Consider the following 72089-nt stretch of genomic DNA (forward strand, 5'->3'; position numbering starts at 1 on the left):
TATCTGATCTTATGTGAGATTGAGGATGCTATAGCAAAGGGGATGTCCCTTGACAGACAGTAGCCTTACACGTACTTCATCTCTCATATGCTTGCTCACGCCATTAAGTATCCTGAGTTCCCCGAGACCTATTTCTTCAAGGAGTATGCTCCTTTAGTTCCATCAGACAGATGTCATGGTCAGCATGATATGTTTCACGCTCAGGAGCAGCTTTCTATTGATGAGCGAGCGAGAGAGAGAGCAATAGCTAAGGACTAAGCCCTAGCAGAGGCTGAGGTAGAGCTACCACATTATATCTTTGACGTGGATAGTGATTCGAACTCAGACGATATTGAATATGTTCCTCCGATCGCTAGGTCTCACGATGCCGAGGTAGGAGGTTCTTCTCAGCCAGCTCCTCCAGTGCCCCCTACTGCACGGACTTCAGAGCTTGCACGGATTCTTCAACAGATGCAGCAGCAGCAGCAGGTAGTTCAGCAGTAGCAGGTTCAGCAGCAGCTTGCAGCATAGGCTAAGTTGTAGGCGAAGCTTCAGGCTGATATGATTCACCAGCCGGAGTAGCAGATGGTCTTTTTGCAGTGTCTTCAGTAGCAATAGCATGCCATGTTTACAGTGCTTCAGACATACAGGGAGAACAATGCTCGGATGTTCTCATTTCTTTTTCAGCATACATGTCTTCAGTTGTTAGCTGCAGCTGTAGCACTAGATATAACCCTGTCCTCTCACAGGTAGTGTTGGTGGTCTATTTAGTACTCTGGCATCAGACTTCCCTCTTTCAGCACTTCTTACCACCGGAGTCTTCTCTCTTCCTGCCAGGACTTCTCAGAGGCTAGTGCTCCTTTCATTGACGTCACTTCTGACCACTGGGCCTCTCAGCTTTAAGGACTCTCCACAACCGACTGTCCCTGTTCAACACCCATGAGTCGTGCATCCTTCTGTTGTGCAGTCAACTTTTGACGAGCTTGAGGCCACTCTTCAGCAGACATCAGCTTAGGGTGTCAATACTTCCAGCTCCGACCCCCATCCCGACATAATGTCGATAGAGGTTCCTGCGCCTTCTGCATCGGTTCAGCCTTTAGCAGGGTCCCTCTCTCCTGTCATTGACACGGTTGCAGCCGAGCATGACTCTTTTGACTCCGAGTCCAGCACTTCTCAATTCATGGTGCGACCTTCTTTGACAGTGTCGGCTCCTCCGTCTCCTCTGGTCCCGGTTGCTTAGTAGGGTTCTCTTTTTGGTGCTTAGATGCCAAAGGGAGAGAGATTCTAGTGTTAGCGGGAGTTGGGAGAGAGAGTCTTAGCTTGAGTGGCTAGAGAGTTTTTGTTTCAGAGGAAGTTTAGGTTTTTAGGTAGTTAGGTTTGGCTTGTTGGATCTTATGGATTTTGATGTAATGACAGACCATTTGGTTCTTAATCGATGTGTTTAGCTTATCATCACATTGTGTTTTATTTCATGCGTGCTTAATTCTATTTATACTAGTATGATAGGTTGTTCTAGTGCTAGGCTTTCTCTTGTTTTATTGTTACATGATGTAAATTGCCTAGTATGATAAAGTGTTCTTCATTTAATATCTTTATTTCTCATATGTATTGTCATCAATCACCAAAAAGAAAAATATTGTAGCATCTAGGCCCCTAGGTAAGTAGTAAATGTTTCGGTGATTAATGACAACCGTACCATTGTGATTAACAATTTGTTTTAAAAGGAATCAAAAGTTTAGTTCATAATGATAATTGAGTATTCTTGTTCCCTAAGACGATTATATGGATGATTAAAGGACATGTGCATCATATTAAGGATCTTCTAGTTCTAAGTGTCATAAAGGAGATGAAGGACACTTAGAGTAGTATAAGTCTCTTTTCCTTAGTCTTTTGACTATATTATAAAGAGGGGCTAAGAATAGTAGCTTGACCTAGTGAGTCTAGACTTGGTTGATGCACATTTGTGAAATTCTAGCACTAGGTATCTCATAGAAGCCCATGGGTGAGATGTCAAGAAGTTAGAGCTCAAGATAAGGTTGAATTGGATGGGTTTTGGCTTTTTAGCTTCACCAGATTGTTTGGTCTTGTGAAGTTCATTCTCACCGGAGCATGCTTTGATTATCAAAATAGAAAGATGATGACTTCACCAGATATTCTGATGATTAAGGTGATGGATTCACCGGATGCTTTTCTTGGTGACATGTGTCCAGAAATATTAGAAGTGTTTCACCGGATGGTCCAGTGTTAGTTTGGTAAGAGCACTGGACTAATTTCAGTAAAAGTGGAATTGTCCAGGAAAAATGAAGTTCAACTCACCATATTATCCGATGATGCAATGATGAAAGCATCAAACTATTTATTTCAGAGGTGATTCAACTCACCGGATTATCCGATGATGCAATGATGAAAGCATCAGACTAATTATTTTAGAGGTGATTCCAAGTGATGAAGTATGAAGCTCAGTTCATGGATGGTCAAGTGATCATGGTGTGTACACCGGACTCTAACACCGAATCTTTCCTTGCAGAGAGGGTTGCTTTGGATGGCTTGAATTGGCTCTACCCACCAGATGGTTCGGTGATGGATGTGAAATTTGGGAGATCAAAAAATAGAAAAAGAAACAGCCGACTAGCCAAGTTTTCAACACTTAAGAGCGCTGGGTATTGAAAGGAAAGAGTCTATCTGGAAGACGTCTAGTACCAAGCAGCTGTAAGCCTCAGTTCGAATTAGCAAAGAGGTGGAAGTGGAATTTACCACCAATCCATCTCGAAATCCTGGTCGTAGTAGCGCTCCTCAGCGCAGTTAGGCATCCTTAGACGAAAGAGTGGTCTTTCAGGATTGGTCGTTGTGTGTCACCACCTTCCACCTATCCTACACAAATATGTACGCCAGAGCCTTTCCTGCAGAGAAGTTTTTGAGGGAAGAGGAAGCTTAACCCACCGGATGGTCCAGTGATGGCAATGAAGTCATCACCAAAGCATATTTTCTAGAGAAGGTTGCAACGTGTAGTTTGGCTAGGTTGTACTGACAGGATGGTTCGATGTTAATTGTGTCACTGGATAACAACACCGGACTATCCCTCGGCAATAAGGGCTAATGACAACTGGCACAGTGAGGGATTGAAATTTGTACTCACTGGATTGTCCGGTGTGAGTAAGAAGATGCTCACCGAATCATTCGGTGTTAACAGAAAAAGTGGGTTGTTTGGCAACGGTGAACTTTGGGTCTCTAGACTATAATACCCCCTCTCTTTGGTTCAGTGGCTCACTTGCGACCCAGAGGAGTTCATACACTGTGTGTATCATCAAGAATCAAGAAAGAACACTTGATTTAATTTTTAAGTTCTTAATTGAAGATTAAGGACATCATTAGTGCTCGGAGAGTAGCAAGTGTGCATCTAGTTATAGTCTAGACTTCATCTTGGTCAAGTGAAGCTATTTACTTATTACTCTTGGTGGTTGGCAACATCTAGTCATTATTTGGTGATTGGAGGTGTCTCGGTGAGCTCTTGGAGTTCTTGTGGGAGCTCCAGAAAGAGCTATGTGCTTGATTTGATGCTCACCAATCCGGAGACGGAGAAGTGATCATCATAAGAGAGCACTTAAGTCTTGGTGACTCAAGGGGGAGCAATATCCTTGGTGGATGCTCGAACAAGGACTAGAGGGAGTGCCAACTCCTCGATACCTAGGGGGAAATCCGATGTTCTCTTGTCCATCTCTTTACTATTCAACAATTTAATTTGAGCATTTACTTTCTTGCAAGCTTTCCTTTCCACATTTTCTTACTGTCTTTACTTGCTTGTTTTGTTGCCTTCTCCTAGCTTGTTCATGTAGTCATATTTCCGTTCTTCTAGGCTAAGGTTGTTGTTTGTTCTAGATTTTGATAGAAGTTTTTAATAGACCAATTCACCCACTCTCTTGGGCCATTTGATCCTTTCACAGAGAAGCCTACCTTCGATGTCACGGTTTGAGATGGTGTACAACATGATCTTGGACCGCCCAATACTAGGTAAGTTTATGGCAGTGGTGCACTATGCGTACCAGATGCTCAAGATCCCGGTTCCCAAAGGGATCATAACTGTCAGGGGAGATCAGCATGTAGCATTCAAATGCAGCAAGCAGAGCATGGACATGGTCTAACACCTGAGTCGAGTGGCAACCACTTCTAAGGGCACGAATTCCAAGCATCAGAAGCATCAAGCCACCGTTGAGATCAAGGACTCAAATCTTGTAAGTCTAGCTGATACTTCGAAGTCCAACGATGCCGCCAAGGGTGAGACTAGTGATGACGCCGACAACAAAAGGGCTGATGGTGGTGTCAAGGTAATACCCCTCGACCTGTCTGAACCAGCCAAGACACTTAAGGTTGGGGATAACCTTGACCCCAAATAGGAACTCGACCTAAACACTTTCCTCCGGGCAAACCAAGACGTGTTTGTGTGGAAACTATCTGATATGCTCAGACACCCTAGGGAGGTGATTGAGCATCGACTAGCTATTAAGCCCGACTCTAAATCCATGGTGCAGAAGCAGTGAAGATTTGTGAAGGATGGGAAGCAAGTCATCCAAGAGGAGGCCGGCAAACTCCTAAAGGAGGCTTTATTCGAGAGTCTCACATCCCAAAAAGTTAATCACACAATTATGCGAGCTTAATTGTCATCGCATGTGAACCTGCGTATTTGCCTATTAAAAAGGGGTTCAACATATCTCAAAATACCTTAAAGATGGTTTTGAGGCACTTAGAGAAACCCTAGGTACGTTGGAAGCGAAGAAATATGGCGAGAGGGAACACTTAGACAGTTTCAGCACAAAACCCTACTTGCGGTCTGATCGGGGATACCCGCGGTCTGACCGCCAGGTGTCCAGCCACGTGGGTTTGCCATGTGTGTTCCCGTGGTCTGACCGGAGTCCCTTGCGGTTTGACCGCCAAAACATAGTAGAGGCGCCACTTAAGGCCTCAACCGGCCTCTCTCTCATTTCACTCTCTCCCTCTCTCACACCTCAAAACCCTAGAGAGAGTGATATTTCGCTAATCCTCACTTTCCAAGGCCAGATATTGGAGGTGGGAACTTCCCCAAGCTTCCCTAAGGGCTTCACCAAGCTCTTTCCCCTTTTCCCCTCGCTGGAAAGCGGTTCTTCACAGTTTTTCTCCCTCCGTGAGCTTCATCACCGCTCCAAAAGCTAGATCTGGAAGTCGGGGCATTTCCGGAGGAAACCAATCCGTTACAAAGTTTGCCTGCGCCAAGGTGAACATTCCCATACCATCTTTCCACCGTTTCCTAGCTCGAACCGGTCATTGCTTCGATTTTTACCGAAAAACTGTGAAGGCTAAGGTGAGGCTAGGTTATCTTATCCGGGGTTTCAAACTTCAAAAATCTGATCCTTTAGCGATCCTTTGCTAATGTTTTTGAGTCGTAGCGCTCTACTATTACTTGAGCATGCATATTACATCATTTTTGCATTGTTCATTTAATTATGCATTGCACTCCTGTTTCTTTTAGAGAGCGTCAATCCTACAGTTCAAGCAAGCAAAGACAACACACTTATGTGAGTTCTATGCAGGTAGTATCAAACAACCGACAGAGCAGCAAGGCAAGCATCTAAGCATATTGCACCCTTTATTCAATTAATGGGAGTCTAAATTGATAAACTATGTTTTTATGTATGTTTGCATGTATTGAGTCAAGTGTTGGGCTTATTCGGGTAGAACCTATGTTGAATTGCATATCCTCTACCTTGCGTTGTTGATTATCCTCATCCTTTTCGCCTCGGTAATGTTGTTGATTTCTAGCTTAAGAGTTGTTTGACATGCTTAGTAATGCATAGGTCCTCGATAGAAGTCGAGCGACGGTGATGCCGTTGTTCGCGAGCATAGGACTCACTTATGGTTTACAAATCCTTTTACGATGTTGAGATGGTTGGATGAGTGGTGAGTATGAGGCAAGATGTGGGCGGTGTTAGGGGTAGTTTTTGCTCAAGAGGAGTCCTCGGGGCAGTTTCAGAGAGGAACCCGGACATCGTAAACTGCTTTACATCGTTTAAGCACCGACCATTGGTCGTCGTTGGCTTTAGCACTTACCATACTCATCACATGTTAATATAATGGTAAGATAAGATGAATACCTTTATAGCTGTGATAATTTGGGCCTGAACATCGACAGTGTGAGTGGGTGGGCTTATAGAGGTATCTAGTTTGCTTCGAGAGTAGTTCTAGATATCCCCATGTCGAGCGATGTATGATCCAAATGGTTGAGACTTATTAGGAAAGATTTCCATGAGTACCCCTTGTGTGCACTTTAGTGGGTGGCACAGGCTAAATGGTCTTCGTGTTGTGTGGGTAAAGAAGTATCCCCCTATATGGTGTAAAAACAGTTCGAACTCTCACGCTCTCGGTCATGAGCATGGCTTCTGTCCATGCGCACCATCGTAGAGTCACGAGTTGTGTATTGTGGTTGGATATGTTAGTTACGGTGGAGATGGTTCGTGTTATATATATGTTTATGATGGTTTCAGTTACATTTATGTATTATTGTTGGTTGAGTTTAGTTGCTCATATATATGTGTCTAGGTTGCTTACCATATTTTTTTTACTTAACATTGTGACCGATCCTTACTAACATACAAATGCATAATCCTTGGAGCCGGGTTTTATAAAGTGCCCACTATAGATTAGGTCTTGCGAGTACCTTCATACTCACGCTGCTCTTTCAGGTACTATTGGTGAGGAAGAGGCGGTGTTTGGCTACTTTACGCCCACCGACGATGGCGACAGGCTTGAGTAGTTCATCCTCCTCTGTCGGTGTAGCTTTTGGGGCGGTGCCTACGGGAATGTGGCGCCGCTCTTATTTTGTTGTTGTTAGTTTTATTTCCACTGCTTAGTTATTATCTTTTGTTGTAAATTGTGGCAAATGGTTGCATGCTTAAGAACTTATAATATAACTTTAATTATTCGCTCTTTATTAAGCTATGTTGTGATGTGTTATGTTGGAAATGCATGTGTTCCGCTATTGGGCATAAAACACTTGTCGGGACTACCAGGATGGTATTCTGATTAATCGTCGAGGTTGTGATTATGAATAATAATCCTCCTGATGATGAGTGAAGTGATGAGTGAAGGGTCGGTGACCTTCGACAGACATTAAGTTCTTTCTCCACTTAGGCTTTTTGATCGATTCCTCCTCGTCGGAAGAAACGATGATGACTCCCGGAAGAACCATGCTGAGGGACCTTGAGGTGAGAAGTTCTATCTCTTCACTTTCTGGGCTGGGCTTGGGAGATGATGGTGGGGTGGAGGCCATGGCTTCAAGCTCTACAAGTTATACTGGGTGTGTAGGGAGAAAGGAAGGAGATGGGGTGAAAGACCAACGACCTCGGTTTTCTCTCTATTTATAGTCATGGAAACGAGTCGCACTATACATGTTGAGCTGTCAAGATCCGATATTGTTGGGCGTGAGAGCGAGGCTACCTCAGTTGTGCGGCATGTCTGGCGAAAGTCGTGGCGTCGCTAAGACGTTGTGACTTGTCCAATCTCTATAAAGAGGGGTGCACATTCATTATTGCACGTCAGATCAAAGGTTGCGGTGAAAACGAGCACGAACGGAATGGGTTTTTAATGCTCACCTACCCGGCTGTTTAAATACACCTGATGACCATAACATGATCTCAACCACCCGCTCGGGGACTGGAGTCATTGAGTGCACGGTAGAGAAATAGAAGTCGATGCTTATTCTCTACTCTCCACTAGTTTTAGCTATCAAGTGGAGAGTCAGGGGCTATATCATACTTTTTTGGTGTTTCTTACTTCACTTTCTGCTTTTTGGTTATCATAACAACCTGAGAGTCGTAAGCTAAATCGTATAATGTCAGTGCTTATGTTACACTTTCTACTCGATTTTAGTCAAGGAGCAAAGGGACAAGGGCCACGTCAAGTATATTTGGTGTATATGCTCTACTCTATGCCTTGATTATCACATCAAACAGAGAGTTGGGGGCTACATCACATACGTTCGATGCTACGGCTTTACTCTTTACTCGATACAATCATAAAGTAGATAGTTGAAGGCTACAATACCATACACTTTCAATAACACAGGTATGTTCCTTTCTACTCTTAGATCGAGTAATATTCTCCTCGACTATAGAGTCGGGGGCTACATAATAATACCATATTTTTCTTAAATTTTGTATATGTCTTTTTCAAAAATTTATCTGACTTTGCATTGACTGCTTTGGACAAGAGCCAGTAGAGGTATATGTTGGGTTGATGACAGACTACACCTAATAAAGCATAACGACACAAGATATTGTCAGATATCTCATGCCTAGCGGCTAAAAAGGGTTGTGAAGTTTTAGTCAATCTCATGTATGTTCTCTGACGAGTTCATGTCTGCACGCTGGTCAAGTGCGCAAGTCAGTGAAAGTTTGCAAAAGGGCATCATATTTTCTGTTTCTAGTTTTACACTAAGTCTTTTCCTTGTTACTTTGGTTGCCTCAAGTAGTAACTCGAGAGCCATACATCTAACAATTTGTCTAGTCGAGTTTTCATATATCGACATATATTCGATAGGTCAGTCGATTACGAGGATGATCATAACATTTGCTAGAAAATTTTGCATCTACTAATGCTGACTCTATTTCATCGATAAGAAAATAGCAAGTAGTATCATATTGGACAAGCAAAATAATAACAGTGTTCACAAACATCCCCAAATTATGGATCCAATTCTAAATGTTTTGAGTCAGGAACTGTGGACCATCAGTTTGAAGGGCTACCCTCGCTTTTATAGTCAGATAGGTTAAGCCCTATAGACTCAACGAAGGCAGGGATCAGAGATTCAAATCTTTACATAATTTGTGATGCCTCCTCTATAGTGCATCTGAAACCTGTAGTCACCAAGCATCGTTTTGGCGTTGATGGAAGCTGACTGAGTCATGCGGTTGAAGTCTGCTCCCTCAGCTCTTGGAGTGCTACAACCATAATATCCTGATTACCGATCGTGGTGTCTCGATTAGTCTTTGCCTTCTTTAAAGTGTCGGCTGCCACATCTCGATCAGCCTATGTTTTCTTCAAAGTATCAATCAGCTTTTGCCTTATCTGAAGCATCTTTGAGCCTCTTCTGATAATTGTCCTCCTCATTGAGGACTTTCATTATATCATTGAGAAGGGTTACTTTTCTCTCCATGGAGGACTCAAGATCTAGAGGAACAGATGATAAAAGTTATCATTAGTTGTCCAATGTACAGATCACATATTAGTGATCAAGGAGTAAACTAACCCTCAATTATCCTTTGTCGAGTAGCTAGCTCGCTATCTTTCTCTTCGAGAGCCTTCTGCTAGCTCATGGGGTCAATTGACGGAGGTTGGGATTTGACCGCTGCTGTCTGATAATAAATAGCCTCGATATGAGACTTCATTGTTGCCCAGAGATTGACAACAGGAAGGCTTGCAGGAGCTTCAAGTTTGTTAAGCTTTGAGATTGGTGTGGGAACATCTGCAAGAGTTTGTTCTACTCGAGAAGGTGGTGGCAAAACAACTATGGAAGATAGGTTCGATTGGATCACCAAATCACTTTCAATCTGTTCTTTGGACTTCTCCAGAATCGGCAAGCTACAAGAAATAGGATCAGGAATGTGGTAGAAGAATGCAGATTAATACAAATACTCATTTGGCAACTGGGATGAGTGCCTTGACTTTTGATTTATGTCTCTTGATTACTATCTTCCTCGTCATACTGGCGGTAGGGTTCGATTGTGCATGAGAGATGATCAGGGGATCGGATGAAGCCAAAGTAACCAGTGCCTGCAAGAAACTAGCCCATAATGATTTATCATCATTCTGGACTTATCAAACCAATGCTCAGAAGAATGACCATTGTAAGGGAGATGACTCGCTAAGAGTTACCTCATTTACCGAGTCATTAGGCACGTCGGTTGCGTGAGGAGGCAATTGAGACGGAGTTCCAGATATTCCCTGTCAAAGGACCACTCGTACCAATCGGGCGTCAAAAAATGAGGACTAGGTAACTAGAATAGAAAATACATAATTATTTAATAACTCGATATTGGTACTAGTTGGCTTCTTCTCCTAGAGCGCTTGAGGGGCTTCAGATCATGTAGCGGATCAAATGACGAGGACGATCTCTTTAATCGAAGAGACCCCTTGGCCCCTTCATCGATTGGTATGTTTCCCTTGTCACCAACGAAGAGGAGGAAGAGTCATCAAGCTCATGGGCCTTGGTTGTAAGGATGTGTTCTTGATGGAGCCTATTATCAGATAAACGAGTCAGGATGATTAACCAACAATTAGCACTACTCTCTTACTCGAGAATCCCCACCTCTGATCGAGGATTCGAATGGGAGTAAGGTTGAATAGAGCATTCTTGAGCTTCATTAGAGAAGAGCTTGTTCAATCGAGTTGTAGTGTCCTGAAGAGACAAAGCTGAAAAAGACAAGATAAAGTTACTTAAGAAGTCACTATGACAATAGATTGCAGCAAAGTGCCATGTGCTCTTACTTTTGACTGCATCCCTGGAGCTGTCTTTATCTACAGAATACTCCTAGGCAAAGCGAATTCGCGCTTTCAAAAGACTCGACATTCGACTAATGAAATCCTTGGCTACATGCCATCCGGTTAGGCCACTCTGTCTACGTTCACCAATCTTTATGACATAATAGGTAGTGTGGTCGGACTCGTGGTGCTTTTCGACCAAGATGGATTCTGGTGGGGCAGAAGGTTCTTATATATTAGGGGAAAATGGATTGGGTCAGGGTTGGAGATGTAAAACTAGAGTTTTTTCCAATCCTTCTGCCAAGAAGAGGTTAACGCAACTAGAATATAAGAATTCTTCATTCCAGGTTGCAACTGGAAACCACAACCTCCAATACATTTGTTCTCCTTATTCCTCTTCAAATGATAGAAGTACTGGAAAAGATTCAAGATGGGCTCGATGCCAAGGAAGGCTACACATACGTGAATGAAAATGCTAAGTATTGTGATTTAGTTTGGATTCAAGTGGTGGAGCTCAATTTGATACCAGTCGAGTACATTGAGAAGCTTAGAAGGGGAACATTGAATCCACAGCGGAAAAATGATTCAAAAGCCACAATCTCATGATCAAATTGGTAACAAGGGAATTCCTCACCCGCTATAGGCCTCTAGTTGACTAGATCTTGATGAAGCACTATTCCTTCTGCTTCGAGCTCCTTCAACCTTGACTCTTGCATCGTTAAGATCGCCCAAAATACGGTCATGAGCTTCATCTCGTCCAGATACTAGGGGCGATGTCAACGGCCTTCACGCCAGAGTCTCTCTCTGGTGAGGAGGAAGCGGAGATCTTTGCAGGGGAACTGGAATCCATGAACCTAAGTTTTCCGGTGGAAGCGTGTGTTAGGGCTGAGAGAGATGGAAGTTTGTACGAGAGGACTAGCGACAAGGGCAAGGAAGGATTGCAATAGCTCAGGTTCATAGAGTTAAAAAGCTCAAGCTTAACATTTTTTTGGTAACCACTCCTGTCACTATGGTGCTTCAATTGATGTGAAAAGTGGGATGATGGTGCCATGCGAATCTCTGCACTATCGTCTAATCGCATTTAATGCTCCTATTCCTATCGTTTCAAATTTTGAATGTTTTTTAACTCTACTAAGAGATGTATGTTGAGAAGTCGATATTACTGGCCCTTATTGAGCAGGGCACTCGACCCAAAAGTGTTTACACTCGATACTTGGAACATAGCCTTTTCTAGTTCGATTCTTTAGACTATGAGTTCGATTTACCTTACTCGACTAGGCTTAGACTTGGCGGTACTCGAGTAGGCGCTTGCAGAAATCCTCCCTGCTGAGTAAAGTTAGGGGGCTACTATTGAATATCTAACTATATAATATATACATATAATGAGTATATCATATATAGACGGGGTATGCCATGTGCATACTTAACAACTCTGAATATTATGAAACCGAATCCATGGTATCTGATATGCCTGGAATCAAGAAGATGTATACTAGGAAAACCTCGATTGTTTACCCAACTCAAGAAAACTAGTATATAGGAAAAATCTATGTACTTGGACTATATGGAAAAAGATCCCTTATCAACTATAGCTGGATAGGAGATGGTACATCATCCCTATATAAGGCGGGAACCTAGACCCCTCAGGAGAGATTTTTTTCTTTTTGCTCGGCTATTGGAGGCAGGCATTAGGACCTTAGCACAGGAGAAATTCGGTGACTTTAGGCTTAAGTTAAACTAGATCCGATCTACTTTGTAATAGGTTAGCCATATTGTCTATATTCGAGTGAATACATACATATAATCATCCACACATGATGTAAGTTATTACACAAGTCGGAGGCTCAAACCTGTATAAATCACGTGTGCCTCGCTTCATGTTAATCTTTGATCCACGAAAGTAACCCGTTATTTCCGGATACATTGTCATGAACTAATCATCGACAAATCTCCTATTAGGTAAAGGAAAAGGAAAATGAACTAGAAATTCTAAAAAGAAACAAACATAGGACCATAAATCGTTGATGTGGCTTAAAAACTATAGCCAGTGAACGCTTATAAAAAATGAGTTTATGTTTTTATAAAAGAAAAAAAGAATACATCGCAACACAGTATTATTTTTTCAAAAGAAGGAAGCAATTACTGCTTGAAAAAACCCTAGTGCTGGATATGTTAAACTTTAGGAAATTTAGCCCAGGTAGGGAAGTCATATAACTTGCTGAGGAGATTGATAAAGCAAGAAAATCTCATCCTTCCCTTTCCTATGCATTCCTGATTTTTAACCAACGGAAACAGACGGGACATTGTCGAGCGCAATTGTTTACACTAGAGCCTTTGGATGGCGTTTGGATTCTTGAAAATGAGAGGTAGGAATGGAAAATGAGTGCTGATAGACTAATCCAATGTTCGGTTTGAGGTTTAAGATTTGAGGAAGGAAAATGATGGCTTCATATCCACCATTCCTATCCCAATGGGGACTGGGATTTGATAGGGACACAAGGTTGTGGCATGTAAAATTACACAATTATTCCAATGTGAAATGAAAGCTTACATACAAGTAAGGATATTTTAGTTAATTGTGCATGTATTTCCCACCTCAGCATGTATCATATGGATGATTTGGTACTCGGTTGTATATTATTTTATAATAAAGAAAATAGGGATATCTACGTAGAAATATAAGTTTATCATGTACATAGGCATAGTTTATACAATTTTAGCCTTCCGAGTTGTGTAATAGTCTTATATCATGTCTGTCTTGATTATTTTTATATCATAGAGTATAATGATAAAAATATGGGGTGTTGACTAGGGGATTACTTATGCTGTGGAGTTTCAATGGATGTTGGCTTCTACTCAAACTAGTCTTGAGAAGTTTTTTTACTTCAAAAATTTGAAGGCATGACTTACTTGTGCTTAGATTGGTTCGATGTGAGATGAAATATCTTGGACGTGCTCCCTCTCCTCACTTCATATAATCAGAGGAATCCGAAATGTGGTTCTAGTTGGATATCTTATTTGACTCCTACTTGGATCGTTAGGTTCTAATAGATCTAAGAATCTTTCTCGAAAAAGGATATTTTTTATATCTAAAATAATTAGTTTGTAAGTATATACTTGTTATATCTTACTCGATCGCGGCCACAACTAACCTCGTATCAAGTAGGACGTATTCGATTTTTATATACCTTTTACATATATACAAAATATATAAAATATATAATATTAATTATATATTCTCGTCATATCCATATCCATATCCAAATGTCAAACATAGAAAAATGATAAGCTGGTTCAAACCATAGCCCACATCTCATATCCAATATTCGCATCCTTTCTCATTCCAAAGCTTTTAACCAAACGCCACCTTAGTTGAACGAGCCTTAGTTGGCTACTCGGCTCTAACGTGCAGTTCGCCCATCTCTGTTGTCCTTTCGACATAGGAGAAAGAAGCGGTTGACGAGTTCCTTTTTCAGAAATGGGTAGCTAAAATGCAACTCTGAAAGAGAAAGAGGGCAAGCTATTCTATTGACTGACTTTCTGAAAGACTAGTTCAATTGAGATTTCCTTAATTTAGCCAAACGACTTATCGGAAGCACGGCTGTAATAGGAAATGCCTAGCGCAAAATATCTCCGAAAACATCTCGTGGAAAAATACACCCCTGATTGCCCCGAAAAGTCTCGCTATCAATGTCATCCTGAAATACGGTGGATTAACAGTGTAAATATTATGAGCAGGAATGAATTACCAGTCGTTCGCTCACGTTTTGGTACGGTTATATAGTTTTTTGCAATCATAAAGTATTTATTATATTTTTTAGAAAGAAAATACAACTTCCATCGTCTATAATGATATAACATCAAGGATATATTTATAGTCACTTTATAAATACGAATATGAATATCCATACCGAGTTTTTTACTCAAACCCGAATAAACAGTTTTCAGCGTAAGTATTCTAACCAACCAAGATGTACTCACTTAAAAGATAATGTGCGGTATTTCGATACAAAGTTAAGTGATAAAGAAATGACACGCAGAGAAGAAGACTTCAAGGTACTTCACATGATTTGCTATGATTTAGTCACACCCCTTACAAAACAAGCAAGGACGAAGACGAAACGGAGAAAAATACGCCCCCCCCCCCAGCCCTGTCGTTACATCTCGGACCCTCATCACCACTCATTCTCAATTCAAAATCCAAATCTGCACAACAAGCTGATCAATAGTATGAGACTATGAGCTGGAGCTGGATGTTCAAACCCAAACAAACCCCTTCGTAGCTTCCATCACATTCACACCTACCTCCTAATCGAGGTACCCAAACCAATTGATAAAAGAATGAGAAGGAAAATTTAAATTCATTTTCTTCATCATAGAGATATTTTGAAAATAGGAAAAAAAATAATTCATTCTAGTTTAAAAAGGACATGACACGGTCATGTGTTTGGGACTTATTTTTTACAATTCAAAGTTAAAACAAACAAACAATTTTTTACATAACTTTAATAATTCGTTTGTTGGATTATAGGAATATAAGAAGTTGGTTTTTCTCAGTTTTTTATAAATTATAAAAGTCTATTTTACTGTACTGCCTATCAAATCTTTTAGAATCTATAGTTAAAAACTTTTTACGATCTATCTTTTTTACAATTTAACTTTTAAATCTTTAATTAAAACAAACAAATCCTAAAATAACCAGTGATGGTGCCCCTAGCACGAGGACAAACAAAGACCAGCTCTCCTTGACCAGCCACGCGCGACAGGCCGCCCAAACGGCTATAATTAGGCGGTTCCCAGGATACCCCCTCTCTCCAGGCTCCCCGCTTCGTCCTCTTTCCCTTTTGCGCACCAGACCCCCGCGCTTCCCCGCAATCGCAAGCGCGCCCCGCCGCACGCGGCAAGGAAGGACCGAGGCGTGAGTACGCGAACCCTCGGGTGCGAGGGACGCAAAAGAGAAAACGACAGCCAGGCGCCGGCGCGGCTGCGACGGCGGCGAGGCCAGGCTCCCGCGGCGGCGACTCCCGCGGAGCCGATCGGCGCGCCATTGGAGCCCTGCGAAAAGGGGAAAGCGTGACGTGCTGACCCGCTCGGCGCGCGTGGTTCGTACGTGTGCCCCTCCTGCCGCTCCCGTGGTTTGGGCGGCCGCCAGCTGCTTCCTCCTCCTCGTCTTCCTAGCCTCGCCGCGATGGAGGCCGGCTACTGCAACCGCAAGAAGACCGACGGCATCTGCGAGGGCGTCTGCGACGGCGAGGTGAGGCCCCGCCCCAGATCTGTCCCTTTCTCTCCCGCCGCGTGGAGTTTTCCGCGGATCGTCTGGTCCACGGGGGAGACCCGTTCTTGGCGGTGCTTGTCCCTTTCATCTTTCCTGCTGTTTTTTCGTGTTTGGTTGGGCTAAACCCGCTTGCTTGTAGCTTTGATCGCTCCAATTGCTCGCGTTTGCCCTGCTGTTTTGCCACTCGTAGTAAAATTGCGGTTTTTGGATTGGGTACTGGTGAGATTTGCCGAGTCTGCTATCAGAGATGCTTGCTTAATTGTTTCAGCGGAATCTTTCATCCGCCGCCATGCTGGAGATGAAGATTAGGTGGCTCTAAAGAAATTGTAAAGCCTGGGAGCTTCTGGTTGTGGTAGAATCTCACGAGCTGGCTGAATTGGGTGTTCCGTCTAATCCTCGAATCTATCTTTCTGTATAAAGTTTTGAGTTTTTTTGAAAAAAAATCCCTATTGCTTCTTGTGTTGATGCTGAGGGTTCATGACGCAAAAGTAAGCAAATATGCTTGTAATGTTTTCCAAGGGATTTTTTAAATAAATAATACTAGTTGATTACTTTCTTTTTGGTGGATCCGCACCAGCTTATCACTGACAGAGATATTTGTTTAAGAAAAAAATGCGCATATTCCACTAGTCCACCGGTAACTTCTTTAATCTATTACAAGCGCATTAATACAGTAGTATTCAATCTGAAGCTCGTGTTCTCAACTTAGGAATTTGTGATAGCTGCGATGTTCTCTATGTTCAACGGTTGGCTTCATGATGCTATGCCAGTAGGGTATTGATTTTTTTTAATGTCAGCTTTTGCTTGAAGAATTGTGAGTGTTTATACTAATATCCTTTTTTAGTTTGCTAGCCTTATTCAAACTTAGAGTTATTAATTATTCCCTTCTATTATCCTCTGCCTCAAAGTTTTTACTGGTCCAAAGCTTTTTACTGCAATGCATTCTGAGGTTTCATCATTCTTTAAGCTTTGCCAGTTGAGTCGTTGCTAAACTGATATCCTGAGTTAGGGATAATCAATTGTGTTGCAATACTTGTAGTTTATACAGTTCATTGGAATTTAAATAGTTATATGATTTACTTTTAGTTAAACTCATTCCTTCTTTTGATTTCTATTGTTAGCTGTCTGATTTCTGATTTTCTTTCTGAATTCATTTGCAGCACGGTTCAAAGTCAGTTCTGAGCATGTCAAGGCTGAAGTGCGCACTACGGGCTTTTGATTTGAGGGCTCTCTTGGTCCTCCTGATTGGTGTGCCAATATTAATCTTCGTCATATATGTGCATGGTCAGAAGGTTACTTATTTCCTCCGACCGATCTGGGAAAAGCCCCCAAAGCCCTTCACTGTTCTTCCTCACTACTATCATGAGAATGTCTCGATGGAGCACCTCTGCAAGTTGCATGGATGGAAAGTCAGGGAGACCCCACGCCGCGTCTTTGATGCTGTGCTCTTCAGCAATGAGCTTGACATTCTTGATATCCGTTGGCATGAGCTTAGCCCATATGTGTCAGAATTTGTGCTGCTTGAATCCAACTCAACCTTCACTGGCATAAAGAAGGACCTTCACTTCAAGGAAAACCACCAACGGTTCGAGTTTGCTGAATCACGGTTGACCTATGGTATGATAGGGGGGAGGTTCGTGAAGGGAGAGAACCCATTTGTTGAAGAGTCGTATCAAAGGGTTGCCCTTGACCAGCTTATTAAAATTGCCGGCATCCAAGATGATGACCTATTGATCATGTCTGATGTTGATGAGATTCCAAGTGGGCATACAATCAACCTGTTGAGATGGTGTGATGACATTCCTGAGATACTTCATCTCCAGCTCAGGAACTATCTCTACTCATTTCAATTTTTCCTTGATGACAAGAGTTGGAGGGCTTCAGTACACAGATACCGAACTGGAAAGACAAGGTATGCACATTTCCGGCAAACAGATGACCTTCTGGCTGATTCAGGGTGGCACTGCAGCTTCTGCTTCCGCAACATAAATGATTTTATCTTCAAGATGAAAGCTTACAGCCATGTCGATCGGATTAGATTCAAGTACTTCCTAAACCCAAAAAGGATTCAGCATGTGATATGCCAAGGGGCTGATCTTTTCGACATGCTTCCTGAAGAATACACATTCCAAGAAATCATTGCCAAGCTGGGGCCTATTCCGAGTACATTCTCTGCTGTTCATCTTCCAGCTTATCTGCTGGAGCAAATTGATCGGTACAGATATCTTCTTCCAGGCAACTGCATGAGAGAAAGTGGCTAGGGATTGCTACGGTTTGCGTCATGACCTGAGGCGCATGGACATTACTGATGTCCCCTTGGAGGAACGCCCTGCTGTGGCCGGGTTGTATCTGATACGATTGGCTGACTTAGTTGAGTGATTGCCTGGCAGTTGGTTGAGTTCATGATTTTGTACCATATAATTGAACCTTGGAAGGCCTGATAGAATAGCGCATGCTTGATCGCTGCGCTCTTGTTTTGCAGAGGAGCTCAGCAATGTGTGTCATGTGTATGCTTTTATACCACCTGAGTTTTATTCATTGCTTCCATCGTTGATATATGAACTCAGAAACCATTGTAGATTTCATACGGAGTGATATTCCAGATTCTTCTATTTATGATGTACAATGTCATTTACTTACCTGATGAGCTACATATGCATTCGTTCTAATTTCGGACTTTTGACTGCAATCGCTGCCTTCTCGCTATTGACAGTGTCTCTGAGTTCTTCCTGTATATCTCCCTATCTCAATCCTCACTCGTCACGCCTTTGCTGTTACTCAAAACACTGAGCTATGCAACTGATTCTAACTAACATCCTGCCATTCAAACTTGGTCCAACAAAAAAGAAAGGCAAATTGATAGATTTCCGAACAAAAAAGGGTGGCTTTTGTTGATAAACTGGTCGTTGCGGTTTGGTGAGATCTGCATAAGATGCTAAAATCCTGTCCTGTGATCCTTGGCGAAGGGCCATCGGGCAGGTTGAAATCGGTTAACCCATCCTGAACTTTGGAGTGAAAAGTCTCTGCATTTGCAAATGATTTGTTTGTTGGTTCAGCAACCTGTGAGAGACGGAGCATGTGTGCCTTGAGCTGAGCTAGTGGGAACAGGCTGTTCCTGTCGGGTGTCCACTTCAGTCAGATTGACGAACACGCTGCGAATTGGCTGGTTGTGTGGCTTGTAGGCCTGGAAACAACCCCGCTTCCTCACTGGTGCGGCCCTACGCGTTTTGTTTCCATGCTGCGTCCTGCATTGCACGTTCCGGGACACAGAGGTCCATAAGATAGAGATAAGATTTTACAGTTGTTTAGTGATCTCAAATTTCGCATGAACTTTACCGATGCTTGTGTTTCCATGCGATGAATCTTCGCACTAAACAGCGTAGCAGCGGTGCACCCAATCTTCAGAACCATTAGCAGCCCAGCAACTCACTGTTTCTGGTCGATTTCGCGAGGACATGTTAGTATATGACGGTGCAATTTTAAGAAAGAGGCGGCCAGTGAAAGACCGGTTCCTACGCCCGCGTCTCAAGCCGTTGGAGTGATTTCCACCACGGCAACACGTCGCGCGCCATGCAGGAGATTTGGCGCGCGCGCGACGCTGACGGCGGATCCGAGCCGTCCCAGCGGGCAGTGCTCTGCTCGCGTCACCCGCCGCTGATTTTCCGTGCGAGTTACGCGACAGGCTCCAAGTGGTCGCGGGCGGCGTGCGGTACAGATACGGCGTCGCTGGCATGATTGACCTGACTTGGCCGGGCCTAGCCAAGCCATGGGCGCGGCATGGCCACCGAGCGATCCACCGGGCCTCCCGTTTCCCGATGCGATAGCGCGGCGCGTGCGTCGGCTGGTTGGGCAACTGGACCTGGACCGCTTCGTTTCTCTGGGCGAACGCGCGTGCGGCGTCTCCGTTGCTTCGCCGCGGCAAGCTTCGGGTAGGTTTGGTTTGCTACTGTATACGAGAAATTTGTATTTATTTATATATTTTTTATAAAAGTCTATTTGTTTGTATGAATAGCGGATGCAGTATATATGAATTATCCTAGCTACGTCTAAATCAAGCTTCGCTCAATCTAAATTGAGCTACAGGGTTAATAGTATTCACTCGTTAGTATCACATTATAGTTATTATATCCATTCATATATACCATCAAATAACTTTATAAATTCACTGTATCTATCATTACCGTTTGTATAGCCAACCAAATATTTTTCTCAAAAACTATACAATCTCTCAAACTACTTTCACTTAATTAATCTATACGATACAACTCCTCTGTAAACCCACCCGAATGCTTCGTCACCGTGTAGAATTCTTGACCGATCCGCGCCCGTGCAGCTCGGCTCGACACCGTGTAGAGTATCCACTGGCCGGATCCTTTTGCAGCGGATATTGTTTGACTCCTCATTCCGAATGCTTCGTCATGAACTCATGATGCTTCGTGCCCAGACCAGGAAACGGCGCCAATCCTCCGTTGAATCATTAACGAGTGTTTTTAGGATCCTTAGGAGCTATCGCAAGTTACCATCCAATTATACCTTCGGATGTATATAGAAATTTGATACCTAGTTAGCAAAATTTAATACCTCTCTGGTTATAATTCTTGTTACCTCACAAGGACGATAGAAAGGCTCATCGTTTATTATGCACTGGTGCTGGTGTTCCCTTGATGATTTGTGTGAATCTTGAGAGAGCGACATCTGACAGCATCATGTGGCCGTTTCGTTCTGGTCAATTCTGAGTCTTTCCCCCGCTACAGTAGATAGTGAAAAGGAGGTGACTGTTCCCTTGAGAGCTCACCGGTGATTTCCGCCTGTCCCCCTCACCTCCGATGGTCTCGGCGGATGCGCTGGAGTCCCATAGGGAAGGGGATCTCGAATTTTGTCATGAAATTTATATATAGGTAGCTAAGTATAGTTCTATTACCTACTTGTCATATTTTTTATGGATTTTGCTTCCTCTGGAGCTCCTTCTGCGTAGTCGTCAGCGGCGGTGTGTCCTTTGGTGCTCAGGTAAGGACTGGGTTGGTCCTCCTTTCAACAGGGAGGGTGGTCTTGTTTTCCCTTTTGGGGCATGTTCGGTTCGAATCATTGGAGTTCGGGGTCCTTTTGCTTCTGGTGGTTCTCTTCGGCGACTCCAGCGATGGATTTCTTTGGCGTGGATAGCTAGTGTAGGTTAGTTTTCTCAGCCTTTTGGTCGAAGGGCTGGTTGGAGCCTTCTTCCCTTGGTTAGGATTTGCTTTCCAGGCTGTCGAGTTTCTAAGTGGCACCAGTGTTCTGGTATGTCATGGTAGTGAAGATGGTTGTCGATGCCCCTTCACCTGGATTTTTGCATGCAACGGCTCTTTAGCTAGTCGGTTGTGCCTAGTCATATGCTTCTATTGTGGCCATTCAACAAAATTTGTGTCTACGGTGTGTCATGGCAGTACCACTGCCTCTCCTCGTCATTGGATGTGCTGGCGAGCAGTGAACCGAGCAAAGCTGACGAGAAAGATGGTGTGTCCTTCGTTTGTAATTTTTATCTTTGTTGAGGATCCTTATGTAATTTTTAGGATGTACTGTTCTGTGCTTCATGAATATCCATCCACCCTCCACAAAAAAGTTTCAAAAGGTACAGTACGATACGCGTGGGGATTTAGTTTACGGGAGAGGGCAACTACCCACTACTGTCTCTTTTTTCATTTGCAAGAGCATTACCCACTACCCTAATTTATATTTTTTCTTTTTTGCAAAACGGAGTTGGTTGGTGTGTTCAAGCTGCGATCCAGCATTTTAAGTAACAAAACGCTTCGTGTTAAAATCTGTCTTGACCGGCTACTGGATGAGTCGTTCAACCACACGACCACCCGCACGCAGTATTGGTTGGTGCAGCTAGTCCTAGCCCATCCTTTCCCTATCCTGTGTTCAACCTTTATCTGCTACTCTACATGCTTTTTTTGAGTAAAATATATTGACGGTCTTGAAACTTATTGTAGAGTGTTATTCAGATGCATAAACTTTGAAACTATAGATTGTGGTTCTTAAACTTGTTAAATATGTTATCTAAGTCTAAAATACCCCTCTAGTTGCTGATGTAGCGTTCCAATGTGGAGATTTTGGGCAACGCCACATTAGCGACCGGAGGTATATTTTGGACCTGAATGACACATTTAACAAGTTTAAGAACTTCAATCTATAATTTTAGAGTTTATGGACCTAAATGACACTTCATGACAAGTTTAAAGACCGGCAATATGTTTTACTCTGCTTTTTTTTAAGATATATATTCAGGACACACTCACATAGTTGGCAAGAGCAAAGTCAGAGAGAAACAATAATATGTGTTTCTGTGAATAGAGTTTTATAGTAAAAATACTGTAGCAAAATATTGCACATAAAAATACCACGTAACAAAATATTGTAGCGATTGGTCAGGATCTTTCATATTAGATCTACGACTGAGAATGGCTTAAAGTCAGGTTCTATTGCCCTATGACGTTCTCCAGCAAAATCAGAGGATCTCGTTTCGTGCACCCTGCCCACTCGTGTTTGAGCGCCTATCGACGCACTTCTCACTCAAATCTTTTCCCAAATAGTTCTAGTGCCTCTCCTGCGCCTGTGCCATAAGAAACATGTAGTACCAACAAACATACGTATGTAGTTACGTAAGAAACACGTACTACCAACAAACATATGTTATGTGTACCCATAACATGTATTTATAATCTTGAAGATGAATGCATATGGGAATAAATCCCAGGTGGAGGTGAACACCTATCTAGTGTGTTGTTTTCTGAAGAATCTTCACGGGCTGGCTGAGAAGGATATAGGTAGAGCTAATTAACCTTCTTTAAGAAGATCCATTTGAACCTACGAACTCGGTACTGTTTTGATATGTTGGCTAGGATCGATGGAACCAGATGCAGAATCCATTTTAGAGAGTTACGTGGGTATGGTACCAAGGTGCAGAGGACAAGGGGTGTTTGGTGAGAACCAGTTGCAAAGCAGATTCGCGAAATTCACAACCGAAAAAGATTGCGGATGGCTCGGCTTTTGGCGCTTGTGAATGGACTTGGTAACCGCGATGTCACCCTTGTAATGGATAGAAAAATACGTGAAAGTGAAACTTAGCAGAACTAGAACGCATCATTTCCCTCGTGATAAATGAGGTCGCCGTCTTCCCTTTTATACCTAAATAGGAGTAAAAGACAAACAGGAGTGACAGGGATGCTGGGCTAGCCTCACCCACTCGAGGTGCGCGACCCATTCAAAGAAAAACTCGCTAGCCGAGCCGAGCTGAGAGCCCACCAACGGGAGTGGATTTTCGATTTTTTTATTTTTTATTTTTAGATTTTAAAATTTGCAAATACACCTCTAATTTGCAACGTGGGTATTTTCTCTTCATCATAGCTTCTTGTCCTGCCTCACACGCCCAACATGCCCTCTCGTGCTTCCTCTCCCTCTCCGTCTCATAGACCTTCTCCTTGCGGTTCTACTCCTCCTTCAGCTTTTGTTGCTCCTCATAAATGTGTTTGCACTCAGTCTTACTCCTTTCGCTAGCTTCCATTCATGAAATCATTTATAAACAGCTCGGTGCTGCTTGTGTAGGAGGAACACATCTCTAGTGATTACTTAGTATCCAGCCACTGTACGAAGTCACGTAACAGTGACAGAGCCTACAACAGAGACAAAAATAATTAATGGTAAATGACAGATGGATTTAAAGTAGTTTTAGGGAGAGGAGAGTGACTTTTTGCTTCAGATATGTGCTTATATTTGAAATGGGCAAGCTATTGGAGTGGAGACGGGAAGTGGTATATAAATAGATCTATTCAAAAACTAACCGTTGGATGCCTTTTACCCCACATCAAAACTTCTTATCCTCACGATCGGAACATCCGTTGCATTCAAATGATAGCTTTGAACTTCCCTTCCCAAACCAAAACTGGTAAAAACAACACATCAGAACATCTGATGTATATGGATCGGAACATCCATCCATGAATTAATTCAAAACCGAGAGTCCTATGTTCATGAAAACCGAATGCTCCGACCTTGATCAAAACATTCAATCCAACTATTGAACTTCCAATATTAAATAAATTGCAACCCAAGAACACAAAGTTCTCAAAATTAGGATTATTAGACCTGATCGAAACATCCGATGTAAACATCGAAACTTCCGATTTTATTAAGAAGCATTGACTCGGTGTCCATGATGTGAACTCTCCCCCCCCCCCCCGCTCTCTCTAAACTGAGTGTAAATCATTTTGAAAACTAAGTTCATAACCAAACAACCGCGTTGCACCCCTCTTAATAGTGCAATGGTCATATACTCAATTTCAAAAACAAAATAGCGCTTTATAAAGGTAAAACCATTTGCCATCTTCTTTCTTCATTTTTTGAGGGGCGTCAACGTTATGATACTTTCATCAGTGGGACTTTCACCTATTCAAATACTCATTGAATCCATTAGTCCATGAATAGCTTGTCGTAAATAATCAAAACCCACAAGAAATGAAGTACTTCATTATGTGAGATATAAACCTCATGATTTTTTTTTACTCTATTAAGTATATAGAAGTATTAAAGATAATCGCACATACATTTAGTTGGTAATATAGAAATAAGTTACATTTATAGTGGGATTGTCAAACTTCAAACTATTTTTCCTAAGCCATACCTTTGGTTTGTAGAGTGTTTGATTCTAGTGGGAGCTCTGAGGCAGGGTAAACTATATTTGAGGACAATCGGGGTTATGTTCCAATACTGAAAGTCCAAGAGACCATAAACCCTTCGTCTTTAAAAGTTTTTCCTTCGGATTCTATGGTTTATGAATATTGTAAGCCTCACGTACGGATACCTTAAGTTTTAATCTTAAGACTACATTAAGATCAATAGGAGTAATTTTAACCTCTTAGTTATTCATATAGACGATGTCTTGTTGACTATAAATAATAGAGACATTAATGTTTGAGATCTGAAGATTTCGTTTCTTCTAGGTATTAAGATTGTCTTGATGATGCCTGTTATGTTTTGATTATTAAGATTCACTAAGATATATCAAATATTAAAGGAGATTACTTTGATTATTTAGGGAAATAAAAGTTTTTTCTTACGATATCTCTATCATGAATATTATATATACTAAAGATTAATATGTGCCCTCATTAACTGCTATAACTGGGATAATTGGTAGATATTGATCTAGGACTGGACAACTGAAAAACTACTAAATACAACTCTGCGTTATACGTAGGGTGCTAATGATTACATGCTCACATATGAGAAGTCTCATAATAATAAAGTTGTGTGTTATTCAGACACAATTGTACAGGGTGTGTTGATATTAAGAAATCTACATCAAATCAAATCTTCACTCTTACAGGAGGAGCATATTGTGGAATGGCTTTAACTAATATCTTAAGGCATCATTAATGTTGCAAGCTGTTTTTTGGCATGTTATAAAGCTATTGGATAATGAGAAATCTACATTAGTATGTCTTGGTTTAAGAATAAAGACATTTTTTTGGGTTTAAGATTCTATCCCGGAACTTATTATATTAGAGTGCAATTTTGTTTCGAGTAACAACATGTCAAGTGATGCTACCAAACACATGACGTTGTGAAACATGGATCCAGAATCAAATTATTAATGTTCAGTTTATAAGAGTTAAGTATTTTCTCTGATTGTAAATATATGTAATTTTAGACTTGTGCACAAGGATTAAGAAAGTAGATCAAATGACCTTATTATCCTTTATTTATTTTACATTGGAAAAGATAACTAATTTATTTGTGAGAGTGGTAATATTTATTAAACAAGGGCAAGCAGCGAATAAAAGAGAAAAAATGCATAGAAGTTCAAGAATGACTTATATTTAGAGAATAGTCGAGAAAGCTAAAATGACCTACATTTGCAGTTAGATGGAGTATTATTTTCAACATATAAGTGTTATGCATCATGTTTAGCTTGATGATTTCCTGTTAAAAGCTTGTCTCAAAATTAGTACCAGCATAAGACTTATTCACAACCCCTAGTTCTAGGGTAAAATGAGATCTAAAACTTTGATTCTGGAACTGCAAAGTTTGTTTTCACCCTTTCAATATCCACATGATGACAAATGAAAAAAAAAACTACACAAAAGGAACATAAGTATATAAGCCATATCCCAAATAAGTACAAGTGACTATTCTAAAGAGATAGAGTTGTATACTATATATATTAAAGTTCCAGTGGCGTCTCATTAATTATTGTAATATTGTATCTTGGTATGCTGTACTGTTGAAAGTAGAGCTTATGTTTTTAGACTTTCGATCAAGTTGAAGAATATTGGATTGGTGGTCTCAGCTAACTATTTTGACCAAGTTTTAAGCGGAAACCTCCTAAATCTTAGGCCCTGATCGAAGGCTCCAAAACCAACTCATTGGCCTGTCCCAGGTCATCCCGAGCTATAAGAGAAGGATCACAACACCTCACGACCAACACCTGTTGACTGTATGGCCAGGTTTCATCCCGACAACGACATATGCATCCTATACATTGACCACCACACGCTGGGGACGATCTCCACTAACAGAACACCTTCATTAGTGTATTCACTCTAATCACATCAAGACCTAATGGCATCTACGGGCTCCAGTATATTCACGCTTCCGCGAATCATGGGTGTTTGATCCTAGGACTAGTCTTCATATTAATTAGAAGGTTTTTAGCTCTAACAATATTTTTTTTTTAAAAAAAGTATTCAATATTTTAAATGTACTCGTTCGACATTTTAAATATACTATTTTGACATTTCCACTCGTTGGGCCTTTTGTTCATTTTGTGGGCAAACACGCATACGATGCCATCGATCGGCTCAACAACCTCACAGAGTATCCACTTAGAATGTTAACGGAGCTCCGTTGCCCGATAACCTGTGGGGAATTCCACTATTAGGAGATATGTATGAAAAAAATTAATCTCTGCGAATTTATTTAGGGATGAGACGAGAATGCACTCTCTGTTTCCGCTCCCCACTATATCCCTAATATCACACATATACATATTTTTCTTAGTATATAAATGTACAAGCATTACATTATGTAGATAAAATAGTAAATTACTTTTATATTTTTTTTTCTAATCTAGATATTTAACACATCTTGTATTAATTTTTCTCGTATACATCAATAAATTACTTATTTATACTACAAATACATTATTAATATATAAAAATAATCAACTATAATTCAATTTTACACTCTATTAAGAATCCAAACTTCATAAAATTCTCCGCGTGAACGAAGATGAGAGAAAACTTTATTCATAGTTAAAATATGGACATGGATGAAAAAACATTCTCCGATAGAGATTGTCCCGTTGCCGTCCCCAGTATCCACTGACGGGTCTCGCCGCCGAGAGGCGCGGATGATTCTTCCGAATGCTTCGCCATGTCCATGTGAAGCTTGCGAGATGGTCAACTGGCAGCATCATGTCGCCGTTCTGGCCGATTCTGCATTAAAGAGTTTAGCGGGGCCCTATTTAAACGCAAGTGTACTGCATGAGTGTTGACCGGCTTCGCTACTAATTGGTTAGTGCGTTCAAGCTTCTGCATATTTGTTCTGTCTCGACCGTCCACTGAGTGAGTCGTTCAACCACACGTCTATCGGCACCCAGTATTGGTTGGTACAGCTATCACGATCGACGATCCCTAGCCCATCCTTTCCCTTTCCAGAGTTGAACCTTCAGGATACTGTTTTCCGAAGAACCTTCACGAGCCAGTTGAGCTGGATAGGTGAACTAAGCAGGCAATTATCCTTCTTATTCTTCGTTTCAAGCCTACTACAGCAACTCGACACTGTTTTGATATGTTGACTGGGATCGATGGATGCAGATGCAGGATCCATTTCGGAGAGCTAAGTGGGTAAGTTGCCAAGGCGAAGAAAACGAGGGATATTTGGTGATAACTTGTTGGAAAGCAGATCCGCGAAATTCAAGCCGAAAAGATGGTAGATGGCTCGTTTTTTTTTTTTTTTTTGGGTCACTTGCATGTTGCGGCTGGACTTCACCGCGATGCCACACGTGGGTGGGAAAAAACCCAAAACCGAACATAAGAATCGAAACCGAACCGAAAATTTACAGTTTGTTTGTTTGTTTTACATTTTTCGGTTTTATAGTCTTGTTGTTCGGTTAACCAATTTAATTTCGGTTTCTAGACTTAAAAACCAAACAAACCTTATAAACCATAATATACACAGACCTCTATTCGTTAGCTCTTGAGTCGCACAAATCATGTCCCAAACCGCCTAAGGCCCAAGGCCCAAGGCCCAAACCACTCGCGCACCTCCTAGGCCGGCTTGGCCTAAGGTTATTTGAATTATTGTGTTGGACTTATTGATTTTTTTATGTCATGTGCCTTTATGACTATATTTGTATTGCACGATACGCCATATGTGTCTCTATTGAGCTAGGTAGAAATTTCAATTTAAATTTGAGAACGGAAGAAGCCGAACCAAAATATCGACTATTTAAGTTCAGTTTTGCTGTTTCCCTATATTATTTCGGTTTCTCGTTTCCAAGAACCGAAATTTTTAAAAGCCGGACCGTAATAAGCGCATTAACCAATTGCCCACCCCTACTCACACCCTTATATGGTAGAAAATACGTGAAAAGTGAAACTTTGCACGATGGAACTCGTCATTTATATCATGTTTTTAGATATAATCGTTATTTATCTTGTCACAAATGAGGTCACCGTTTCCCAGTGGACTGGTGCCATCAGGGGCGGACCTACCATGATAAGTGGGTATTCAGTTGAATGCCTAACTTTTTTAAAAAAATTGATTATATAGCAGCTATACTACGTATATATATTTCTAGTTATGTCAATTTACTTGTTTGCTGCTTCAATCTATCAGACCATCCAGCAAATCGTGAGCCTAAGCTATTATCCATCATCCACTCGGCCTATTAACTAGAAAGAGCCCACCTTCTCATACCACAGTAATAAGCATCAGTAGTTCATGATCTTCATGTTGTGACTGTCCAGTTCGGCAATCAGCAGTTGAGCGTGAATTTTTTTGTGTAAGTTAAAGATAGTAACATTATTAAGCGTTTTCAAGTCATGAAGTAACACAAAGCTAAATTATATATTTTTTTAAGTATTTTATAATTTCTCTTAATTAGTTGGAACTTCTCTATTATAAACAATTTATACTTTAAAATTTATACTATTATAGACTTCTCGTATTTTAAATTAAACATTTTTTAATACTAAATACCCAATCACTAAATCCCGGTCCGCCATCATGCTATCATAACGCTAGCCTCGCTCTACGACTGTTGGATATTTCGGACCAGTTGTAGGGAGACGTACGGTCCAATGGATCTGGGCCGTTGGGGATTCCCTCGGACGCCACCGGCCACCGAGGTGCTGGGCTGGCCTCACACGCGCGAGCTGGGCAACCCATTTAGAAAAGCCGCGCGAGCCGGACGAGCGCCCACCAACGGATCGCCGGGCTGTAATGCTCTTGTCGGGGCGCGTGCGCGGCTTGCGAAGGAAGGAAAGGGTGGGAGGGAGGAAGCGGCAACGGTCGCTCGGACGGGACGCTCACTTCACTGCGGCGGCAGCGCTCGGGATTCCCGAGAGGAAAAGCAAGCGCGGGACCTGAGAGACAGGACGACCAGACAGGTTCCGCGTCTCCTGGCCCTGGCCTCGCCTTCCCCCGAGCTTTCCCGCCATCCGAGCCTCCCCACCCACCGATTCCCAAGTCCGATCGCCACGAGTGTGAGACTGGGAGGGAGGGAGGGCGGCCGGCGTTATAATTGCTGGGCGAGCGTGGGGGGCAACCCGACGCGCACGCAACCGGAGCAAACCAAACCGCGCGGGGGCAGGGAGGGAGGGAGGCCGAGCAGGGGAGCCGCCGAGCGCTCGCACCGTCCGTCGGGTCAGTTCCGCCGCCATGGCGAGGTAATCGATCCCCTGTTTTTTTTTTCTCTCTCTCTTCCCGTCCTTTTCTTGACTTCACTGTCGTTAGGGCTTGCTTGCGTCGGTGGTTATTTCGATCGCGTGGTACGTTTCAGCTCTCTCCGGTTTGGATGGGGGTTTAGTGCTGCTAGCTAGGGTTCCTTCTTCCCCCACCCGCGCGCCGCCCCAGACGATTGCGGCTTCTCAATCCATGTCATGTCTTAGTATTGCTTGGATATTGGATCGTTTGGTGTATCGGCTTACCTTGGCTGGCGCTGGTTAGGGGATGCGGATTTTTCAATAATGGGTATCGAACACTAGCATTGAATTGAATACCCGACCGAAATCGTAACATGGTAGTGCCAATGGTTGGCATTACCCGGATAAACATCATGCAGGCACTAGTAGGCTGCTTGTATTTGCTAGGCTACGTGATTAGCTGCATTTTGATATTTCGTCCCCTGAAATTAGGGTATTATCGATTTGCAATCATGTTGAGATTGGGTATAATGAAACAGAGCACAAATGTATGTACCATACTGCCCTGATTTGTGACCAACATGTTTGCTGGACTTGCTTGATACTATGATAGCTTGAACATAGTATTGTACTACTGTATTGTTCGATCAGTGTTTCTAGTTGGAGTCCAGCCACCAGGGTTTTATTTTCAAGAACAGGGTGCCGAATCAATCCACTGTCATGTTACTCTTACTCACATGTATCCTACGCACTGCCAATACATGTCAAGTAATTTTGTGCTACTATCTTGAAATGCTGCTACGGAAGTACTAATGGCAAAGTACCAATATGCTTCTTTGGTTGCAGGTCTTGGCTTATAACTGGTAGGGGAATTGCTAAGAAAGTAAGATATGCAACTCATTGCGCTAATCGGCAGATAAGTGAATTGGGTGCAGAAGCACGGAGGGAATGCCCGAACTGCAAACATGACATTGATAACAGCGATGTAAGTACATTTGGTCTGTTTGGACTAGGGAGGAGGGAGATTTGGCTTTCAGCTCATATTCAGTTGGAAAATTTATGTATTTTATTTGATACTTTGCTGCATTTAACATTTGCAGGTTGCCATACAGTGGCCTGGGCTGCCTGCTGGTGTCAAGTTTGATCCGTCTGATTTGGAATTGCTTGAACATTTAGAAGAAAAGATTGGCCTGGGAGGTTCGGAGCCCCATGTGCTTATTGATGAATTTATTGCAACTGTAGAGAACGTTGAAGGAATCTGCTATTCACATCCTGAAAATCTTCCTGGTAGGGAAGTCTTTCATGAGATGGTGTAGTTGTCTTGAATTCATTGGTGTATTAATGTTCTGAATTTGGTTCTTATCCATACCGTAGGTATGAAGAAAGATGGTAACTGTGCCCATTTCTTCCATAGAGTTCTAAATGCATATGGTTGTGGCCAGCGCAAGCGTCGAAGGGTTATCAGCTGTAGTGATCACACCGTTTCTGATGAGCATGTGAGATGGCACAAGACAGGCAAATCCAAAGCTATATATGACAATGGTGTTAAGAAAGGTTGGAAGAAGATAATGGTTCTGTGCAAAACTACGCAAAGAGGTGGAAAACCTGAAAGAGCTCCCTGGGTGATGCATCAGTATCACCTTGGAGAAGAGGAAGATGAAAAGGATGGAGAGCTTGTTGTTTCCAAAATCTTTTACCAATTGCCGACAAAGCATATGGAAAATTCTGAAACAGAAACTGCAGATGAAGAACCTGATGCATTTGCTTCAGGGATTGGTCCAAAAACTCCAAAGACAAACACCCCACAGCTACGTCGCCCTAATAATAGTCCATTTGAAACTGAGCAGAATGCTTCCATCCCACAGGACGAGGTAAGTCACATTAACTTTTTTGGAGTCATTGAGATGTACGAAATTTGCAAAGTAGATCAAAATTTAAACCAGTTTTCAGTATGAGGATACTAACGGAAGTTTCTAAAATGCACTACTATTTAAGAATATCGGTTGAACTTGAAAGTGATCCACACCTAACTACCTGTTTACAATCCCTGTTGCAACTAAAAGCTATTGGGAAACTAGTACTGGTGCTCTGGTAAGGAACAATTTATAACTATGTTTCAAAATCAGCACCAACAATTTAACAATAATTTATCAATGGCATAAGACTTTGTATACCTATTTTTTTCATTGGATTACAGAATCACTCCTCTCAGTATCCTGGAAAACTGTACGTTACTCTTTGTGACATAATGGATATATTTAAGTTTCACTGCTTGCAATTCCTGTTGGTGCATTGCTGAAATCTTGTTTGCATGATTTGTTGACCATGCCCACTACTCGAACATTGTGAATTTGACATGTGGAGTTGTGGACACTGCAGGACGAAGGAGAACATACCTTACCTATTGTTAGCCTGGAGGATGACGCCGTGAACTCTGCATGGTGTGCCGGAGAACATCAGGACGTTGGAGAGGCATCTCGGGCTCAGCCTAACTTGGACGAATCTCTGCTTTGTCGCGAGGACCCGGCTTCCTTAAACGATGAAACGTTGCTTCCCTTGGACTATCCGATTCTGTCCCAATGCAGGAATGAGATGCTTGACAAGGACCTGAATGCGTTTTATGGGTTACCTGATCTCCACAATATAGACCTTGGAACACCTCCAGATCTTCAGCTTTCTGTAAGTTTATCCCTCTGGTGTTTTCGATGCCAATATATTCCCTCTGACAAATATGACCATGTCTTTCTCTTGTCTCGCGACAGGACTTGCAGTTTGGTTCTCAGGAAAGCCTTGGCAGCTGGTTGGATCGCATCTAGGATGATTAAGAGTTTGAATTAACGCTAGAACTGCTTGATCGAGGAGCATCCTTTTGCACATAATATGGTAATCAGTGGCAACTATTTTGGGACTGACACAACGCTAGAACATGTTTTGCGTCAGTAATGTATTGTGTTGAGCCATCAAACTATCTCTGAGAAACCAGAACCTTCTCTATCTTTTTTTTTCTTTTTTTTAGAAGAAAAACGAAACATCTGGACCTTGAACAGTTGGATATCAGGAAACTAAAAGCCTTGAAATCTTGTTGCGTGATTGAGGCACGGTTGGTGCAAAGCCTTCATTGCTCCTTTATATTTACATGTGCTATCTCCGTTTAGAAATAGTAGGTGTATTTTTTTAAAATTCAAACTATATATATTTTGATTAATGTTTAATGAAATTATGAGAATATTTAGTGTATAAAAATTATATAATTAGATTTACAATTTAAAATAATTTCACATTACATATGTTTTGTAGCTATAAATGATATATTTATAAAAAAAATTAGTTAAAATTTAACTATGAAGACTGAGTTAAAAAAATCCGCAAACTATTTTTGAACTTAGGAAGTAGCATGTTTTTACAATTTGATGCCACAAAGGACGGGCCTGGCCTTCTGTACGGTTGAAAACAGGGTGGGCAAAAGAGTCGGTAAGAAGAGGGGTCCGTGAGCGAGCCCATGCTCCACGAACTGGGGTTGTGCCTGACCCCCTGTAGGACCCGGAGCTGACAAACCCGCATCAAGACCGAGTAGTGCGGTCCTGGCTAGGGCTCGCAACCCCAACCCACGGCCTTGCCTAGCTGACGGCCGAGTGGTGTAGGAGCCGACCGCTCTCTTCGCCGCGGCTTGGTCTAGCCGGCCACGCATTCTGTAGTGTCTTATTCTAGCTTGGCGCAAGAGAGCTAGGCACAGCACGGGCTCAAGCCTACAGACCCCCAAACAGCTAACGAGCTCTTTGCCCTCCGTGGCCGGAGTCACGGGCGCGCGCCACCACGCCCGGCGGGTTCGTTGGTCAGGGAGCCTTCTTTTACGTTGGCCTCCACGTAGTTTAGACGGCACTTTGGTACTAATAGAGGCCTACCTTTTTCTCGGTCTTTTCAAGTTGCCGTGCAACGAGGCCCGGAAAACCCAAAAGGGCCCACGTAGCCCACGGGATGTTCAGGCCTAGAAGTTGGCGCCCGAAATGGCTCTTCTCGGCCCACGCTGAATCAGCCGAAATTCTGACAGATCGAGGCTCGCTGTTTATCAACTTTGATCTTCCCCAAGGTACCAGTCAGATCGGACGGACATTCGGATGCCATTTCAGGAAGCAGTTCATCGGCGAGGAGAAACCAAGGAACTCAAGGGGCTGTCATCTGTCACAAGAATAGCATAAGATACTTAACAAATCGGTCATGCGTCCATAACAAGCTGATCACGAAATGTCTCAAACGGCCACATCGGTGCATTGAACTCGCCTCTGACTTGTGTCCGACGCTTCAAGGCGCTGTAGCACGCGCTCCTGAGACAGCAATCGGCTTGGAGCAGTAATGATTCACAAAGCAACATGACAGTTGCTGAACGCATATGAATGGTCGATGGGGGTCCAAACTGGGACAAATCTACAGCGGAATCTTAAGCCCTGCACGGAGACCTCAGCTCGGCTCTGCGTTCTTCGCTGGCGGCCGAGCCTACGAACGATGCTGCCGGCGCTGCAACCCGGCACTCATGAACGCATGCGCCGTCGTCGCCTCGGCGGCTATTTCCAGTTCCAGAACACGGAGACATGGCGCACATGTGTGATGGGTGGACTTCAAAGGGCTGTTCAGTTCTATGATTGTAATGGTGCGGGCCTGTCCCTTCTCGCACGTCCTATCCTACGTACAGCTTTCGTGTCTTGGCCGCGCACGTCCACAAGTGGATTATTGCTGCGCAATTTACTCGTGGTGCTGCCCATCAACGTTCACTCGCATGCAGAAATTTTGAGCTTTGTGCAAATTTCTGGCCGGGGTTTAGTTGTCCATGGCGGGCAAAGCTTTTCCCCCTGCCTTGTCGGAACTTTCTTCAGGCCGGAGCCGCTGATCTAAGTAGCAACTCATGTAACCGCACGCCGGCGACTGCTCAGGGACACGGGGAGATGGCCGCGAGCCCCGGACATCTCATTCTGCTGTGCGCCTGTGCGCTGCCTCCTGCGCGCAGAGTGCAAGCGCAGGCGTACGACGCCGTGCCCAGCGTGTACGTGTGCGTCCAGAACTGCTCACATGTACGGTCTGGCCGGCAAGGCTCTGCGCCACCCATGATTGGGAGCTCCTGTTCGGCCGCCGCCACTCCCTGCTGCTCTTTGTTTGTTTCAGGACAAGCCGGCTGGGAAATGCTCTCCTATGCGCGACGTGAGCCACAAGCTCTACCCCTTGGTTTTTTAACAGTGCTTGCAAGTAGCTCGAGGCCCCTTATTTTCGAAGTTTCAGTGGGATAATCGGAAGTCAGAACGTAGATTTACATTTGTCTGCGAGTAGTGTACACCTGAGTGAAAAAGAACAGTTTAAGCTGTTAAAAGGCAGATGATCTGATCATATCTCCAAGCTCATTTGAGAAGTTTACTACTAGCTCAAATTAGGTGCCGACACATAGATATGGTTCTCATTTCTGTAGCATCAAGCACGGGTTATTCTCAGCCATTCTCCTGGGAATTTCGTTATTGCGGCTCAACTGCATGGATCGACCACTTTGATGGGGCAGGAGTGCCCATAAAATGGTGCTGGGAGAGGTTCTATTCCTGACGCTGACATGCGTGCTGGAGGGCCATAAAGTGATGCTTTGCCCATGGCACCGCGCTTTCGTGTGCCATGCATGGTTGAGCTGATCGCTATGCGCTTATCGGTAACTCAACTCCACGGAGAGCATTGGCCAAAGGCACGCGTGCATGCAGGCCGGACTCCCCAGCATGCTAGGGGCAGAGTACCATGAACAGGCGCTGGTGCGTGCAATGCATGTCCAGAGAAATAATCCGATTGGTCGTCATGTAAACGCCATGGAAACGGAGTGCCACCGGTCTCATCGCTTCAAACAGCGCGAACCGAGCGACATGGCCACACGACAATGCCCTGCACACGCGCGTGCGTGGTACGGCTGTGCTCTCGTGCGAGACAACCACCATGGACGACGAAGTCTGGAACCGATCGAGCGCGCACTGAAAGCGATCACACGCGCACTGAAGGCGAGGCGGCTCATCAGCCATCTCCATCTCACGACTCACATGCACACCCCACCCTGCCTGCCATGCGACATGCGTGCGTGTGGTAGACACACGTTTCTGCGAGATATGACGATGGAGGAAGCTTCCGTGCACCGCTGCCGCGCGCGCGGTGCGCCGTGCGTCGCTGCCGACGGGCAGTGAAAGCACCGGTCACTGACAAGCAACTGTTGATATCTCCATATCGATCGGTATGGAGATGCATGCATGCGTAGTTGGAGCTGCATACAGACACTCTGTAGGTATGGCTGGCTGGCGCGCGGCGGGCGGGGATAAGACATGATAGCGTGCAGCTAGCTGTAGGCGAGTAACGTACGTACTTGGTACTATACATGCAGCCTGGCCTTGGCCATCACGGTCGGCGCCGACGCTCGCCGAGCTAGCGGCGCTGCGGCCGTGACGCTCGCCGGCGACTCGTGCTTGTACGGCTGTGAGAGTTGTCGCAGTTTGACTGACTTCTTTTGCACTGCGACGCGAGAGCGTTACGAGTAACTAAAGTAGTGATAAACTATGTCAATAAAATAGATTCTAATAAAAGTCCACGGATTCCTAATTTCCAGTGGAAATGGAAAATATCTATTCATTTCGAGTCCTCCTTTAATTGAATTAAGAGATCCTCCAATTAAAAATGATAACATAATGTATAGGTCATTAGAAGGAGTTCTAATAAACAAATAGATATATTATATCACTAACGATTTTGTTTTCTTTTAAAGTAAAAAGAATATTAATGGACTTGTAAATATGGGCAAAACAACAATTATTGTTAACTAAGGAAAATAACTCATAATAAACTAATAAAGACAAGATATGTTTTAACCAAAAAAGCTCATGCTTGATTATTTTGAGCACAAACTTATTAGGTAGAGAGGAATCATATGATTCAAGTTGAGTTTTTTTTTAACGTATCAATAAGATAGAGTCATGCGACGAGTTGTTTCAGGCTCTAAATAGATGTGAACACTTTAAAATTTTGTTGGGTAGACAACCCACGCAATCTTCACTTCTCAGTGCAGAAACAATTTGCTTGGCTTTATATCCATCCTAAGGTACCATCTCTAATATATATGTTGGATAAGCTCGTACACATTGAGTGCATAATATAATGTATCATAAATTTGTATAGAATGTGACATTGGATCTATAAATTTTCCTTTTCAACGTAAAATTTTTCGACCAGGTAAGAATGAAATTAGTACTATATAAGTTAGATGTATTGTAGACACTAGAAGAAGCAATGATTTATCCGAACTTTAACAAATAATTCTTAATTTGTTTGTGAGAAAGCGTGCAGAGACTTGAATTTAAGGATTCAACAATCATAATTATACGAATTCTACATACTAATTCGAATTAGCCAATAAATTGGTCATCATCTTTTCAATATAAATTATTGAAATATTCGAATTGCAATATCAACTAATCGCAAAAATGCAATTATTTAGTAAGTAAAAAAGAATACTTTGAAATAGCATACTCCAAAAATGGATATTCTCAAATAACAATAAGAAAATAAGATCGATTTCAATTTGTCTTAATGTTTGTAGCGAAAACAGTCATATTAAGCTATGATTGTGATTTTGGTGATTAATGATAACATAGCTAATGAGGCTAACATGTTTGTTAAGAATATATGTTAGTAGATCTCATGGATGCAATACATGAAGAAGTCATCGAGTCAGGACAAAGTTTGGTTGAATTGGAGAAGTCCTAAGAGATTTATTCTCACCGGATTGTCCGGTGTACTGAAGGCTATATTCATCGGAGTATTCTCAGGAAAGGAGAAAGAAGGCACCTCGAATAGTCTGGTGTTAAGACCCGATACTCACTAGAGTATTTCTACTCAAAAGGCAAAATGGAACAATCCACCGAATGATCCAGTGATCAACAGAAGATATACACTAGAACAATTCTTGCAGAGAGGGTTGCAAGTGCTAAAGAGCAATGATTAGTTGACCGGATGGTACGGTGTTTGGCTTGTGCACACCGGATAATCTCGCCGGAGCATTCCTACCAGAGAGGATGCAGTTGTTGAAGAAGAAGGATGAAGTTCCGGTGATCATAGAGATAGTTGCACTTGAGTATTTTCAGAGAAAATAATATAAGGTTTAACTCACCGGATGGTCCGGTGTGAATGGAATGAACACCTGATGAATACACCAGAACATTTTACATAGAGGCTGCAAAGAGGTGATTTGGCTCAGGATAACTCACCGGATGGTCTGATGATGAAGAGATGCACACCGGAGACTTCACCGAAACAATTTATACAGAGAAGATGGAAAGATTTGGATGGCTCAAGATAACTCACCAGACTATCCAGTGATGTATTTGAAGGTACACCAGAGTGTACATTGTTCATAAAGGGCTGAGTGGGGGTTCCAATGGCTAGTTTCTGAGGATGTACTCACTAGATGATCTGGTGTTAGTATTACTGTTTTCACTAGATCATCTGGTGTTAATAGCTTTTCTGAGCCTTTGGAAAAATTGCTAGTTGGCGGGTTTGAGTCTACAAATACCCCTCCACTCAGTCATTTAAAGGTGTGGCATGCTACTGGAGTTTAGAGGAATCTTATATACACTTGAGAAGACATCCAAGCCACTAAAGTGATTAAAGTGATCATTCAGGGTGATTAAGCACAAGATTATAGAGTGTTTAGTGCTTATATGCCTAGAGTGAGTTGTACCTAGGTTCTGCAGCTTGAAGAAGGGATCAAAGAATGATCCTGCTATGTACTGAAAGGTACGCTGACACCTTGGAGCCTTAGTGACTCGCCAGCATCTTGGGCCTTAGTGGCTCAAGCTTATTGACCCTGCGACTTGGTGTGGAGCGGCGACAAGACGTGTACGAGGACGCAGACACTCTTGCCTTGGTGGTTTAAGCTCCGAAGTGATCATGGCGGTAAGGGATCTGAAGATAGGCTTGTAGTGAGGTCTTGTCTTGGTGACTTGGTGGCTCAATAGCTGTGACTGGGTGCCGACCGGTAGCATATCTTTGATGGAGCTCCAACGTAGACTAAGGTGGCATTCATGCCATCGATACCACGAAAAAAAAATTCTTATACCGAGTTTGCTGTCTCTACCTTATTTATATTTTCGCATTTATTTATTTGCAATTTATCTTCTTAGATATGTTGCAAACGCTTTGATCGGTAGAGTAGACATACTAGATAAACCTAAAGTATATTTAGATAGAAATTGATATAGGTTTATCTTATATTGTTTTTTGAGCTGGATAGATTCTAAATATCATAATTCATCCCCCTCTTAAGACGTCAACGGTCCTCACAATGTTCCAAATTATTATATATGTGTCTTTGTTTAGAGGATTCTATGTCTAATTATTGAAAATATTAGATTGATTTATACAAATTGATTTTATGTTACGATGGATGGAAAAAATTATGGATAGTAAAATGGCTCTGCAAGGGCTATATGTCTCCTTCTAATTGGCAACTATCAAATAGATCAGAAAATGTTACTAAATTTAGATTAATTAAATTCAATATTAGTTCAAGACATATTAGACCTCTAACCATGTTTCAGCATGTGATCAATCCATAAATACCAATCAAAAATGAATAGACACTCAAAAAAAGTACCTGCTCAAACATCATTAACTAACTCCTTATCAATCTCGATTCAATTCAATATGAAGAAAAGAACCGATTTAATTAATTAGATATCGAACAATTACCCAACAAAAAAGAAAAGGTATTTGTTGTGTTGGCAGTAGATGGGTTTTACTAAATCAAAATTGTGATTATTTAGTTATTTATTTTAGATATGAATTTCTAAGAATTTTGACTCATACTAAGATTTAAAATTCTAAGAATTTTGACTCATTCTAATTATTTCTTATTGCCAATTCATAGTAATTGCACATATTAAAGAAACCAGAAGAGAGCCCGAGCAGATAACTCAATTAATTTTCATCTACGTCAGTATAGATTTGACAATATATTTGCGGTTTGGACCACTTGACATTCAGACCCCTGTGATATTCCACGGAGTGAAATGGCACCATCAGCTTAACTTATTTGTCCCCTGTGATTTAGACATATTTTGGACAAGCATAAATATTTTGTCGTCGAAAACGAAGGAGACGCTCTTATGCCAAAGCTTACATAAAATATCTTTTGCATAATTCACATTGATAGACAGAATAGAACAAAACGAAGTGAAAAATACGAAAATAAAAATAACAGCAGCATGGTGCTGCATATATACTGAGTACTAGTTTGCCCCTGCGTATATACCTGAGTACTACTTAGCCCCTTCAACACACAAATTCAATTATTGGATCCAATATTGAGTACAATCCCCCCAAGTCTACTCATTTTTTCTATTTTCATATTAGAAAGTGTCAACTTCAATCAAAGGGTTCATATGTTTATGGACTGAATAGATACTAACAATAATAAACATTTGATGAAGTTTCTCCTAAGATGGAAACAATATGTGCAAGGCACTCCTGCTCCAAAACAATATAGTGAAGGTTTCCTCTCAAAGAAAACAATGGAAGTCCTCATCAAAAGAAAAACAACAACAACAATGGAGGTTGGGAAAGGCGTTAACGTGGCAACTTGGAGAGATCCTAAACTCCTAAGAAATCCGGAATCTATCTAATCCAGAATGAAGGACAATAAACAACTATGAACAAATCCAAACGAGTCTCGCCTTGATTTTTGTCACGTCCCAAAATACTAATCATATTATTAACCATCCATAATTATCATGGCATTATTGTTTATGCGTATTCATTTGAGAATTTGAGTTTAAATATATTTCATAAGTACTTAGAGATAGTTTAGAGCACTTTTGGAAAACCCTAAATACCTTGAAGACAAAAAAATAAAGGAAACACGGGGAAATTGCTTCCCGTGATTTGATCGGGACTACCTGCAGTCTGATCGCCGGGGGCAACTACGTAGGCTTGCCACGTGGATTTCTCACAGTCTGACTGAGACTTCCTGTGGCCTGACCGTCAGAGCGCATATTCTCGATTTAAGTGAATCGATCACTCTCTCTTGCTCTCTCTCTCTCACACACTCACTCCCTCACTCTCTTCCCCATTCCACCTTAGAGAGAGAAGTAGAGCTCCATCTCACCGTCCACGATGATCGAAGATCGTGGGAACCTCTCCAAGATTCCGAAGGACTTCCTTGAGCTCATCCCCTCTTCTCACTCGCCGGAGGCACACTCATCCAACCTCAAGCCCGCACACCACCCCGGAGCCCAATCTCCAAATCAGAGCTTCTCTAGAGTGGATTGATCCACTAGGAAGCTGTCATACACTAAGGTGAGATATCTCTTACTGTTTCCCCATTATTTTTGAGTTCGATTCGACCCTCATGTCTTTTAGACCCACGTTCAACCTAGCCTAGATCCAATCCATGCGGTGTTTTGAGTTTAGCTCAATGAATATTTTTTGTCACTCTAGAAGCACTCCACTAGCTCCATAGAGCATTTTGGTACCCTTCATGATTGAAAGCCTTGTCGGAGCCTTAGTCGACGACCTCACAAAGGTGCTACCGATAAGGTCTCGTAGTCTGACAGCCGACTAGGTCAGTCTAACCACCGGTTAAGAAAATCAAAGCCCCAGTCGGACCTATTACCAAGAGTCAGACTATCGTTGGTCGGTCTGATCGCAAAACCTTGCGATCTGACCGCCTGAGGCCAAAACCTTCTGTACGCTAGTGGTCTGACTGCTACTTCAACACGGGTCTGACCGCTAACCACTTAAAGCTATATGCACTTAGATTGCCTTATCTAGGGTTTCAAACTCCAGAACCCTAATCATTTGATGATCTTTTACAAATATTTTCAAAATGCAACGCTCTATTGTTATCCAAGCATGCATCATTTGCATATTTTTTCATCATTTATTTGTTTAAACAATGCATTCTTAATTCATTTAGAGAGCGTTACGCCGATAGTCTAAACGAGTGAAGGCGACGTCAATCTACCAGAGTTCTGTGAGTGTTACACCGGAAGTATCAAACAACTACCATAGTAGTAAGGCAAGCATCTAAGCATACTCAACCTACCACTTTGGATCGCGTATTGTATAAATTGATAAATTATATTTTATGTATGTTTGCATGAGTAGTGAGTCCATTGCCGGGTTTAGATAGGTAGAACCTATGTTGATGGATTGTATTACCGCTACCTTGAGTTGTAGATTATTCATATCATTGTAGCCTTGATAACATTGTTAATATCTAACTTATAAATTATTTGAAATGCTTAGCAATGCATAGGTCCTCGATAGAAGACAAACAATTATTCAACCATTATTCGCGAGCTTATGACTTGCTTATTGTTTACAAACATAATGATAATGATGAGAGTTGTATGAGATGTGAGAATGATGCAATATGTGGATGGTGCTAGGGGTATCTTCTGTACCGGAGGAGTTCCTCGGTGTAGTTCGGGAGAAGAGTCTGGATACCATAGACCGCTTGCATCATTTAAGCATCATCCATCGGTGCAGTTGGTTTTAGCACTTTTTGTATTTACCACATGTCGCATATGGAAATGATAAGCCAAATACTTTTGTAGCTGTGGCCTTTTGACGTGTGAGTCGATGGTGTCATGGGTATAATAGACTTGTAGGGGTATCCAGTTTGCTCCAGTAGTAATTCTGGATGACCCCCACACCTATCGGTATATGATCAAACAATTAGAGATTGTTGGAAAAGGTTGACACAAGTACCTTCTTATATGGGCCTATGTGGACATGTGAGCCGTATGATTCTCAAGTCGTGTAGGTAAATGAGTATCCCCTGCAGGGTGTAAAAACAATTCGAATTGTCGCGCCCTCGATCATGAGCATGCTTATGTCTATTTACATCGGTCGTAGAGTTTCCGAATTCAGGGATATGTGATATGGGATGGTGTGTTGGGGGTGGTCAGAAATGATTAATGATTACATGAGATGGTTCCAGTTACATCTATGTTTAAGCTGTTGGTTACATAGTAGAAAAGTATTTTTGGTTAAGTATAGAAGCTCTATTTGTATGTCAAGTTGTATTTCACTTATGAAATTTACTTAAGCATGTGGTCGATTCCTTGCTAATACCTCAATGCATTCTCCTTGGAGTTGGACTATTATATGTACTTATTATGGATTAAGTCTTACGAGTACCTTTATACTCACGCTACTCTTTTAGGTTCTACCGGTGAGGAGGAGCTCATGTTTGGCTACTTCACGCCCACTAATGTAGATGGCGGGAATGAGTAGTGAAAAATACTCGTGTGGCGTACTTTTGGGTGGAGCCTAAGGGCATATAGTTTCATCTAGCTTTTGGTGTTGATAAGTGTTACTTTTTCGTTGTGTAGTTTCTCTATTCTTTTGTTGTAATTGTTGTAAATGGTCGAATACTTAGGAACTTGTAATATAATTTAATTACTCTCTCTTTATTAAGCTTCGTTTTGATGCTATATGTTAGAAATGCATGTGTTCTGATCGTAGGCACAAAACACGTGCCGAGACTACTAGGATGTTATTTCGGTTAATCATCATGGTCATGATTAAGCAAATGATCATCTTAATGATTAATTGGAATACTATTTAGACGATTTCTCACAGTGTGGTATCAGAGCTTGGTTTAATGAAGTAACCTAAAAACAGTTAAGACGTGGGTTCGTAAAGTGTGTCAACATCATTAAGCAACCCACTAAAGTTTCTTTTTACCTCTTCATGCGAATATGTATAAATTTGTTATATTATGCACCTAAGTGTAATAAACAGTTGATTGCTGCATTGAGTGTTTATTTTCGCATGGTGATGTCTTTATGGATTTTGTTGCATCCATGAAAAAGGTAAGGAACACATTCTGATGACGGTAAATATCGAGGACTCAACCAGTGCGAGACAGGGGTCTGATATGTCTCGTACGATGATGATATGAGAGGTGAATACATTAGCAATAACATATGGACATCCATCATATGATGGTAGTTATGGTCGTCTACTCATGTGGCGGTTACATAGGGGTATCCGATAAGGCAACGGTATGAGAAGTGAATACGCTGGTAACAACGTATGAAATATCACTTGTGTGGCGAGATGGAAGCACCGTTCGTGCGAGAAAGAAAAACTAGTGCGAAGGGTGAGGATTGGTAGTTGTGGTATGTATGGGTGCCTGCGATCTTGATGTTTGTTGCATAGTGATGCGCCCAAGAAAGAAACACGTAGATAAAGATCCATCGTGTGTGGAACAAGGTGGAAAGGCCACTGCTGCTGGCGCCAGACTTTTAGTGGTCTAACCACCAAGTAGGCAGCGGTCTGACCATCATATTGCCTGTGGTCTAACCGCCAGCGGCGGTCTAACTGTTGGCATTTGCGTAGAAAATGTTACGAGGGTGAGCTAGGTCGTGTTTTTGCCGTGCTCTACTAAACCTTTTGATCCTGCATACTCATTACTATAATATGATGCTCTAGTGTGCATCGTTTGTCTTGGTTCGGCCATTGCTATTTCCAACTAACGTTTGGATTTTGTCACACCCAGTTTTAAGATCAAAACTAGATGTAAACTATATGTATGTCAGGATCAGTTTAATCATACATATAGTGACTTCATTAGTGTAATAGACACAGTACTTCTTATTACAACGCTAAATTATTACAAAATGACCACACACGGGTCTAAAGAAAATAACACCACAGCGGAAAAAGAATGGCGCAGCTCCAAGCCAACAGGCAGCCGACCGAGAGTTCCACAAGCCTAGAACTCGGCATCATCTTCGAGGAAGTCATCCTCAGGAAATTCTTCAAAAGTTTCGCCTTCTGAAACAGCAAGCGTGAGTATTTCCAATACTCAACAAGTGGGGGAAACATTTAATTTGATATGATGGCTTGAAACAAGGCTTCCTATTCTCTAGGGTTTCATTTGCATAAAAGCCGATTTTTAGCCCTGAACTATGGAAAACAAATTTTATTTTAACCGGGAAAAGATGTACCAAAGATTTTCTTTAACCTCCGGGAATTCAACCCAATTCCCAAACCAAGAAAAACAACCACCCGACTAATCATGTGAGGGTCCATGCTGCTCATAACCGTGAGCACGGCTGAATATTCAGTTTGACACTCTGCAGAGTTTGCACACTTTACCCACGAGTCGTGATCTTCTCTGTTGCCAGCACCTGATGGTACCTTACACACTTCCGGGGTGTGCGCCAAGAGATCACTACGAGGCTTTTCCAAAGAGTCTCCCAGTATGCACTTGCCCACTAAAGTTTCACCGCCGTACATAAGTGGAGTAACCCTCCACCCCAGAAGCCCCCTCTTGTGCCGGGTAGAATCAGGAAGTAACCCTTCTTTATCTACACATCCGATTGGCCCATACAACACTGGGAGAACATACAGTCGTACCATATTGGTCTCGTGGTTGTACTGTTGCCATGGATGGCCGCTCCACGAACCGGTCCTTAAAATGGTCTGGGCAAGACCGCCAGTAACCCCATAAGGGTATATTACTAAACATTTCCAAACAACAAACCATGCTGGGAAAAGTAGCCCTTTCTTGCCCAAAATCTCAATTATCTTTGTTGTTAACTCCCTTAACAACATCAATTTCCATGATATTCTTCCTATATCAACTTTTAGTTCATAACTCAAGATTCATCACCTACACGCTACATGTTCATCTAAAGCATGGCTAAGCATAAACATGATGATATTGTAAGGATAAAACATCTACGTCTAACACTAGTATTTGCTATACTACCTATTTTTGTAAAACAACATGCATATTTGACAAAGACTAGCTTTATGTAAAAACTGGGTTTGCAACATGGTCAAGACACTTGCCTTCGTCGAAGTGATGCACAGGTCCTTCAAAATCTTCCTCCTGAAAGTTGCCGAACTCCTAGACTGAATCGTCTACACGAGCACACAATCTAACATAAGAACAGTACACCAAACATTCCTAAAACTAGATTAAAAAAAACCCTATAAACAGATTCTACGCGACGCTACGATCGTTTGAGTGCAAAAATCGCCTAAATCGGAGCTACGAACAAAAAGTTATGATCATTTGAAGTTCCAAGGGTGTTTCTGCAAAATTTTCTTATTACCAAAGAAAATCCGAATTGTTTTTATACTGGAAAATTGGATTTATGATGTCATAAAGCAAAACAGATTTATTTCTTAAAGGAAAAAGCGTGGAAAAGGTTCACGGGGCTTGTGGACCACGGAGGACACACTGGTCCACCGGTCCATGGTGGACCGAAGGGGTATGCTACCGGCTGATCTAATCCTGGCGGTTGGTTGGAGATCCGACGGCTGGGGTTTGAAAGAGCGGTGCCGGTGGCTTCCAACGGAGGGGGCGACGGCAGGGGCGGCGGCGAGCTCGCCGGCAATGCGCCAAACGACGCATCCGGCCACGATACTCAACGGTGAGTGGCGTAAAAGAGAAAGGGGGAGAAAGGGAATCTCACCACGGGTTCGACGGCGGCCAAAGAGTACCGGAGACAGCTGGCGACGACGAGGGAGGCCGGTGGTGCTTCGGTCTTCGGCGAAAGTGGAGTTCGGTCACGAGAGACACTCCAAAAAGCATTGAGGCTCGGCCATGGAAGAAACGGGCGGCGACCGTGCTTCTTACCGTCAACAATGGAGGTCTCGGCGGAGGGCTTAAACCCGAGCGCAAATCGAGGGGAAAAAGGACGGTGCGGGTGGGGAATGAAGCAACAATGCCGATGGAGGGCTTAAATAGCCGAGAGGGGAAGGGAGGCGGCGGGATTCGAGAAGATTGGCCGGCGGCCTCAATTTTAATCCAACTTCGGTTTTCATGCAAGGGGAAGGGGAAACGAAGGGAAAATGGTCGGAATCAAGAGAGGGGAGGGGGAGGATCACGGCCATGCGATTGATTTCGCGATTCAATGCGCGGGGCGGCTTCGATTTGAAATGACGGCGGCAAAAGAGGGCTCGGGCGTCGGGTGTCGGGAGGAGGAAGAAGGCGAGCCGATCAGGCGACGGCTCGGCTTGCAGCTTGGTGGGTCCCACGCGACAGCGAGAGCGGGGTGACGGCCGGCTGGAGTGGTCGGCTCGGCGGCTGGCTTGGGCCGGGGCTGAGGAGGATTTCGGCCCACGCGGGAGGGGAGGGAAGGAGGAGGAGGGGGTTTGGGCCGAGGGAGAAGGAGGATTTCGGCCCGAGAGCATTTTCTTAATTTCCAAAACTTTTTCCATTAGAATTTTCATCAAATTTCAAAAGAGATTTTAAAGCGGTGAATCCTATCGAAATTTTGCAAACTTTTTCCACCAAAAAAAAACCTTATTGCATCTATAACGGTATGAATGCAACCAAACAATTCTCTTAGGCCAGGTTAAATTTAGAAATTAATTTCTTATTGAAATAAGTTGCAACACTTGATTTAAATTCTAGTAAAATTTTAAATTATTGCAAAACCTTGAAATTTTGGGTGTTACAGATTTAATCTTCCGTCTTCTCTCATTTTAGCCATCTTTAGCAGGATGAGAACCCGCCAAAGTCTCGGAGATCTTCCCCAGGGTTCTAATGAGAAAAATCCTATACTACCTCCGCCACCGAGCATGGTGGATGTTCTTGTGCAACTAGAACAAAACCGTCAAGCTCAGATGGTGCTCCTCGAAGCTCTCGTGTGTAACATGACCCCTCATGGAGGAGGTGGAGCCGGACGTCGGGACGACTTCTCGTATTTCCTTAGGACTTAGACACCTACCTTCACGCAAGCTGAGGATCCTCTCGATACCAACCATTGGCTCCGAACCATCGAGCAAAAGCTCGCGCTACTTTGGTTTGAGGACCATGAGAAGGCTCTCTTTGCCGCCCATCAGCTTCAGGGTATTACTGGTGCATGGTGATCTAACTTTCTGGCCATGCACACCGCCAACCATCGGGTGTCTTGGGCGGAGTTTTGCCAAGTATTCTGTGATTATCACATTGCTAAAGGGATTATGGAGATTAAGTGGTAGGAGATTCTGGACCTCAAGCAGGGAGGTAGGTCGGTGATAAAGTTGGTTCATGCGTTCAACCACCTTGCACAGTATGCACCGAAAGAGGTCAACACTGACAAGCAAAAGAAAATCCGCTTTGTTAATGATCTCATTTGCAAGATGTAAGACCATTTATTGGCTCATGAGTGCACCGAATTCAACATGCTGGTGAGCACCTCCCTCACAGTTGAGTTCAAGCTGAAGAACCATCAGAAGGAGAAGAAGCACAAAAGGGTTCTGTCGCCTTCCATGGGCAGGAGCTCTCAAGATACACGAATGGAGAGTTAACCTCCTTCATCTCACATGTCGATTTCGACTGCTTCATGGCCAATGTGGATAGTGCAACACCCATCTTTCTCCACTCTGCAAGGACAGCTTCCAAGACCTACCATATCCTAGAGGAGTGTGATAGTGGCCTGATTGCAAACCAACCGGGTTGTTCTTTTGGCCGAGATTCTTATTGAGGGATTCAGTTTTGTGCAAGCTTGATTTTACTTGATACTAGGGGAGTAGATGTCATATTGGAAATGAATTGGCTTACCAATAATAAGGCCGTCAATAATTGTGCTCATAGGACTGTCACTCTTAATGATGTGTCTGGAACCCACATCCATTTGAGGCTTAAGGAAGTTCCTTGCCTTTATGCCCTAAAGGTTGTCACAGTCAAGGATCTCCTGAACATTCCTGTCGTGTGTGAGTTTCCTGATGTATTCCCAGAGGAATTGCCAGGAATACCACCCAACAGAACAATGGAATTCTATATTGATCTCTTGCCCGGTATGACCCTGATTTTAAAGAGGTCTTATAAGATGCCTCCAAATGAGTTGACAGAGTTGAAGAAGCAGATTTAGGAGTTGCTCTCAGTGGGTTTCATCCGTCCAAACTCCTCACCCTGAGGATGTCCAACGCTCTTTGTGAAGAAGAAGGACCAGACTTTGCAGATGTGTTTTGATTACCGTCCGTTGAACGAGGTCATTGTTAAGAACAAATATTAGCTTCCCAGAGTTGATGTTCTGTTCGATCATTGACCAGTGTGTGAGTTTTCTTCAAGATTGACTTGAGATTGGGTTATCACCAAATAAATATCCGACCAGAGGATATTCTAAAGATGGCTTTCTCTATCCGTTACAGGCTTTATGAATTCACAGTCATGTCCATCGGCCCTACCAGTGCACCAGCGCTCTTCATGTACTTGATGAACACAATCTTCATGAAGGAGCTCCATAAGTTTATCGTGGTTTTCATCGACGGCATTCTTATATACTCCAAGACTAAAATGGAATATTATGAGTATCTCTGTGTTGTTCTTGGCTGGCTTCGAGATCACAAACTATATGCCAAGTTCAGCAAGTGCGAGTTCTGACCCAAAGAAGTCATTTTTCTAGGGCATGTTTTATCGAAGAATAGTGTTGTCGTTGATCTAAGCAAAGTGCAAGAAGTTCTCAATTAGGTTCAACCCAAGAATGTCACCGACATCCGGAGTTTTCTCAGATTCACGGGTTATTATCGCCGGTTCATCGAGAACTTCTCCAAGATTGCCAAGCCAATACCTGAGCTATTGAAGCAAGAAAGTGTATTCGAGTGGTCGAGTGAATGTAAGTTAGCTTTCCAAACTTCAAAGAAACTGCTCACGACTGCACCCGTTCTTGCTTAACCTGAAATGGATAAGGATTTTGACGTCTATTGCGATGCTTCCCGCATAGGTCTCGGATGTGTCCTCATGCAAGAAGGTCAGATTGTTTCTTATGCCTCACACCAGTTGAAGCACCATGAGAAGAACTACCCAACTCATGACTTAGAGCTTACAGTAGTTGTGCATGCTCTAAAGATTTGGCACCACTATCTGCTAGGAAATTTGTGCCGTATCTATACAGATCACAAAAGTCTCAAATACATTTTCACTCAAGTTGATATGAACATGAGACAAAGAAGATGGCTCAAGTTAATCAAAGACTATGAGATAGAAGTCCGCTATCATCCCGGCAAGACGAATGTGGTCACCGATGCACTGAGTCGAAAGGCCCGATACAATTGTCTTATGGTCAAGCCCGAAAATACCACAATTTTTTATGATTTTTGGAGACTTGGACTCGAAATAGTCCTAGAAGGATTTCTTGCAAACTTAGAGATCAAATCCACCCGCGTGGATGAAATCAAAGAAGCTCAAAGGAATGACAAGGGCATGAGCCGAATCTGAGAGAAAATGAAGGAAGACAAAGCGATGTGTTTTTCTGAAGATGATCAGAGTGTCTTATGGTTTGAGAAGAGGCTAGTGGTTTCAAAGGTTGATACAATGAGGAGGAAAATTCTAGATGAAGCTCATGATTCATTGTTGTACATTCATACGGGAAGTACCAAGATGTACCAAGACCTCAAACCAAGATTCCGGTGGACTCGCATGAAGCAAGAAATCGCTCAATATGTTATCGAGTGTGATGTCTGCTGAAGAGTAAAGGTCGAGCATCTTAGGCTGAAACTGGAAGGAGATCGGAGTGGACTTCATTACCGGATTACCGAAGACCTCTCATGGATATGACCCAACCTGGGTCATTATGGACCGGCTGACAAAATCCGCTCACTTCTTTCCTGTCAAGGTCACGTATTCTGTCAAGCAATATGTGGAGATGCACCTCACTCGAATTGTTTGTCTTCATAGAATTCGGAAGAAGGTTATCTCCGATCAAGGCACTCAGTTTACCTCACATTTCTGGAGGAGCCTCTATGAAGCTATGGGAACTAAGCTCTTCCATAGTACCGCCTACCGTCCTCAAACCGAGAGGGTGAATCAAGTTCTAAAAGATATGTTGCGAGCTTGTACTCTCATATATGGGAAGAAGTGGGAGATTTACTTGCCATTCATTGAGTTCTCCTACAACAATAGTTATCAGTCGAGCATTGAAATATCATCGTTTGAAGCTCTCTATGGCCAAAGATGCCGAACGCCATTGAATTGGTCCGAATCCGGTGAAAGGGCTCTTCTAGGCCCAGATTTGGTCAAAAAGGTAAAAGAGCATGTTCTGGTTATTCGCAAGTGTCACCTCATGGCTCAGTCCTGACATAACAGCTATATGGACCACCACCGCCGAGAACTTATATTTGATATTGGGGACTTTGTATATCTCAAGGTATCACCTTTCAAAGGGGTTGGATGCTTTCAAGTTCGAGGGAAGTTGGCGCCTCGTTATGTACGGCCTTTTATCATTGCCCGGTGTGGGGATGTGGCCTATAAATTAGACCTATCTTCATCCCTCTCTGTCGTTCACAACGTGTTCCATGTCTCACAACTAAAAAAATGTCTTCGAGTTCCAACTAAAGTCATTGATGTTGCAAATCAAGAATTGCAACCGAATCTCTCATATTGCAAGTGACCAATTCAAATCTTAGATGAAGTGGAACGCAAGACTCAACGACACTCTATTAAATTCATCAAAGTCCAATGGAGCAACCAAACCAAGGACGAAGAAACTTGGGAGCGTGAGGATAAAATCCACTCCGAATATCCTGAACTTTTTGAGAACTTGTAAATGTTGTTGTAATTTTATAGAATTAGAGCGTCTTACATGTCTATAATAATCATCATGTTGAATGAAAAGTTTGTTCCTAAAGAATTGCACTTAGAAACCTTTCGAACGGGAAGAACATAGTCCTAGCGGTCTGACTGCTGTTGATCTATCGATCTGACTGCCGGAGGCATTTAGAACCCAAAATTCTCTGTTCTCGGGCAGTCAGACCGCCCCAAGCTCATGATCAAACCGCCAACCACCAGAGCCCAAAGCTCTATGTATAGATTTTGGTCTAACTGTCATCCCCTTGGAGTAACCGAGTCACAGTCTGACCGAGCCTAGCTGCGATATGAATGGCAGCTCATGTGAAGGTTCCAAGACTATCATTTCGTTCCGTCGAGGAATTTTGACAAAATTCTTTTCCATTTGTAGGAGATTTCCTTCCACTTCATCACCATCATCTTTTTCCTGAGTTTGTCGAATTTCGAGTTGAGATTCTTTTTAGGGGGGGGGGGGGGGGAGGGTTGTCACGTCCCAAAACGCTAATCACATGATTAAGAATCTATAATCATCATGGCATTATTGTTTATGTGTATTCGTTTGAGAATTTGAGTTTAAACATGTTTCAAAAGTACTTAGAGATAGTTTAGAACCCTTTTGGAAAACCCTAAATACCTTAGGGACAAGAAAAGAAAGAAAGCGCGGGGAAATTACTTCCTGTGTTTTGACCGGAACTACCCACGGTTTGACCGCCAGGAGCAACCACATAAGCTTGCCATGTGGATTTCTTGTGGTTCGACTGGGACTTCCCGTGGTCTAACCGCCAGAGCGCATAGGCTCAATTTAAGTGAATAGATTACTCTCTCTTGTTCTCTCTCTCTCTCTCTCTCTCTCTCTCTCTCTCTCTCTCTCTCTCTCTCTCTCTCTCTCACTCACTCACTCACTCCCTCACTCTCTTCCCCACTCCACCTCAGAGAGAGAAGGAGAGCTCCACCTCGACGTCCACGACGACCAGAGATCAACGGTGAGAACCTCCCCAAGCTTCCAGAGGATTTCCTCGAGCTCCTCACCTCTTCTCCCTCATTGGAGGAACGCTCATCCAACCTTAAGCCCGCACACCATCTCGGAACCCGATCTCCAAATCGGAGCTTGTCCAGAGTGGATTGATCCGTTTCCCCATTGTTTCCGAGCTCGATTCGACCCTCATGTCTTTTAGACCCACGTTCAACCTAGCTTAGATCTAATCCATGTGGTATTTTGAGTTTAGCTCGGTGAATGTTGTTCAAATCACTCTAGAAGCACTCTACTAGTTCCATAGAGCATTTTGGTACCCTTCATGATCAAAGGCCTCGCCAGAGCCTTCGCCGACGACCTTATAAAGGTGCTTCCTGCAAGTTTTCACGGTTTGATCACCGGTTAAGAAAATCAAAACCCCAGATAAACCCATAGTCAGGAGTCAGACCGCCGTTGGTTGGTCTGACCGCAGAATCTCGCCAATCTACCCAAGTTCTATGAGTGTTGTGCTGGGAGTATCAGGCAACCATCAGAGCAGCAAGACAAGCATCTAAGTATACTCAATCGACTACTTTGGATCTCGTATTGTATAACTTGATAAATTATGCTTTATGTATGTTTGCATGAGTAATAAGTCCATTATCGGGTTTAGATGGGTCGAACCTATGTTGATGAATTGCATTACCTCTACCTTGAGTTGTTGATTATCCATATTCTTGTAGCCTTGATAACATTGTTAATGTCTAACTTACAAATTATTTAAAATACTTAGCAATACATAAGTCCTCGGTAAAAGATGACCAATAGTTCAACCATTGTTCGTGAGCTTAGAGCTTACTTATTGTTTACAAACACAATGATAATGATATGGGTTGTATGAGATATGAGAATGAGGTGAGATGTGGGTGGTGCTAGGGGTATCTTCTGCACCGGAGAAGTTCCTCAGTGTAGTTCAGGAAAGGAGCCCAGATGCCACAGACCGTTTGCCTCATTAACAGCCGAATATGAGAACGATAAGCCGAATACTTTTCTAGTTGTGGCCTTTTGGCCTATGAGTCGATGGTGTCGTGGGTATAATAGGCTTGTAGGGGTATCCAGTTTGCTCCGAGAGTAGTTCTGGATGATCCCCACACCTATCGATGCATGATCAAACGGTTTGAGTCTATTGGGAAAGGTTGACACGAGTACCCCTTACGTGGGCCTGTGTGGACACGTGAACCGTATGGTTCTCGAGTCGTGTAAATCTCCCTACAGGTGTTAAAACAATTCGAATTATTGTGCTCTCTGTCATGAGCATGCTTTTGTCCATTTTGATTGGTCGTAGAGTTTTCGAATTCGGGTTGTGTGATATGGGATGGTATGTTGGGATGGTCAGAAATGATTATTGATTATATGAGATGGTTCCAGTTATATTTATGTTCAAGTTGTTGGTTACAGGGTAGAAAGATACTTTTGGTTAAGTATAGAAGCTCACATGTGTATGTTAAGTTGCATTTCGCTTATGAAATTTACTTAACCATGTGGCCGATTCCTTGCTAATACCTCAATATATTTTTCTTGAAGTCGGGCTATTATATATACCCATTATATATTTGATATTATATAATACCTCAATATATTTTTCTTGAAGTCTTGCGAGTACCTTTGTACTTACGCTGCTCTTTAAGATTCTACCGGTGAGGAGGAGCTCGTGTTTGGCTATTTCATGCCCGCCGATATATGTGGCAGGAGTATGTAGTGCAAAATACTCGTGTAGCGTGCTTTTAAGTGGAGCCTAAGTGCATATAGTTTTACCTAGCTTTTAGTGTTGATAAGTGTTATTTTTTGGCTGCGTAGTTTCTCTAATTTTTTGTTATAAATTATTGTAAATGATCGAATACTTAAGAACTTGTAATATAATTTAATTACTCGCTATTTCTTAAGCTCCGTTATGATGCTATAGGTTAGAAATGTATGTGTTTTGATTTTAGATACAAAACACGTGTTGAGACTATCGAAATGGTATTTCAATTAATCATCGTAGTCGTAATTAAATAAATGGTCATACTAATGATTTATTAAAATATTATTGGGACGATTGAGAAAAATCTTGCAAGTTGGTCGCCGGAGACTACCAACTCTGATCTCGAGGGACAACCAACACGAACCGAATGATCTGCATGCACGTATTCTCAAATCATTTGGGACTAAAAACCTCTATATAAAAGGATACCTTGGCACACAAATTTTGTCAACATTACATGAGCAGCGCTGCCATGTCCTGGCTTTATTTTATTTTTTTGCGGCGCTGTCCAAACTTTTCTCGGCAAGGAGATCGTTGCACCAGTTTATGGCGGTTAAACAATGCGATTATGTGCGGTATGTGTTCACCAAATTTGATACGGTGCAGAGACAATACTGTCAGACAGCACGTTAATCTGGCAAAAGCGAGCTGTTAATGGAGTAACTTGTGTACTACTTTCGATCCATCTACGCATGGTGACCACACTACCACAGACATGGAAAAGGAATCGTCTAATCACCAGGGCTAATCGTTGTTTAATGATGGTGTCATCATCGGTAAACCAGTGCCTAGAGCATCAGAGTTCAGAGAGGTTGGACTTTGCTGCGCGGGCATGGCGTACAAGTTGCAAAAAGGTTTGTTCCCACCGCGAAACTAGTCGTTTGGGCGTCCCTGTCCATGCCGCCCACGGGGGAGGCCACCCGGCAGGGCCCTGCCCCACAGTCCAAGTGGCTGCTGCACTTGCAGTCCTAATCCTTGCCCAATTGCAGCACTCTAAATTCAGTCTCGGCATGAAAGCGTCAGCCTGCCGTGCGTGCAGGGATTGGATCAAACAACAACAATGTGTTTGGACTTTAAGAGCCTTTGGTTTGTGATATGATGGATTTTGAGGATTTGTTTGGGCGTCCCTGTCCATGCAGCTTCCAAGAAAGCTAAGAAGTTGCTCACGCTTGTAACATCGAGTATCACATCATGTTGCTGTTGGCAAGAACGCAAGGAAATGATATAAATTGAAGTCAGAAGGGGTTTTCATATGCGTATATGTAAGCCAAGTATTGTTCACAATTTACTTCTTACATGAACCAAACCTGGTAATCCACCTAATTCTTAAGTGAAACGTCGGAGTTCCTAGCATTAGTTTTTTTTTTAAAAAAAATCCTAGGAATTAGTGAGTTAGGAGTAAAACTAGGGTACTGAAATCTTCTTAACCATCTAGCTATGCAAGGAGGACAAAGTCTACACAAATTAGATTTGATCATGTTGCAAATGTGGATCTTACCCGAAAGCAACCTCCTCAAAGGTACCTAGTAGTTTAAGCTATCCTTCCTTATTTCGGATTGTAGAATTGGGGAGTGCCTTTTTTTTCCTTCGTTCAGAAAAATATTTTTGTACTTGGGCCTGTCTGATACTTTTCTCCTTAGCAAAAGGTGCATCTGAAAACTATCACCGTTGGAGGACAGAGACTGATATGATGTAAGAAAAGCGGCACTAATCTGAAATGAGGGCAGTTGGCATGTTCTTTCCCTACCACGTATTGCCACGTCACAGCTTGACCATGCCACAGTCTCTTATGTCGTGTTTGATGCACTGGTCATAAATACTTAGCTCTAGATTTATTCCGAGCTCAAACAATTTCATCCTCATTATCATTCAAATGGACATTCTACGGTTTATATGACAATTTACATTGTGGCTGTTGGATTTGTAGTCATATTTTTTTTAAATTAAACCTCCCACTCATTGTGTCCCTGGCAATCAGAAATAGTAGCATCTGGGTCGGTATATAGGTCAAACAAGTCAGAAAATTGTGTTTTTAAAGGAGTCTCTCCTAACCACACATTCCTCTAGAAGGAGACTTTATTGCCATCATTTACTTTATGAACAACATCCCATTAAAATAGGTGTTTAACCTTATGCAAGTATTTCCAAAACTGAGAAGCTCCTCTCTATCTGGATGTGAAGAAGTTATCATCTAGCATATATTTGGCCTTGAACAGCTTATACCAAATGTCCTCAGAGCCAGAAGCAATCTTCCAAATCCATTTGACAAGTAGATATTCATTTATTATCAGAGTGTTTAGGATACCAAGACCCCCATCCTCTTTAGGTCTGGATATAGCTACCCATTTAGCCATATGATATATGTTCATATCCTATGTCCCTCTCTAAAAGAATCTTAACCTCACAGTGTCTATTTTTCTATGAACCCCCTAGTAAGAAGATAGAATCTCATAGTGTACATATGTAAGCTAGTTACACAGAAGTTTGTCAAGGTCAATCTACCCTCGTAGGTTAGGTTTTTGCCCTTCTATGAGTCTAACCTTTTGATCATTTTTGTTAGAATCTTAGTTGGGGCAGCAGATCCTAAGTGGTTGTCTGAGATAGGAATACCCAAGTATTTCAAAGGAAGCTGTCCTAGTTTGCAGTTGAGCATATTTATCATCCTTTTCTGTTCACCCTGTTTCATTCCAAAAGCAAAGACCTTATTTTTATGGAAGTTAATCTTAAGTCTAGAAAGCCATTCAAAACAGTACAAGATGGTCTTAAGATTGAGAACAGAGCTATCAGAACCATCAATCATCAAATTATGTCATCAGCATATTAAATGTGGGTGATCCCACCTAGAATCCTTGTACAAGTTCCTTACTCTCGAGGGGGTGCCTTACAAGGGGGATATGATACTTTGGATCTGCAAAATACCACTTAGAATTAAAGTATTCTTGTGGCAAATGCTACACAATAAGCTCCTAGTAACCACCGCCCTCAAGAAGAGGGGCTGGAAAGGGGGCACTAATTACTACCTGAGTAATAGGCCTGAAGATGTTAGTCACAGCTTCTTTGGTTGTGTGTTGGTACAATTTGTTTGGAGTGCATTAAGAGATATCTTTGGCTAGGATGGGTTCCTTACTTCGGTAGCTGACTTATAGACAAGTTGGCTTCTAAAGAATTTCAAAATCTCTTAAAAGCTAGGGCTTTTTCTTTTTGTAAGGATTGTTTGGGCTCTATGGCGGACAAGAAACACCATGACGATTGAGAAGAGGTTCCCAACAAGCCTGTGGAAGTGTTGACCCTCGATGTATCATTCATGAATAAATAGAGTATCCTACTCTACGAAGATGACAAGGCTAAGGGGGACAATGCCTCATATCAGGTCCAGGGATGGCTATTGGGTTTCACTCCGACCGAGGGTCCAGTTTCTGATGTCTGCGAGCTCTTACATGGTGCATTCATTTACAATCTGTAATAGGTCAATCTGTGTATTTGCTGCTTTAGTTTTTAGAGTTTTCAAACTATCTGGTCCACTGGTTGCCCCAGTTGTTAACTCATTTTTGTCTCTTGTCTTTTTCTTCTTCTGATGTTATGAACATGCTAATTGACTTTCAATATAAACCGAGATAATCTTTGCTAAAAAAATTAAAAAAATACTTAGTTTTAGATTTATTTTCTCGTCAAACTTGTTACAAGTATGGACGTCACACTTTATTTAAGGTTAGTTATCACAAAGTTATACATCTATTAAACGTGCGCTAGGTTATTATATACTTCTCCAGTGTGTTACACTATCAAAATATCCTGACGCTTAAAGTAAACATTTTTTTCTCGCGACGAAAATGCTTTGATGTACACGGACGTACTGAAACACTGAATCTCGTCGTCACAACACATCAGCATTTGTAGCTTCTCTAGCTATCTCCATCAACACATCAGAGTATCAGATGGACCGTCGCATTTCGCCGAAACAACAGAGCGGCAAAATCTCGACTACACCAACGATCAAATCACGACGGGATCGTGTCGCCAACGCATCGATCTGTCCAGCACAAAAGGTTGAGCAAAACGGTGGGAGAGAGAGAGAGAGAGGAAAAATGAAAGGCTACGATCCTATACATGACGCAGATCGAGTTGCAGACAAGCTCAGCGACAACGATCGCCGTCTTGCAAGAAACACCAAGGAAGCTGTAGAAATAGCTAGCCAGGGACAGAAGGCGCCGATCGAGCAGGTGCACTACCTGCATCACATCGCATCAGACGCGTTGGCGGGGTACAGACGGGAGGAGCCCATACAGGGACAGGCAACCAGCTCGCTCGGATGGAGGTGGGCGTACCTGCGTGCACACGAACACTGACCGGCTGGGTGCACACGCAAATACAAATCGGAATTTTGGTATCTAATTTGGTAAAGAAAATTTAGACACACAAAATATAATTTAGAATCTAATATGAGTTTAAGTGTCTGATTTGAAAAAATTAAACACGAGTATTTAGATATCAATTAAACGCGAGTGTTTAGATAGCAGTGTTAGACGTGATGGATACTCGAGCCTCACTCCTCAGGTATGAATCTTAATTTGCTGGTTTCAATAAACCAATACTCTCGATTCCAACGGCAGTGATTTACTGATTTTCAAAAGGAAGGTAACTCTTACGTAGGAAAGTAGAAAAAATAAGTAATTTTGTAAAGCCACTGACACTACTAAACGCTGAAGTGTGACCGGCTAGAATACAAAACTCAATATGTACTCCATCTTTTTGCAGGAACAATGCTCATTCGCGAAGAATAGAACACGTGCCGGCACTCTTGGAATGCCACGGAGTTACACCGTGCCGATGTGAGCCCCAACTTTGCTATATTGCCACTATCCGAATACATATACTAGAACAAAATTAAACCTGTGATTTGTGGCAGGCTTTCAGTTGAGAAATAAATGTTAAATGCAGAAACAATTTTAAAATGTGTCAAAAATGTTCGATGTATAGCCTAGACTGTAGGAGAGAGTATATATTCTAGCATTTGTGGGTTTACAGTAGGGCCTAAACTTTGTAAGAGAACGCCTGAAAGCTTACAGCGAGGCTTGAACTTATGCTGAATATCGATGGTCGAATTACTTTTTTTCAGAGGACTGATGGTCCTATCAAGGTGCACGTACACCACAATAATTTCTTTCTTTTGCACATGTCCGTGCACTGTACATTGCTCTTTTACAGATCATAAACATGCACTACAAGCCATGGAAACAACCTGTGACAGCATTCTTCTGCTGGGGTTTTGCCTGGGATCCTGCTTAAATCTCCACAAAAAATAAACTTGCTGATGACAAAAAGGCCTGCACAAAGCAACATAAACCTCAATGACATGCACTGATAATTTATTTGTGTGGTCCTAAATATAGTTCTAGCATATATTGAAAAAGGCCAGTCGGTGGATAAAACTGATGAACAAATATAATCTTGCAGTGCAGCGACACTAAACACACTCATCTTTTGTAGTTATGTTATTGGTCATATCTAGCTAGTTGCACGTACACCGTGTTGTGCTGTTTTCTTACTTGCGCACATGCACTGGCTCTGTACTTTGCAAGCTCCTTTTATTGAAAAATAAGCCTGCTAGAATATATAGAATAGAAGCCAGGAAAACAACATGTGGCCATGGTTATGTGCAGGGTTTTGCCGTGGATCTTCCTTACAGTGACAGATTAATATATTGACCTCTTAATGGCTAAAAGAAAGCAATAGAAAAAATCAGTGATATTACTCAATAATATGTGTGTCTCTAGATCGAATTCTAGAGGTTACAGAAAAAACTTGGAACACCAGGACACACATGTGGGCTTGAACTTTTGACATGCCATGCTGGAAGCTTGGAACATCTCGCTTTGCATGGCTTGTAACCATGGTGGCCTCACTCTAATATTGTTGTATAAACCCTACAAACTTGGTCACATCTAGTTGCACGTACACTATTTTTCTTTCATGTGCACATGCACTAGAACTGTACTCTTTGTACAAATATATAACTGGCTGAAGCACTGCTACAGGCCACGAAAACAACCAGTGACCAGGTTTCCTGCTGGGCTTTTGCCTAGGATCTTGCTTACAGCCCCAGAACACTGAACCACAAAAAATTCCATAAAAAACCACAATGATGCTGCCTAATTATCCATGTGGCTGGTCCTGAACCACATTAGAGTTATGGAAAACTCTGATTGCAAGTTGCAGCAGGGAGATCAAGCGCTGATGCTTCTGATCGAAGTAATGACTTTTTGTTTGGTCTATTGCCTGTACAATTCTGAATGCATCCCTGTCGATCTGGTGTGTGTGTGACTGTGATGGTGGCATGGTGCATGCAGTGTGTCGTGTTTCCTGTGAAGTTAGGCAAGACAAATCCTGGTGTCATTTGATTATATCCGGTTGCCTTAATGATAGTGTGGGGGCGATTAATTCGTACATCGGTAAGCACGCTATTTGCCGGCCTACGTTGCTGATTAATGGCGTGATCAGCAGTAACAGAAGCCTCAGGCACCGAGTTTCAGAGCTTCAATTAAACTCCTGCAGACTGCCTTCTCTCTCTTTTTCTTATTGATTTGAAAATCATCTCGAATTCGCGAGCACACTTTTTTTTTGTCAGAAGGTTGGACATAGAATGCATAGCTAGTGTGACTACGTTATGACTAAAGGCTAGGTCAACAAAGAGGAAATCTCAACAATGCAAAAAATATGACGATGTGATCTAGGTCGGATGAACCACGATTTCAAAAGTTCCAAATTTTATAACAGCCCACATATGTTCATACGAATCCAATGTTGAAAAAACCGTGACTTAGATTTACAAAAAAAAAAAAAAATCAGGCAACATATAAACAGCAAATATGATACAGGGAAACCAGATGCCATACCAATTGGATCGCCAAATTAAATTGGTTCAGCTTGTCTCAACATCAGACCCAGGCAGAACTGCAAATGTCGCCAAGGCAGAAAAGGTTAAGGACTTAACCGTGGCCTGTCATGGATCTGCCGAACAGGGGTGGAGATGATTAATCACTTCCCTGGCCAGGAGCCAGCCTGCGCGCCACAGCTCGTGTCCGCAGCAGCAGCTGCCTGTGGTCCTGAAACGACCATTCATTGTCCCCCCAGCGACGAAGACACTGCGCAATTGTGCATCGCACGTACCACCTGCAGGGGATCGCATAAAGTTAAGGGCTCCTCAATTGATCGGTGATTAGTTTTGGTGTGATGGCTTGCTGGCTGCCTGCCTGCCTTTGTCGGTCTGTCTAGCTCGTAACTGGTAGCAGGTTTTTGCCTGTCCTGTCTTGCCTGCCTTTGCGCACCCGTCCTTGTCGAATTCGGCGTCGTCTTTCGGCGAGCGCCCGTGCGCGCGCCATCGACGCTTGCTAGCTGCTCGCCTGCGTGCGCCATAGCTGTCTTGTCCGGCGGCGAGGTACTCGACCTTGGATCGAATCGGCTGCGCGTACGTGCGTGACGAAGCCATGGGCACGCAGGTGCAGGTGGTTCTGGGGTTGTTTTGGTGTTAGCTAGGCCACCAATTATTTAGGCAGATGATCTTGAATCACCGGCGATCTGGAGCGGCCGTCCACCATCTGGTGGCACAACATGCAGTCATGTAGCAGTCATTACATGATTTGTATCATCAAACTTCACTGCCATGAGCAGGTACAGTTCTACACGTAACCTGTCTCACATGTTGTCTATGTTGTGAAGTCGGCCCCACAAGACATTTCTCTTCCGTGTCCTATCCTGTGTGAGCTATTTACTAAACTTAACTCGTGAAACACCGGTCTTATAAGCTAATTTTAGGACTACGAGACTACTCTTGCACTAGTGTATGAGTTATCATTGTCATGCAACTTATAAAATTTATTTGGTTCATGCACAAATTAAGGAGTTGTAGAATTACAATGAGACAAAAAAAAACAATCTATTATATGAGTTGTCTGTTAAATTGCCTCAAGATTATATGTCATAAGATGGCAAGCACCATTGTTCTTGCCCATATATTTCATGCAAAAAAATGTTTTATATTTTTTTTCAATTTACATATGAACATATTTTTGTACAAACTTATGTGGTTATCTATCTACTTTAGTATTATGTACATATATATTTTTTCTAAAGCTTAAAAAATACGAAAACATAACATGATATCCATTGTTTTTCTTGTTCTCGGGTTCCAAATGGGCTCTTTATTGGGCATCATCTTGTGGTGGGGGTGGTAGAGCCGTGAGAGTATGACTGTGTCTAATAGGTACAATTCATGGTAAGTGTGCATGCGGTGACAGTTGTGTCCCCAAGCGTGTGACGATAGAAGGTTATCCAAGTGTGGCATTTGAGTGTGGTGTGTGAGAGTCTTCCTTTTCATTGAAAACATTCTAAGTTCAAGTACATTAGTACACGTCAGTCATCTCTAGGTCCTCTTATGCAATGCCATATAGGATTTTAGGTAATGTGAGTAGAGAGAGGGAGGTGAGAGAAAGAGGTCATCGTTTCACGAAGCAATGGTCTTATATGCTAAAATTTAGGATTATAAGACTGTTCTTACACCTTTATACAAGTTGTTATTATCATACAATTTATAATATTAATTTATTTCATGCACAAATTAAGGATTGTAGAGTTACTATGAGATAACTAAAAAGACAATCCATTATAGAGGTTGTCTGTTAAATCGTCTCAAGATTGCGTATCAATGCATGAGGCATCCTATAAGACGGTACCAATGTAATTGCCTTAATTATATTATGATTATTCTATATTAAGGCTCTATTTTCTTCTTGGAGCGGCGCCTAGAGCTCGACCTCAACCGAGATCGTGGCGGCGCCTGCGAGGCGCGTTGGCATAAGCGCAGCGCCAACGAGCATGGTGCCAACATGGCAAGGCAACGCAAGAGAGGTGTCAGTGGGGCGCAACAGCTCGAGCTCCACCGGGATGGCATCGGTGAGCATTGAGCAACTGAGTTTCTTTGCAGCGACGGATCCACCACCCCCAGACATATAATTTTTGGGTATGAAAAAGGAAGAAAAAGAGAGAGAAAATAAGAGAAAGGAAGAAGGTGTTGAGGCCCCCCTCCCCTCGCTAAATCTTGGCACAAGATCCACCACTGTTTCTTTGGTTCACATGCAAACTTGCAATGGTTGACATGTTCAGTCTGAATGTCTGATATACTGCAGTACTGATATAGCAATCTAAACTTAGTTAGATGTATGGTCCTCGGTGGAACCTTTAATGGTTTGATGTAGCAAATTTGGATGTTAATGTACCTGCTCTGATCGAATCTTTGAGACAGTAAAATACAAAAATAGCATAATTGGTGTAGTCGTTAGTTTACTGTCTTACTGGAAAATTTGTGTTTTACGGATCCGAAACATGTAGTTCGTATTCGAATTGTTGTATTACATAACTGTGAATATAGGTTGGCGTGCCAGTATACAGTCGTATACGATGAAACATGAGACAAATGTAATTGAAACACGTAAGTTTATTCATTCATTATCGAAATCATAAAGTACAATTTCATAGATTACAATTTGCTCTCACACACGTACAAACGCACACGCTATCTGACTAATGCTCTGGCGATCGTGTCTTCCTGATTCCCGTGGTCTCGTAAGGCCACCGGTTAATTAGGTCTAGTTTCTCGGATAAACTTTGATTAAGCTGCTTCACTGGTCATCGGCAGGTTATCTCCGAGTCTGCAAGGCTGTAGTCACACGCATCAAAATAGATTAAAATGAGTGTTAGAAAAATAATTAAAAGGAAAAGACAGGACAAACAGTTTAGTTCTTCATGGACTGTTTATATATCTCGGGTCATCATCAAACACGTAGGTCTCAGATTCTGTAGCCCCTTATCATCGGCCTCAGCCTCAGGTACTACAAGAGAGCAAAGGGAGAGAGAGCCTATATACACGTCAGTTTACCAGCTACAACCTGTTGGGAGCTCGACAAACAGCGCATGTCTCTAGACTCCTATCCACGACCTCTTCACTATCCTGCAAGCAACTTAGCCACGAAGACAAACACCACCAAGGCGAAAGAGAAAGGGTAATAGCAATGGCCAATCGACTGTCGGGCCTCCATCAAGTCATCGGCCATGACACAATACCAAACTACTGAACAATGAGTTCATTGATCATCATTGGCCCTCTGGTTCGCACATGACCACATCACAAAATCCACAACAACAAGGTCATAGTGGCAGGACCACAACAGCGGAAAACAAAGACCACAGGTCTCCATAGATCAACCAGCAAAAGGTCTCAAGGAGCTAAGACCTCAATCCAGCATGAAGGACAGAAGGCACATCCACCACAGAGGAGAAAGCCCTCATCACCAGTTCCGTTAACCAACACAGAGGCACAACAGGTCATATGATTATCAATAGCAAAGCCATCAACAATCGAGCGTTAAGACAAAAAAAAACAACAAGATAATCCATATGCACTCGAGGGCCAACAACACCAGGCCACATGCCTCTCCCAATAGGACTACGCATATGAATGATAACAGCAAGGGCATCACTAGGGCCACAGGCTCATTAACAGCCAACTAAAACACATGTTAATCTTGCCATACATCCCAGAAAACAGCACAACAACACATATTTCAAAACAGCAGTATACCAACAATCAACAATATCAGAATGGCAATCAGCCATAGGGAAGCAAGGAATGATCACAGTAGGGCAAGACCAACAATAGAGTAGAGTCAAGCCACAGAAACAAACACAAATCCGCTACCATTATCAGCTCAGGGGGGGCACAAAAACATCACAGACTAGTTCAACAAGTCCACGGGAGTCCAAGCCTTCAAGCGAAACTGAACTCACAACTCAATCAACAAAAAGCCTGCGCTAGCACCATGCCACATGGTGCCTGATCACAGAAGAGGGGGAGGGATACCAGGGCATCTACAGCCAGGGCCACAGCGGCAGCAGACACAAGGGCACCGGAGGCCCTCAAACACCCTACCGGCAACCGGCGGCACTCCATCTCCCATCCAGCGTGCAACAAGCCCACTACACATGTTCACAATCATGGCGCATAGGCTGGTCGGATCCGACTACAAAGTAAAAGAACCGCTGGCCAAAACAAAACAGAGCACGTCGCATATCCACAGACGCAGTAACGAGGGCCAACCGGGACTCAATCACAGAACAAAAGAGAAGTCGGCCACCAAAATCACATCACCACCATCGCCATGGTTGCAGCATGAAGGCCGGCCAGACTCCTTTACCAAGCCAAAGAACAGCCGGCCAACACATGGCACAACCTCCACGGACGCGGTGCGAGGCACCGGCCCGATGACAGAACCAAGCACAGCCAGCCAAAAATCCCAGCATCTCACGATCGCGATGCACAGTCGAAACCCCTACTAGCACGGACGTGACACAAAGGCCAGCTGACCACCTGATTGCACGGCGCGGCACGGAGGCACCGGCCAGATTACCACCTGCTCGTGCATGGACGTGGCATAAAGGCTGGCCGACGACACTTGCTCAAGCACGGACACGACCCAAAGGCTAACCAGCAACACCTGCTCACGCACGGACGCGACTCGAAGGTCGACCGGCGACACCTGCTCACACACGGACGCGACCGGAAGGCCGGCCAGCGACACCTGCTCACACACGGACGCGACCCAAAGGCCGGCCGGGGACACCTGCTCACGCATGGACGCGACCCGAAGGCCGATCAGGGACACCTGCTCACGCACGGACGGGACCCGAAGGCCGACCGGCGACACCTGCTCACGCACGGATGCGACCCGAAGGCTGGCCGGCGACACCTGCTCACGCACAGACGCGACCTGAAGGCCGATCGGCGACACCTGCTCATGCACGGACATGACCCGAAGGCTGGCCAGTGACACCTGCTCACACACAGACGTGACCCGAAGGCCAGCCGGCGACTCCTGCTCATGCACGGACACGACCCGAAGGCCGGTCGGCACCCCTGTAGCAGAAAGGAGGGGAATGGGGCAGCTATTGTCGTGACCCACCGGCAACGACGACGGCCACCATGGTGCTCCAAGCAAGAAAGAAACGGTGACGGCAGAGGAGGGGATTGAGATGACTCTTTCTCTCTCTTCTCCTTCTCTCTAGCTCTATCTCGGATCCGTCCTCCCCCTACCCCGAGCACCCTATATAGCGGCGGCTATGGTTCCCCCACGCGGCGAAATTGGATCAAGTCCGTTGGGGAAGGGATAAGGAGGGAGAGGATAAGCATGGGGAGGAGCAAGCTGGAAGAGGGGGCGGCGTGACTCAGGCGCAGGGTGAGTGCAGCCGAGGCGCACGCTCGGGCGCGAGGCCTAGGGAGCAGAGAGAGGAAAGGGGAGAGCGGGGAAGGAGAGAGCGGGGAAGGAGAGAGCGAGCTGGCTTGGCTAGACGTGTGTGGAGACGGTGGTGTGGCTCTAGCGTAGGCACGGGAGGCAGCGATGCAAGCGAGAGAGAGGAGAAGAACATGCGTTCGAACACCCTAAGGCAGCAGCCAGGTGAGAGGATAAGGAGAGGGGCAGCGGGCCGGGTCGGTCGAGAGAGGAGAGAAGGCTGGGCTGGCCCATAAGGCATTTTTTTCTCTTTTTTTTCTTTTTCATATATATGTACATGTATATTGGTGTAAATATACGTCAAATGGCATCGTACAATTTGATTGCTAAGAATGCTAATTGGTAGCTGTCTACTTTAAATCTTGTTATTATTTATTATTTATGGTTATAAATAAACTAATTTTATAATCCAGGCTTGCCACTGCCGATGTACCCGTCCGGGAGAAAAAATTTCTCTCAAGACATAACCTGTTCTTTGGATTTTGGAACAAGACTGGCCTGGGTGATGATCTGGATGAGTGCCCGACCCATGCTAGTGATGAGCAAGAAGCTAAGATCATAGGTGGCTGGTGAAAAAAAGCTGTCCATGCTGACCTGTTCTTGTTTAGTGGTTGCTGACCCAGCAATCTGAGCTGAGGTCCTATCATCCCATCATCACGCCGTCAACCCATTCCGCACATATCCCTCCACACGACCTAACAAAAGATCTAAGGATGTATCCATTAGATTCTTTAAAATTTTATTTTTTATAATATTATTATAATATCTTTTAATACTATTATAACATCTCTTATTTTTTTATCTCCTGCAGCTACCATATTTTTTTACTTTTATTAATCTCCTTCTTCCCTCGAACCTACAAGCATACTCAGTAAACATTGTTGAGCGGCGAAGAGAGAATCAGTAAATTTGAGGCACTACTTGCTACAGTATGGCCGGCTACAACACTGTAGCATAGAAAAACACCATTGCTCACCCTATCGGCAAATGGTGTTGGCACAGTATTTTGCAGGTTGAAACTCGACTCTGTTGAAGTTGGTCTAAAAAGTAAAATAAAATTTCTAGTAATATCTACAGTATCTTCCATTTTACCTCGATTTCCCGGTGAATTTTTCATGTCTTATTGTGTCTCCCTTTTTTACTCCCTGGAATGGAATGCAATCATTTTGCCAAGTGGGTTGCAATCAGGGGTTGCTTGAATTAAGAAAGAAAGATGGTGCATGGTGATGGTCTCTTTCTTGTACTATGATGAAATGTGAGGCACTGGAATCATCATCCTCTCATCATAATCATTGAGAAAGAAATTATCTACTATATTATTATTTTAACGTTACAAGGAGCTATTATATTCGCTCTCAAGCAGTAGCGGACATAGCCCAAAAATAAACTAGGTATAATAATGATGGGACCTTTACAACTTTATGAAAATAGGAATAAGTTCGCTAAAGCCCATTAAAAAAAAGAATTAGAACAGGCCTCTAGGTTGGGTCCGATAATGCTCTCAAGGTTATGAAATTATCACGTTAATAAAAAAATTAAATTCATTATTATTATGAATATCTAATGGTCTAGATTAAATCAAAGAGTACATATCAAATATCTAAATTTAGAATTGAAAAATATAGAAAATTAGTTGTTGGATTTCTATACGGTTTGGAAAGCAAAATATCTAAATAAAAACTCTAAATAAAATAAATAACAATTAAAATTGGGGTTAGAATAGAAAAAAGAAGGATCCATATCAAATATAGTTTTTTTAAAAAAAATCAAATTATTATAAAATCAAATACATAAATAAAGAGTCCATGTAAAATACAATTAATAGCTAAAATTCATAATAAAAAATTAAAAGTATAGAAAATTATCAGTTTGATTTCCATACAGTTTGAGAAGTAAAATATAAAAAAAGTCCAAATAAATAAAGTTAATAATAATGAGTCCAAATAAAAAGAAGGATCCATATCAAATATAGTCTGAAAAAAAAAATCGAATTATTATAAAAATCAAATACCTAAATAAAATATCCATGTAAAATACAATTAATCAATATCTAGATTTATAATAATAAATAATGAATTTTTAATAATTTTATTAAGATAATAGATTAAGAAACATCATGTAGCACATGGCATCAAACAGGCAAGGCACAACACGCAAGTATTCTGATTTTGGTTAGGTTGGCTACACCTGAAACACAATTTTAGCAGTTGATCAAAACATATATGAATCAAATCAATATATATATGATTCGAGTACAAGTTTAGAGAATAAATAGTTTTCTTTTTCACTAACATAATTTTTATCTCTTCTTCTAATTTTATATATTTTGTAACTAAATGGTGCTAACCTCGGAAAAAAACTAAAGAGACAAATTTTTAATAAAAAGTTAACGTGACGAAATATTGCAACGAGATTAGGCACGCTATTAACGTAATTCACATTGCTAGTTTTCTTTTAATGAGAAATGAGGATGGCAATTGGTAAACAACATCTGTTCATACTTGCCACTCGAGTTGAAGCTCAATCAACTTACATACATGTAAGAGGAGTAAGTAGCCTGTGCAATTTCTATTTATTGTAACCATTAAAATTACAACTAGACGTAGGAGGAAGAAGTAGAAGGGACAAACAAATCACCATTTGAAAAGTGGAGATCACAAGAAAAACCTAATAATGGCTAGTGGCTAATGGTGCCGCGTCTGCCGAGCGGCCACAGCTTGCTCAGCACCCGCTTCGGCTTCCCGGCCGGGATGGCGCAGAACGCCCTGAACCTCAGCGACGCGCTGCGCGCCAGCCCGGCCTTGCGCTCGAATTCGTCGGCGGCGTGGTCATCGTCGTCGTCCTCCTCCAGCTTCATCCGCAGCGTGGCGATCTTGGACGCCGCACGCCGGAGACCCTCCACGCTCCAGTCGTCGCCCGGGGACGCGCCGGACGCGAGCGCCCGGAGCCGCTGCTCGTCGACGCGGTCGGTCTCGTCGTCCTCCGACGACCCAGACTTGGACAACAGCGCTCGGATGTTGCTCGGCAGGTCCGTGGCGACGGCGGCGTGGCCTCCCAACAGCGCCGCCGCGCGAGCGTGCTCGAAGAAGAGCACCTGCACGACCACGCGGAGCGGGAGCAGCTCGTTCTGCGCCGCGTGCGCGCACGACTTCTCCGACAGCTTCCGGCAGTTGAGCACTCGGCACAGCCGCTTTCTGGCGCTCTTGCTCATCTCCGGATGCGCCTGTTGCAAAAAAAAAAAAGTAACAAAAAAGCATAAGCTAGTCAGATTAGAGCAATGTTTAAGCACATAAAAGCTGCACATAATCCAACGTTAAGATTTTTATAACCATGGAAATGAAGGAGTGATAAAAGAACTCACCTTGAGGTACGTGTCGACGACTTTGTAGAGGCCATCGTTCTCAGGCCGGGCGCTGTCTGGCAGGGCCTCGGCAATGGCGAGCAGCTTGTCCAGCGGCAGGTTGGGGTCCTTGGCCACCTCCACCAAGAATCCATCCACCAGCCTGCCCACCCTCACAAGCACGCCCGGCGAAACGGGCGCGGCCGACAGGGACCGACGTGAGCCGTCGAAGCTCACGCTCTCTGCCGAGCGTGACCGCCGATGCCCGGCTGAGTGCGCTGGGCTGTCGTCGGGGCTCCCATAGAGAGCCAGCGGCGCCGGCGGCGGTGCGGCCGCCGCGTGTCGCAGCGCGAACTCGTCGACGATGGCCGCCACAGCGTTCACGTCGTACAGCGTCTCGCTGACGCAGGACAGCGACGGGATCAGCAGGTCGGCGACGCTGGCCTCCTCGAGTTGCCACGCCACCCTCCTCACGAGCTCCGCCTTGGACGCCGCGGACGCGCTCAGGATGTTGGCCGCCTTGAGGAGCTTGAGCAGGAAGCCGCATGACACGGCGTCCCTCTCCGCCGGGAGCAGGCTCACGATCTTCTCAAGCAAGAGGCGATGCTTCGTGGTGATCTGCTTCACGCTGGCGTCGGCGTCGTCGGCAATGCCGGCTTCGTCAAACGGCTGGTCCGCGGAGAGCCCGTCCTTGGCGACGTTCGGCAGCCACCGCCGCGCGTACGCCTTTAGCGCATCGCCGACAGTCTTCTCGTGGACGGCGCCAGTCGCCTTGACTGCCACCATGATGCGCCAGAACAGGTCGACGCCGAGCTCGGCGATGTCGTGCGCCCACCACGGCGACACCGACGTCGACCTGGCGGGCAAGGCAGTGTCGGGGCTGGTGATGAGGGCGGCCACGGCGTCCACGCAGCGGGACGTGAGGCCGAGGTCCTCGCAGAGCGGGGCATAGTGGCGCGTGGAGTGGAGCACGCCGAGCGCGTCCTTCCAACGGCGGAGGAGGCAGGAGGCGAGGAACGCGTCGAGCTTGGCGGCGAGGTTACCGCGGTCGGCGGCCTCGGACATGCCGAGGTGCGCGGCCGCGCACCGGAGCGGGACGAGGTTGCGCGCGCTCACCGTGACAGTGATGCCGTAGCAGAACTTGGCGCAGGCCTCGAACGCCTCCGCACCGCCCGGGAAGCCCTGTAGCTCGACGGCGTCGCCGCCGCCAGAGTCGGCGCAGAGCGCTTGCAGAAGCATGCATTTCGAGAGCAGCGGAAACTGTGGCGTTCACACACAACACAATGCCAAGAAACCAAGAAATTCAGATATGGCATTCAAAATCAAGGAAACTCAGGAACAAAATTGCAACAAATGCTCATTCCATCAAGGAGCTTTCCGAGAAGGAATTAACGATGTGACCATGGTGCAGAAGGATTCAGTTCTTGAATAATGCATATGAAAACTGAAACAAACGGGAATCTTTGCTCCTCCCATTACCTTGTGGAGGTGATACACGCGGTTATCCACCAGGATTTGCAGGTCAGTGGCCACCTCTGTGCAGGCAGACCTGGAAGCAGAACGACACCACACAATCAGACAACACGAGCACCACGAACACACACACACACAGAATCCGGAAGCGAAACCTAACAAGATCGCAATCACAGCGCGCACCTCACGGAGTCAGATGTGAAGAAGGTGTCAGGCCGGGTGCCAAGTTTCATGAACTTCATCCTGGCCAAGCAAGCCCCTAGCCTCACTTACTAAAAACGGGGTCTGAAACTTTCACTAGGAGCCGGAGGTTCGTTACAACCACTAGTGACCTAACTTCGTGTAGAGCCCTTGGAAATGGCTCTTTGATGGCTCTACTTATATAATGGCAAGGTGGTTGGGGGGAGGAGAGAGAAAGGGAGGGGTCTAAACATGGAATGCTAGATGCAAGAAATTTTCCAATAATTTATTCTCCTAATCTGACGTGTCCTCAAATTCGATCAGAGTTAGGGAATATGCAGTGCAACTATGTATAATGAAGTATAGACCACTGATGAACTAGTGCTTAGTCCTCTAGAAAGAAACCTTGAGTGCTTGCAAGAAGGCTGCATCATCAGTCTTGAATTGGGATTGGGATTGGAATCAGAGATGCGAAACAGGGACCAGAGTGGCCATGCAAAAGTCAAGATGGATGTGCTCAGAAATGAGTAGGATCTTGCAGGTTTGTGCTGGGGATCAGATGAGCAGGATGGGATCCTAGTTGCAGGGTTTGGCAGGCTCACCAACTAATGCGTGTTCTTGTGTCATAGACTCGTAGTACAATGATTAACTGAATTTCACCCTTGTTATCTGTCTTTACTTAGGGGCTACTGAACCAAATCATGGATGAAAAGTTGCATGGAAAAGCAGGAATTTTCCCTGCACCTTGTAACCATTTTTCC

At 43.2% G+C, this 72089-nt stretch overlaps 3 protein-coding genes across 4 annotated transcripts; 2 read left to right on the top strand and 1 right to left on the bottom strand.

The window, feature by feature from the left end:
- Nucleotides 1–15288: 15288 nt before the first annotated feature.
- On the top strand, nt 15289–18399 carry LOC133921847 (uncharacterized). 2 transcript variants are annotated; one of them, XM_062366898.1, is made up of 2 exons: nt 15289–15739; nt 16921–18399. In XM_062366898.1, exons 1-2 carry the CDS (start codon nt 15674–15676, stop codon nt 18019–18021), a joined length of 1167 nt encoding a protein of 388 aa, XP_062222882.1. In that variant the 5' UTR covers nt 15289–15673; the 3' UTR covers nt 18022–18399. The 2 variants fall into 2 exon arrangements, with proteins under 2 accessions (XP_062222882.1, XP_062222883.1); XM_062366899.1 differs by lacking the exon at nt 15289–15739 and adding an exon at nt 15809–15831.
- A 10889-nt stretch (nt 18400–29288) lies between these two features.
- LOC133921848 (NAC domain-containing protein 73-like) lies at nt 29289–32669 on the top strand. Its single transcript, XM_062366900.1, has 6 exons — nt 29289–29688; nt 30511–30649; nt 30765–30951; nt 31039–31535; nt 32044–32343; nt 32427–32669. The coding sequence occupies exons 1-6, from the start codon at nt 29681–29683 to the stop codon at nt 32478–32480; spliced, it is 1185 nt and encodes a 394-aa protein (XP_062222884.1). The 5' UTR covers nt 29289–29680; the 3' UTR covers nt 32481–32669.
- A 36161-nt stretch (nt 32670–68830) lies between these two features.
- LOC133921849 (BTB/POZ domain-containing protein At1g67900-like) lies at nt 68831–71858 on the bottom strand. The gene is made up of 4 exons (XM_062366901.1): nt 71332–71858; nt 71155–71224; nt 69697–70935; nt 68831–69558 (listed from the first exon to the last, which is right to left on the bottom strand). The coding sequence occupies exons 1-4, from the start codon at nt 71388–71390 to the stop codon at nt 69013–69015; spliced, it is 1914 nt and encodes a 637-aa protein (XP_062222885.1). The 5' UTR covers nt 71391–71858; the 3' UTR covers nt 68831–69012.
- Nucleotides 71859–72089: the final 231 nt, after the last annotated feature.

Source organism: Phragmites australis, chromosome 6 (genome assembly GCF_958298935.1).
Source record: "Phragmites australis chromosome 6, lpPhrAust1.1, whole genome shotgun sequence".
NCBI lineage: Eukaryota > Viridiplantae > Streptophyta > Magnoliopsida > Poales > Poaceae > Phragmites > Phragmites australis.

Excerpts from the sequence above, each read along its gene's own strand:
- LOC133921847 (XM_062366898.1), top strand. The coding sequence starts at position 15,674 with ATGGAGGCCGGCTACTGCAACCGCAAGAAGACCGACGGCATCTGCGAG. Across the intron at positions 15,740-16,920 it reads AGGGCGTCTGCGACGGCGAG|CACGGTTCAAAGTCAGTTCT; the intron begins GTGAGGCCCCGC and ends ATTCATTTGCAG.
- LOC133921848 (XM_062366900.1), top strand. Across the intron at positions 30,952-31,038 it reads ACATCCTGAAAATCTTCCTG|GTATGAAGAAAGATGGTAAC; the intron begins GTAGGGAAGTCT and ends TCCATACCGTAG. Across the intron at positions 32,344-32,426 it reads CTCCAGATCTTCAGCTTTCT|GACTTGCAGTTTGGTTCTCA; the intron begins GTAAGTTTATCC and ends GTCTCGCGACAG.
- LOC133921849 (XM_062366901.1), bottom strand. The coding sequence starts at position 71,390 with ATGAAGTTCATGAAACTTGGCACCCGGCCTGACACCTTCTTCACATCT. Across the intron at positions 71,225-71,331 it reads TTCACATCTGACTCCGTGAG|GTCTGCCTGCACAGAGGTGG; the intron begins GTGCGCGCTGTG and ends TTCTGCTTCCAG. Across the intron at positions 70,936-71,154 it reads GCGTGTATCACCTCCACAAG|TTTCCGCTGCTCTCGAAATG; the intron begins GTAATGGGAGGA and ends TGAACGCCACAG.